The following is a 72,089-nucleotide window of genomic DNA, read 5'->3' as shown; positions in this document are numbered from 1 at the left end:
TGCTTTAAACAAAAATAAGTTTAATCATATTTTTATATGTGAAACTACACATGATATTTGGCACACACTTAAAGTTACTCATGAAGGCACAAGTAGAGTTAAAGAATCTAAGATTAATCTCTTAGTACAAAGTTATAAATTATTTAGAATGAAGCCAAGCGAAATCATTGGTAACATGTACACCTATTTTATGGATATTGTCAATGGTTTAAAAGCTCTTGTTAAATGTTTTACTAATCTTGAACTTATTAATAAAATTCTAAGATTTCTTTTAAAAAATTGGGATCTAAAGATAATTGCAATTCAAGAAGTAAAAGACTTGAACAACTTTCCTCTTGAAGAACTCATAGGATCATTAATGACCTATGAAATGACTTGGAAGACATATGATAAACATAAGAACAACCTTCCCAAGAACAAGAAGGATATTGGACTTAGAACCAAATAAGACTACTCGAGCAAATGCTCAAGTGATGATGATGACTTGGCACTCCTCATAAGAAAATTTAAAAAGTTCATAAAAGGAAATAAAACAATTCCTCTAAAATAAGACTCTAAGAATAAAAACAAACTCAAAATTAGATAATCATTTGCTATGAATGTAAGAAACTAGGACACTTCAAAAATGAGTGTCCAAAACTAAAGAAGAATTTGCTAGTACAAAAAAAGAAAAAAGTACTCCAGATGATTTGGGACAAATCAAGTACATCAGAAGATGAAGAGCAAACCAATGAAGACGAGATGACGAACTACACTTTGATGGCTCTCAACAACGAGGTATGTGACTCAACTAAAACCTCCTTGTCTTATAATGAATTACTTGATGCATTTCATGATTTATATATTATAAATTTAAATTAGTTAGTAAGAAATATAAATTACTAAAAAAGAATCATGTTTCTCTCTATAGTAAATTTGATAAATTAAAAAATGATTATGACAATTGCATGTTAACTTCTTACACTAAATATGAAGAGTTAGACTTAGTTAAAAAGGAAAATATATTATTATAATAAATATTAAAAAAATTAAAATTAAAAATAAATCATTAAAAATGATTCTTGCTAACAAAGGTCATGTACATAAAAAGGAAAGAATCGACTTTGTGAGTAGTAACACTCAACAAAAGCCAACTATATTAGTTAAAGAACTCACATTACATGTTTTCCCTAAAGTTAAACATAATTTTTGTAGTAGATATAGTCATTATGCTTATAAATATTTATTTAAAAATATAACACGCATAAATTAGTTTGGGTTCCTAAATGAACCATAAATGACTTAATGCCAATAGTCAAGATAGGTAGATTTAATCATGAGGAACTCAAAGTTAAATGACTACCTAAAGCAAACCCCCTTTTCTTGTAAGTATGTCTATAATCCAAAGCTAGAAGTAAGAGATAATATACTGATAGTGGATGCTCAAGGCACATGATCGGAGATCCAACACATTTCTCTAAGCTCACCAGCCAAGACGAAGGATATGTCACATTCGGAGACAACAACAAAGGAAAAATTATTGGCAAAAAAAATATAGATAATAAATCAAACCTCTTGATTGAAGATGTTTTATTAGTAAATAGTTTAAAACATAACTTACTATATATTAGTTAATTATGTGATAAGGGATACAATATTAAATTTGAATATAATGCTTACATTATAGAGATACCATACAAAAATACATCATGATTGTCTTAAGGACTAATAATGTGTATACTATTAATCTTGATGATTTTTATGATAAAACTTATTTTTTTAATTTTAAACGATGATACATAACTTTGGCATTGGAGATTTGGTAATACAAGTTTGAAATTGATTTCACAAATTGCAACTAAAGAACTTGTAAAAGGTATGCTTAGAATTAAATTTATCAAAGATAAAGTTTGTGATGCATGCCAACTAGGTAAATAAATCAAGAGTAGCTTTAAACCTAATAATCAAGTGAGTACCTCTAGACCATTACAATTAATTCACATAGATTTATTTAGACTAATTGATATCATAAGTCTAGGAGGTAGTAAATATGATTTTATAATTATTGATGATTATAGTAGATATACTTGGGCATACTTTTTGGCACATAAAAGTGATTATTTTAAATATTTTTTAAAATTTTACAAACAAGTTCAAAATGAAAAGGGTTTTATGATTTCCTCTATTTGTAGTGATCATGGTGGTAAATTTAAAAACTATGATTTTCAAGAATTTTATGATTCAAATGTGTATGACTATAATTTCTCTACTCCAAGAAATTCATGAAAAAATGAAGTTGTCAAGAGAAAAAATTGGAGTTTACAAGAGATGGTAAGAACCATACTTAATAAACATAGTATACCCAAATATTTTTTGGCCAAAGTCGTTAACACGATATGCTATATCATGAATAGAGTTCTCATAAGACTACTACTATCCAAAACCCTTATGAATTATGGAATAATAAAAGACTCAGCATTTCATATTTTAAAATTTTTTATTATAAATATTTTATTTTTAATGAAAAGGATGCCCTAGAAAACTTTGATGCAAAATCTGGTGAAAGCATTTTTCTTGGATATTCTTCTATTTCTAAAGCTTATCGAGTTTTCAATAAAAGAACTTTAATTATTAAGGAATCCATCTATGTTGTATTTAATGAGTCTCCCGGATTTAAGAAAAATAATTTTGGATGATGATTTCGAATTTGAATGAGAATTTTCCTCTCCTAAGTAACTTGGATATATCTACTTACAAAGAATCCTTACCCAAAGAATGAAAGTATGTAGATGCACATCCTAAGGAGTTAATTATTGGAGACACATCAAAAGATATTTAAACTCATTCTTTATTTAAAAATTTTTATGCAAATGCTACCTTTTTATCTCAAATTAACCCTAAATGCATTGACAATACTCTCAAAGATGACTTATAGATTTTTGAAATGCATAAAGAATTAAATCAATTTGGAAGAAATAATGTGTGAATGTATGTTCCTAGACTTAATGATCATCTTATAATTAACACTAAATGGGTCTTTAGGATAAACAAGATGAATTTGGTATTGTAGTTTAAAATAAGACTAGATTAGTAACCAAAAGTTTCAATAAAAAAGAAGTTATTGGCTATGAAGAAAGCTTCGCTCCTATGGCAAGACTTGAAGTAATAAGGATACTCCTTGCCTATACATATTGTAAAAATTTTAAGTTATTTTCAATGGATGTCAAAAGTGATTTTCTTAATTATTTTATTTCTTAAGAAGTTTATGTTGGGCAACCACCTAGATTTGAGAATGTCTTTTTTTTAAACCATATTTTTAAGTTATCTAAGGCTTTCTATAGGTTGAAGCAAGCCCCAAAGGCTTAGTATAAGAGACTTAGCTCATTTTTATTAAGAATAATTTTTTAAAAGGTAAGATCAATACCATATTATTTATTAAATACTTTTAAAATATTTTTTTTATTATTCAAATTTATGTTGATGATATTATTTTTTATTTTACAAATGAATATTTATGTGAATCATTGGCCAAAAGTATAAGCTAAGAATTTGAAATTAGTTTAATAGGTGAATTGATATTTTTCTTAGGGTTGCAAATTAAGTAACTAAATGGTGAAACCTTTATTAGTCAAACTAAGTATACTTTGGATCTATTAAAATGATTTTATATGAATAGTGCTAAGGCCACTAACATATTAATGAGTACTTCTATAAAATTAGATATGGACAATGATGGAGAATACATTGATCAAAAGACTTATAGAGGTATGATAGGTATGGTACTATATATTACTACAACTAGACTTAATATAATATTTAGTATTGGACTTTGTGTAAGATTTTAATTCAATCTTAAACAATCTCATTATAAAGTAGTTAAAATAATTTTTAGATACTTAAAAGGAACTCCTAATCTAGAATTATGGTATCTAAAATCTAAAAATTTTGATTTGATTGCTTATACTGATGTTAACCTTGTAGGATGTAGAATAGATAGAAAAAGTACCCCTGAAACATGTCGACTTCTAGGTTATACACTTGTTTCTTGGTCTTCCAAGAAATAAAATTCTATTGCATTATTTACAATCGAGGCTAAATATGTAGTAGTAAGTGTATGTTGTGCACAAGTAATATGGATGAAAAATACCTTAGAAAGACTATGGACTTTACTTAAAAAATATTTCTATAGAATGTGATAATATTAGTGTAATTTGTTTAACAAAGAATCTCATTCAACACTCTAGAAATAAATATATTGATATTATATACTATTTTATTAGGGATCATGTTAATAATCATGATATATCTTTAGATTTTATTGACATAAAACATCAATTAGCATATATTTTTACTAAACCATTGAATGAGGAGCAATTCAATTTTATTAGAAGAGAATTAGGCATGTTAAATATGTTGAATCTCAGATTTTGATGATGAAATCAATTGATAGGTTAATTGATCTAATCCATATTATTGAGTTAAGTGTGCAGGATTAACTACGATAGCTTGAAAATATAAAGCAAGTTTACCGGAGTCAAGTTCGATGGGTGATTGAGAGTCCACCAAAAGTCCGAAGAATCGTCAAAAGTGCTACTGGAGCCAACCGAGAAAGAATCGGGGACTTGCCGAAGTTTTCATAAGTCCGCCAGAAATATCGTTGGAGGTTCGTGGAGATCACCGAGAAGGTTCGGATACTTGCCAAAGACTCGTTGAACTCGCCACAAGACCGGGAGCCTGTTGGGAGTCCACCGGAAGAAATCTGAGGGTGTATCGGAAGTCTACCGGAAGTTCACCGGAAAGCTCGTCGGAAGGAAACTCGACGTTGCTTGTTAAAAATTCTCTTAGGGCTATGTCTTAATTTCATAGTTTGCATATAATTTGGGTTAGGATTAAGAGTTAATCCTATAACCCGGTTATGGGCCAATTGGGCTTGAGTTTGGACTGGTTTGTGCTAAGTTTGGAGCCCAATTAGTGAGCTGGAATAGTCCAGGCGATGGCACCGCCGAACTGGGTGGTAGCACCACCCAAAACCTGAGAGGTCGGGCAGTGGCATTGCTAGTACACTGTCAGTGTCAAACATTGACAGGCGGTGGCACCGCTAGCACCGGGAAACCTAAAAGTAATTCAAATTTGGAGCCCAAATTTGAATCCTCTTGGGGCCTATAAATACCCCTCAATTCTCAATAGAGAACACACACCTTTTTGAGAAGTTAGAAAGTGAAAAAAAGCTCTAGCAAAGTCTTGTTTTCAATAGCTTAAGTATTCACCTCCCTCTTTCTCTTTAAAAAAATCTATAAGAGTATGAACCACTTGTAAGAAGGTTGTAAGAGGGGTATTTGGTCCTTCCCCTTTAAAGTGATTTTCTAGTAGAAGTTGGGAGCCTTATCGAAGAAGGCTTCGAAAGTGGATGTAGGTCATTTGACCAAACCACTATACATCATGGTGTTCCTTGAATGCGTGAGTATTTAATTTTCTAAACCATTTCTCTACTTAGCTGCAAATCATTTGGTTTTCATCTCCCTACTCTTGACTACCTTTATTCGAGCTATTTTAGCTAAGTCATCCTTCATCAAATCAAAATCTCTACACATTTAGGAAATCAATTTCAAACTTATGAGTTTTAATTCGCTGCACTAATTCATCCCCCCCTAGTGCCACTCCGATCCTAACAATTGGTATCAGAACAAGGCTCACTCTCATATTTGGTTTAATACCCAAGAGAGATGGCTTACTCCGGCATGCAAGAGGGTCACTCTATTACACTTCTGCCTATGTTTAATGGGTCGGATTACATATATTGGAAAACTTGTATGAGGATCTTCCTTATTTCCATGGATTTTGAGCTTTGGAATATTATCGAAAATGGATTTCAAAAATCTTCTCTTCCGATGAGCGAATGGGATGAATCGGAGAAGAAGGTTTTTGCTTTCAACGCAAAGGCTATAAATGCCTTGTTTTGTGCACTTGACAAAAATGAATTTAATCGCGTTTCGATTTGTGATTCGGCTTTTGATATTTGGAGAACTCTTGAGGTCACTTATGAAGGCACTAGCTGAGTGAAAGAGTCCAAAATCAATATTCTTATGCATTCTTATGAACTTTTTCGGTTGAAACCAAGTGAGTCCATCGGAGATATGTACACCTGTTTCATGGATGCCATCAATGGACTCAAAGGTCTTGGTAAAGGTTTTTCTAACTTTGAACTAGTAACTAAAATTTTAAGATCTCTTCCAAAGAGTTAGGATCCAAAAGTTACGGCCATTCAAGAGGCCAAGGACCTTAAAACAATTCCTCTCGAAGAACTTATTAGGTCTCTAATGACCTACAAAATGACATGTCATACTTATGAAGAGCTCGAGAACCCTCTTCCAAATAATAGAAAGGATATGACACTTAGAACATAAGAATACCACTTGAAAGGAATATCAAGTGATGAGGATAGTGACGATGACATTGCACTTTTAACTCGAAAATTTATAAGAAAGAACAAATTTAAAAATGACACCAAAACTAAACTTGAACATAAAAAGGACCAAGTAATATATTACGAATGCAAGAAGCTGGGGCACTTCAAAAATGAATGCCCCCAAGCCAAGAAGAAGCAACCGAAGAAGAAGAAAGCTTTAAAAGCGACTTGGGACAACTCAAGTGATTCCGAGAATGAAGAAGCTAGCAACAAAGAGGAGGCAAACTTCGTGCTAATGGCTTTAGGAGGAGAGGTATGTGATTTAATTAATAAAGATTTATCTTTCGATGAACTTTCTATCACTTTCCATGAATTATTTGATGAGTGTAGAACTATTAGTAAGAAGTTCAATCTACTAAAGAAAGAGCATGCCTTACTACAAAATAAGTTTGATAGTCTTCAAACTCCTCCATGCTCTAAGTGTGAACACTTAGAAGCAATAAAAAATGAGAATTTGCAACTTAAGGAGACCTTAAACAAGTTTAAGGTCAGTAGCAAAGGCTTGGACAGGATCCTTGCAAACAAGGGTCACGTCGCAAATAGAAGTGGAATTGGTTTTGTGAGATGATCTCACCAAAATCCTACCACCTTCACTAAAGGACCCACATTACATGTTTCACCTCATTTGAAATGTAACTTTTATTATAAATCTGGACATATTTATAAATATCCATTTAAGAAAATTAGTCCACATAAGTTGATATGGGTTCCTAAAGGAACTATAAATAATTCAATGATGAATGACAAAATTAGTAGATCAATTTTTGAGACACCCAAAATCAAATGAGTACCTAAAAACCATCCTCTTTTGTAGACAAACTCACAAGCTAGGAGTAAGATATGGTATCTTGATAGTGGATACTCAAGGCACATGATCGGAGATTCATCTCATTTCTCTATACTCACTAGCAAAGAAGAAGGGTATGTCACATTCGGAGACAACAACAAAGGTAAAATCATTGGCAAGGGAACCATAGGTAACAAATCAAGTTTTTCAATTAATGATGTATTGCTAGTTGATGGGTTAAAACAATCTCTTAAGCATTAGTCAATTATGCGATAAAGGTTACATCATTAGATTTGAATCTAATGTGTGCATTATTGAAAAACTAAACAATAACATATCAATGATTGCCTTAAAATAAAATAATATCTACACCATCAACCTTGACGAACTTAGTAATGAAATGTGCTTTTCCGCTTTAAATGATGATGCTTAGCTTTGGCATAGGAGATTAGGTCATGCAAGTATGAAACTAATATATAAGATTTCATCTAGAGAGTTAGTATGAGGGATTCCCAATATGAAGTTTGTTAAGGACAAAGTGTGTGATGCTTGTCAACTAGGAAAACAAATAAAAACTAGTTTCAAACTAAAAAATCAAATTAGCACCACTAGACTATTGTAATTGATCCATTTGGACTTATTTAGACCAATTGACACAATGAGTCTAGGAAGAAGCAAATATGCCTTCGTAATTGTAGATGACTATAGTAGATACATTTGGACCTATTTCTTGGCTCACAAAAGTGATTGTTTCAAATGTTTCTCTAAATTTTATAAACTTACTCAAAACGAAAAAGACTTCATGATTTTATCAATTTAGAGTGATCACGGTGGCGAATTTCAAAACCGTGACTTTCAAAGTTTTTGTGAATCCAATGGATATAACCACAACTTCTCCACTACGAGAAATCCTCAACAAAATAGGGTAGTTAAAAGAAAAATAGAAATTTATAAGAAATGGCAAGAACCGTGTTAAATGAACATAGGCTACCTAAGTATTTTTGGGCCGAAGCCATTAATATGGCTTGCTATGTCATGAATAGGGTTCTAATAAGACCATCTATATTAAAAACTCTCTATAAATTATGGAATAACAAAAAACTAAATGTTTCTTATTTCAAAGTTTTTGGTTGCAAATGCTTTATTTTAAATGAAAAGGATGCCTTAGGAAAATTTGATGCTAAATCTGATAAAGGCATCTTTCTTAGTTACTCTTCCGTTTCTAAGGCTTTTCATGTTTTTAACAAAAGAACCTTAGTTATAGAAGAGTCTATTCATATAGTTTTTAATGAAATTTTTGAGTTAAAGAAAAATGATTTTGATGATGATCTTGGTTTTGATAATTTGAATTTAAATGAACCCCCTCCTCAAAATAGCAACTTGGATGCATCTTCTTCTGAAATTTCCTTACGTAAGGAATGGAAGTATGTAAATGCTCGTTCTTCCTTCAAGAATGTTTGTGCTAACACCGCCTTCCTTTCTCAAATTAAACCTAAATGCATTAACCAAACCTTGAAAGATGATTCATGGGTTATTGCAATACAAGAGGAATTGAACCAATTTGAGAGAAATGAGGTATGGAAGCTTGCTCCTAGACCTAGTGACTATTTAGTCATTAGTACTAAATGGATCTTTAGAAATAAGCAAGATGAATGCGGTATCATGGTTAGAAATAAGACTAGACTAGTGGCCAAAGGTTTCAACTATAAAGAAGGGATCGACTACGAAAAGACCTTCGCTCCTGTTGCAAGATTAGAAGCCATTGGGATGCTCCTTGCCTATGCTAGTAGTAATGATTTTAAACTATTTCAAATTGATGTCAAAAGTGCTTTCTTGAATGGTTTTATTTTCGAATAAGTGTATATTGAACAACCTCCCGAATTTAAAAATTCTCTTCTTCCTAATCATGTATTTAAATTAACTAAGGCTCTCTATGGCTTAAAATAAGCTCCTCGAGCTTGGTATGAAAGGCTTAGTTCCTTTCTTATTTTAAATAATTTTATAAAAGACAAGGTTGATACTACATTGTTTATCAAATATTTTAAAAATAATTTTTATTATTCAAATTTATGTTAATGATATTATTTTTGGTTCTTCGGATGAAATACTATGTGAATCATTTGCCAAGTGTATGAGTCATGAATTTGAAATGAGCCTAATGGAAGAATTAACCTTCTTTTTAGGATTGCAAATTAAATAACTTAGTAATGGTATATTTCTTAATAAATCTAAATATATATTAGAATTATTAAAATGATTTAACATGGATGGTTCAAAAGCTATAAACACTCGTATGAGTACTTTCACTAAGTTAGACATGGATGAAAGTGATGAAAGCTTTGATAAAAAAACATATAGGGGAATGATTGGTACTTTACTTTACCTCACCACAACTAGATCGGATATCATGTTTAGTGTAGGACTTTGCACTAGGTTTCAAACTAATCCTAAATTATCTTATCTTAAAAGTGTTAAAAGAATCCTTAGATATCTTAAAGGAACTCATAATTTAGGATTATGGTATCCAAAATCTGATAATTTTGATTTAATAGCTTATGCGGATGCCGATTTTGGTAGATGTAGGATAGATAGAAAAAGCACATCCGGAATATATCAATTTTTAGGATATGCACTTGTTTCTTGGACTTCCAAGAAACAAAATTCGGTTGCACTATCTATGGTGGAAGTCAAATACATAGCTACAAGTACATGCTGTGCACAAGTTGTTTAGATAAAAAATACGTTGGAAGACTATAGAATTTACTTAAAAAACATTCTCATAAAATGTGATAATACAAGTGCTATTTGTCTAACAAAAAATCCAATTCAACACTCTAAAACTAAGCATATTGACATTAGGTATCACTTTATACAAAATCATGTCAATAATAATAATGTCATTCTAGAATTTATTGATACAAAACATCAATTAGCGGACATTTTCACAAAAGCCTTAAATGAAGATCAATTTGACTTTATTAGAAGGGAATTAGGTATGTTGAATTGTCCTTGTGAATGAGCTTGATTGTATATATTTTTCAAAAAAATTTCATCCTCTTTTCGATTTTCGTGATTTGACTTCTTTCTTTTCGATTTTGAATGACATCTAGTGATCCAAGACACTATCCTATCTTAAATCAAACATACTAAGACTTCTGAAAATAAAATATAAAAAAAATTATTTTTTACCGTGCCAATGATGGCACCACCAGAACCGACGGTAGCACCGCTTGGGCGCTCGATCCCCAGGCGGTGGCACCGCCCGAGAACCCCCTTATAAAGATGGGGGGTTAGGGTTAGCGGTGGAACCGCCCCCAACCCGAGATCACCCTCCCTAGCACTCTCACAAAGTCCTCTAAACCTCTCTCAACCTCATTCTAAGCCTCTAGAAGCCTAAGAAAGGGGTTCTTCTTGGATCAAGCTCTCTACCTCCCAAGGAAACTTATATAAGGTAAGATTTGAAATTTTTTTTTCCTTCTTCCTCTGATTATTTGGCCTATTCTTTAAAGTTCTCTCTTAATCTATCATCATGATTAGATATGGCTCCTAAGAGATCATCAAGAACTAAAGGAAAAAGGGTGGAAGGAGATTCCTATGACCAAATCCTCTTTAGATCTAATGAAGTAGCCCTTAGGTATCTAAATTTCGAAACAAGAACAATACATAAGGGCAAACATGTTGATCTAGATGAACTTGGAAACCTAGAACCCATTTGATGGTTTGTAAATTTAGATGTCTTATCTATCCTATAAATCAATGAACCGATTTACCCTAGGTTGGTTAGATTATTTTACGCAAACTTAAGTGTAGACAATGATAGCTTAACAACCTACCTCTTAGGAACATAAATTCGAATCTTTGATAGCACTATATGTGAGTTAATTAGAATTGCCGAAAAGGATAGGGGTTGTTATTTTAAAAGTAAATTAGATATCAATGCAATCAGAGCAACTTACTCCGAAGCCTTAGAAACTATTTTTGCAAATCCGAACCTAGGCATAATTCTCAAAAGTTATGAGCACTTGTTGCCCTTTAACTCTAAATTTCTTCATCACGTCATGATAAACATCCTACTTCCTAAACAATTTCATTATGATTGGCCAAAATAATTATTTTTTATACTTAATCCGGCAACATATGTATGACATAATAGTTAAAGACTCAATGTTATCGTATGGGGGGTTAGTCACTCGATTAATGCTTGCCTATAATATTTGTATCTCACTCGATGAAGAAATAATCCAGGTCGATCGATTTAACACTATCAACAGAAACCTACTCAAGAGACTTAGGTGCACTTTTGGCAATGGTATATGGATTAGGCAACCTAGAAGGACTGTTCTAGTTCTCCCACCAGTAGAATACCCTGAAACACCCATTTTTAAGGGAAATGAATCTCCTCCTCCTAATCCCTTTGGTGCAGCACCTTCAGAACCAGCTCATGCTTCATCTTCTGAAGATCCCATCATGGTAGAATTAAATCAAATCAAATCACAACAAGAGCAACTAAAATCACAACAAGAGCAAATCCAATTACAGCAAGTTAATATTTTGAGGGAACTACAACATATGAACCAAAAGATAGATGTCATGTATAGGAACTTTGGAATTCCTCCTAAGGAATAATTGTTGTGTTAAACCTTTCTTATTATAGTAAACCTCTATGCTACCTTGATATGCGTTTGACATTATCCTAGTATATGATGTTGGATGTTTCTTTTTGAAATTTTGTCAACATTTTGATGGCACCTTCATGCTATTTTGGATGATTTGATGTCTTCCTTGAATGAACGATCTTAATGCCAAGTTGAAGCTTTATCAATTTTGACATCTCATTTTCAAGATTTTTTTTCTTATGAGATGATTTTATGAATGGCTTCAATGATCACGAGTTTTATGCTTGAAAACTCATCTCCTTTTTGTTGATGACAAAGGGAGAGAAGAATGTGCAAAAGATTGATGACTTATGCAAATATGAAATTAGTATGACTTATATGTATCGTATTGCAATAGCTTATATGTTGTATAATGCAATGAAAAATATCTTATATATGTTATATTTATTAAAAGCATCGTAAAACTTTTTTAGCATATCGCATATGAAAGTTTTTAGATTAATTGTTGTATCATGTTTATCATTATATATATATATATATATATATATATATATATATATATATATATATATATATATATATATATATATATATATATATATATATATATATATATATATATATATATATATGAGATAAGCAATCATCTCATGATATGAAATCATGCCTTACATTTATATCATGAGATCCATGTTGAAATTTTAAATTATTATTATTTCTTATCGAAATGATAATTATCTTTTATCATTCGGCTTGAAAATAATTTTCATACCTTGAAATTATGAGAAATATGAAGTTTCATATTTGCTCATGCTTATTAAGAATAATGATTAGTTCAACAGATAGAACTTATCGGTTTAGGCTTGAATTCAAAGAGATTGAATTTAAGTATTTTTATCTTCTCATAATATGACATATAGATAGGGGGAGTTATGATTAACTCCGTCATCAATTGATTGTCATCATCAAAAAAGGGGAGATTGTTGAATCTCGGATTTTGATGATGAAGTAAATTGATTAGATAATTGATCTAATCCATATTATTGAGTTAAGTGTGTAAGATTAACTACGATAGCTTTAGACATAAAGTAAGTTTACCAAAGTCAAGTTTGATGGGTGTTCGAGAGTCCGCCAAAAGTCTGAAGAATCGTCGGAAGTGCTACCGGAACCAACCGAGAAAGAATCGGGGACTTGCCGAAGTTTTCGGAAGTCTGCTGGAAAGATCGTCGGAGGTTCGCTGAGATCACCAAGAAGGTTCGAATACTTGCCAAAGACTCATTGAACTCACCACAAGACCAAGAGCCTACTGGGAGTCCGCCGGAAGAAATCCGAGGGTGTATCGGAAGTCCACCGGAAGTTCGCCGGAAAGCTCGCTAGAAGGAAACTCGACGTTGCCGGTTAAAAATTTGCTTAGAGCTATGTCTTAATTTCATAGTTCGCATATAATTTGGGTTAGGATTAAGGGTTAATCCTATAACCCAGTTAGGAGCCAATTGGGCCCAAGTTTAGATTGGTTTGGGTGAAGTTTGGAGCCCAACCAGTAAGCTGGAATAGTCCAGGCGGTGGCACCACCGGACTGGGCGGTGGCACCGTCGGATTGGGCGGTGGCACCACCGGACTAGGCGGTGGCACCGTCGGATTGGGCGGTGGCACCACCCAGAACCTGAGATGTCCGGTAGTGGCACCGCCAGTACACTGTCAGTGTCAAACACTGACATGCGGTGGCACCGTCAGCACTGAGAAAACTAAAAATAATTCAAATTTGGAGCCCAAATTTGAATCCTCTTGAGGACTATAAATACCCCTCAATTCTCAGTAGAGAACACACATTTTTGAGAAGTTAGAAAGTGAGAAAAAACTCTAGCGAAGTCTTGTTTTCAATAGCTTAAGTGTTCACCTCCCACTTTCTCTTTGAAAAAATCTTAAGAGTGTGAACCACTTATTTGTAAGAGGTGTATTTGGTCCTTTCCCTTCAAAGTGATTTGCTAGTGGAAGTTGGGAGCCTCATTGAAGAAGGCTTTGAAAGTGGATATAGGTCATTTGACCGAACCACTATACATCATGGGTTCCTTAAATGTATGAGCGTTTAATTTTCTGAACCATTTCTATACTTAGCTGTAAATCGTTCGATTTTCATCTCCCTACTCTTGATTACCTTTACTCGAGTTATTTTAGCTAAGTTATCCTTCGTCGAATCGAAATATCTACACATTTACAAAATCGATTTCAAACTTATGAGTTTTAATCCGCTGCATTAATTCACCCCCCCTCTTAGTGTCGCTCCGATCCTAACAAAATCTTCCAAACACATGAATTTTTTAGGTCACTATCTTGATTTCTCAGTATTCATGAGTTGGGTTTTCTTTCGAATTAAGATCATATACTATTTGATCTCTTATGATTATTTCTTTTCACTATTTATAAAAGAAAAGATTTATCAAAATAAAACATGATTTTTCGATATTCACAACTTGATCTTTCATGATTTGAACTTATATTTAATATCTTTCATGTTAAGATTGGCACATTGATGGAAATTTTTGCACCATTGTATCATTCCCTTCTTTTTGATAATGATAAAAGAGGAGCGAAAAGTACTAGCTTGCTCATCTAAAAAAGAAACAAAAAACTTACTAGCTTGCACATCTCAAGAGAAGCAAAAATTTACTAACTTGTACATCTCAAGAGAAGCAAAAACTTGCTAACTTGTATATCTCAAAAAGAAGCAAAAACTTGCTAGCTTACATATTTCAAAGAGAAGTAAAACTTGATGACTTACTAGTTTGTATATTTCAGAAACTTGCTAGTTGTACTTTTCTCCTTTTTGTTGATAAAGGGAGAGAAGTTATGATGATTTAAAATTTAAATCATACATATTATGATATACCTTAATGATTTGGAATCTTAACTCATACTTTGATATTATGATGATGCATATGATGTATGTAATGTTATTTTAACTATGCATATGAAGTGTAAAATGATTATTTTGCATATGATCTTTGCAAAGAAATTCATTAAAATTGTTTTGATTTAAATTCAAAGATATTATGATTAGAAAGTTATTATTTTCTAAATAAAATTTACTTTAATATGGTATATAGATAGGGAGAGTTTAGTTAAAACTCCATCATGAATTGATTATTATTATAAAAAAAAGGGGAGATTATTGAATCTTCGATGTTGATGATGAAATCAATTGATGAGTATATGATATAATAAGTATTTGAGAAAAGTAATATAGGACTAGCTTCGATCATGGAAAGGTAAATCGATTTAAGTAGGAGAATTAAATATTGGGTCAGAGTGGATCATGTTATAGATCGGGCATCAGGCTAGAAGGATCGGGCATTGCACTAAGATCGGATGTTACGGGAGGTCAACATGTCGATAGATCGGGTAATATGCCAAAGAGAAGGATGATGTGCTAGAAGTTCGAACGAAGTACCAGATGAACTAATGACATGCCGAACAATATAAGATTCATGATTGTAATTGTTTATATTTTGATCAAAGTAGTTTAGGTTTTAATTGAGTTGGTTTTGGGTGTAATTATGCCAACTTAATTAAAGGCCCATGGGCCTAAATCAGGGATGAATTGATCATATTGGAAGGTCAATTCAGTGTCCTGAAGTTGGGTCAAGCAGTGGAACTACTAGTGAGCTGGAAAGTATGGAGTGTACATTTTCGGAAAACCTAGTGGTGGTACCGCTAGTGTCAGGTGGTAGTACCACCTAAACTAACAGTAATACCGCTTAGACTAGTGGCAGTATTGCAAGAACACAATCTTCTATGTTGTATCAGCAATGGTACCACCTAAGTAGGTGATGGTACCGCTAGTGTTTAATGTGGCAAGCGATGGAGCACTGACGATAGTATCGCTAGTATCCCGAAAACCCGAGGATGAGACTTTTTGGCTCCATTTTTGAAGTCCTTACATCAAACTTGTAGAACTAAGTTGGGGGTATTTTGACTAATGCCATTATGATGATCAAGTCAATATTGAGCTCGGATAGTTCGAATGAGCTCTTGAGAAAAGATTGTGTGTGTCCATAATGTACGTAGGGATCCTTTTTATAATGGTCTCGATGTTGTTATCTAAGATCATCGATGATGTGTGTCGTTCTCAAACCAAATTATAATAGTAGGCATTGTGGTGTGCTAAATCTAGGACATGTCACGATTTGGGTGCATCGAATCAGGGACACACCTTGATTGGCCTACTTCAGTCTAGGTGACACACCTTGATTGGTCTACTTTAGTCTAGGTGCTAAGGTATCAACCACATGCCATCCGTATTATCTCAAGCTATTAATATGTTAATTATTGAATCTCGTATTTTGATGATGAAACCACTTGATATGTGTTTATATTTTAATCTACGTTTTGAGTGACGCAGGATGCTTCGATCAAGATGAGACAATTAAAGTAGGAAAAATCATGTTGTGCCGGAGGAACATGTCAAAAGATTGGACGTCGGGCCAATGGATCGGTCGACGTATCGATAGAAGGCTTCGGGCCGTGGACTTAGGCATCGGGCCAAGAAGAGCGGGTATTGCGCCAAGGATATCAGAGTTGCGGAGTCAACTGGTCGATTGGGCAATAGGCCGCAGGAGAGGACGATGCGCCGAAGAATTAGACGAAGCGTCGAGGGACCAATGACATGCCGGACAACTTAGTTAATTGCTTAGGATTAATTGTCTCGATCGAAGTTTTGTTTTAAGTATGTAGGATTAACTACGATGAAAGTAAGACATGCAGCAGGAGTTGAGTCGGAGTCAAAGACTATGATCACGTTGGGAGTTCGAGAGCTCGACGAAAGTCCGGACGGTCATCGGAGATTCTACGGGAACAAATCCGAGAAGTCTAGGAGCTTGCCAAAAGAAGCTCATCGGAACTCGCCAAGTGGATCATCGCAAGTCCAGGAGTTTGCCGGAAGTCCGTCGGAGCATCGCTGGAGGTTCGTCGGAAGTTCGCTGGAAGCTCGCCGGAAGAAGCGATTGACGCACTGGAGCAAGCTGTAGTAAATGTCTTAAGAATTGTCGTAGTTAGCATGTAGATTAAGTTAGGAATGGGAGGTGATCCCATTAACTTAATCTGGGGGCAATTGGGCCCTTGAAAGACCCAAATTGGGCCGAATGGATCAACCCATTCGGACTAGAATTCCTACTAGGCAGTGGCACCGCTAGGGTCGGCGGTGGCACCGCCCAGGAGAGTGTCTCCCAGGAAAGCTGGGCAGTGCAACCGCCCCAGGCAAGCGGTGGCACCGCTTGGGCTCAGTCTCCAAGCGAGATTAGGCGGTGCAACCGCCCCTGACAGATAGTGGCACCGCTAGGGCTCAGTCTCCGAGTGAGATTGGGTGGTGCAACCATCCCTGTCAGGCGGTGGCACCGCCTAGAGGTTCAGTCTCCAAGCTCTGCCAAGCGGTGCAACCGCCCCTAACAAGCGGTGGCACCACCCAGAGGCTCAGTCTCCGAGCTCTGCCAAGCGGTGCAACTGCCCCAGTCAGGCGGTACAACCGCCAGACCCCGGAATTCTAGGAGATGACAATTTTGAGCTCCAAATTCAAACTAGTTTGGAGCCTATAAATACCCCTCCCATCCTTAGGTAAAATACACAAGCACAGAGAGATTAAAAGAGAGAAAATGCTGCTACAATCTCTAGAATTTCCCTCCTCTAACTTAAGTGTTAGAATTCTGTTTAGGAGAGGAGAGTGAGTGCTTGTAAGGGTTGTCTCCTAAACCCGGTAAAAGGAGAAGAGAGGTGTAAGAAGGAGATTGATCTTCGCCTAGTAAAGGAAGATCGTTAGTGGATGCCGGTGGCCTCGATGGAAGAGGAATCGGAGGAATGGATGTAGGTCACGATTGATCGAACCACTATAAACTCTCGTCTTCTCTGGTTTGCATTTACTTTGAGCATCTTATCTTTACTACAAACCTCCTCAGTAGCTTATTGCCTTCTGCTCATTTACAAATGTGTTTCTTAGTTAAGTAGTTTCTGAATCGACGTTAAGACGGAAATCGGTTTTATCGTACAAACGTCATATTTCAGTTTGCGCTTACATTCTGATTTCTATCTTAATTGCAAACTGCCTATGTTTCCATAAGCTTTCAAAGTTATTATATGCACGAAATGACTTTTACGTCGGAATCGGATTTCAACGTACGAACACAGTTTTAATCGTCGAAAGTTTTCCACTGCACTAATTCACCCTCCCCCCCTCTTAGTGCTCTTGATCTTAACATTAATCACGTGTTGTCGATAGGATGAGCTATTAGCCTTAAGGTATCAACCATATATCCTCCTCGTAACCTAGGTGGTTGACGTGTCGATCACTTACTACTCACATGGCATATAGGTAATGACTAAGTCTTTAGCCATGCATCACATTCTTGTCTATATTCTTAGCTAGAAAAGGTGTTCAAAATATATTATTTTAATCATTTTTAAACTTTACCTATTATACGTGTATGTTTGTGTATGAATTTTAGTTTTGATTCAGAACGTATATGAAGTTTATGTTATGATCTTATATAAGTAAAAAAGAAAAAAAATTTATGTTCTTATATATTTGAAACGGATGCTGACTGAAAAGTAATTCATAAGTTTTGATTAAATTATATATATATATATATATATATATATATATATATATGGTATGTGAGTTTTTGATGTTTACTAAGCTCTTTCTTGTTCATACCCATGTTTTTAAATATTTTTATATGTCGATGAGTAGCATGGATATGCCTAATAAAAAAAAAGTATTTGAGATATTTTATTGAACTCAAATTTGACTCTAACAATAATATTATCTGGATTTGGAGCTTAAAGATATGATCGAATATGTAAGTAGATTTTTATGGAATAATTGATTGAGACATCTTTTAAGTGTATGAAAACGAATTGTAAATTTAGAATTTTGCATTTCTGAGAAGGATGTTTATAGAAATCGTAGTTTTTCTTTCGTTGGAAACGTCTCACCACTGGATTTGTTGGCACATTATAATGGACAGGCACTTGATCCAAGTGCCACGATGACGTCGAGTGCATTGATGAGGAAGATGCTTCTTCTGGACACGGAATTGGTGAGTTCTCTCCCTGCTTTCACTCTGCTACAGATGACGTAGCAACACTTCAGTCAACGGGTGAGTATAAGCGCCGTATGACATTGACTATTGCGTATTCCACATATTGGCCTTGTCAGGTGACTGCTCCTGTGATTTCTCTGTCTCCACCCTCATTCTCATCACCGGGAAGAAATAGGCGGAGAAAGATCGAGATGCACGCCCCTGCTGCAGGTGCCCAGATCTTCCAAGGCGATGTGGGGAAGGAGGAGGATCAAGAGCAGCAGCCGATTACAGTGAGTGTTCGAGGACTAAGAGGAGGAGGGAAAGGGACGTGGAAGCACGCAGCCTCCCACGTCGCGACGACCATCGCCACACCGGCGGCTTACGCGCCTTTGCCCTTTGCAGTCGCCTCCCTCGGATGGCCTCTTGGTGCGACTTTTACGCCTGCTGCTACCACTCCTTCCATCCTCACCCTCCTTCCGTTCAAGCGAAAAGCATCTTTTGCAGTCTGCTAAAATAAGCATCTTTTTGACTAGTCTGCGATGGAATTAACCACCAATAATTCAATGAATTAATGCCCAAATTCCTATTCATAGATTGACATCTTCCTGAGATAATTCCTTATAACCTGGTTACATTTTCTGAAACCCAAGGATGCATGTCTCTGAATTCTCTGATCTTGTCCAGGTGTCTGCAGTTTGGTTCTTGGAACGTTGACTACCTGGTATTCCAGCTTACTTATCGCTTCACTGTGGAAATGGGACGGAGAAAAGCATACCACATACCGTCTTCTGGGACAGAGCATATACGGTGAACCAAATGTTTCATATGCATTGTGTATTTATATCCCAGTGTCATATTTATTGTCTAAATACGTTTTGTCTTCCATCTTCCAAGGACGCTGGGGTTATTGGTCTATAACAGTATTCCAGCAAATTGCTTCTCTGGGCAATAACATCGCCATCCATATCGCCGCTGGAAGCAGTCTCAAGGCAAGACTCCAAAGCAGGAGCTTTACATGCAGTGATCAGCAGTTATACTGATCATAATTACCGTCCCTCTCACCAGGCGGTGTACAAGTACAATTGGGACGGCGGCTTAACATTGCAGGATTTCATCATGTTCTTTGGGGCATTTGAGCTGCTGCTGTCGCAACTCCCTGACATCCACTCGTTACGGTGGGTGAATGCGCTGTGCACCTTCAGCGCCATAGGTTTCGCTGGAACGGCGATTGGCGTGACTATTTACAATGGTAAACTTCTGATGTCGTGTTCTTCTTTCCTACTTTGTGTGTGTTCACTTAGCACACACTTCTAAACGCTTAAACTTGCTCTGCTTTCCCCCTTGTATCAAAAGGTATCCTTCAAGGAAGGCCTCACCTTGTGCTGCTGGTAACTCTTTATTTCTTTTAAGCCCACCCAGGACAACGTGCCATTCTTTCTTTGGCAATGCAGGGAAAAATATGGATCGGAAGTCAATCAGCTATGGGTTTCAAGGAAACTCCTCCTCTAGGGTTTTCAAAGCTTTTAATGCTTTAGGAGTAATTGCTTTCTCATTCGGGGATGCGATGCTGCCCGAGATACAGGTACAAGATATCACTGAAGCCTCCTTTTCTGCTTGAATTCTCTCTTACTATCCTGGTTTTGCTTGATTTGATGCCAATTTGGAGCTACTAAGTATGAGATGATATATGATCTATGCCGAAATAAAGATGTCTTACTTAACTATCTTGGATAAATAAAGATTTTGATATATTGAAAAGGGAATGGATCTTTTGAAAAGATAAAAACTAAGAGGAGAGGGTGAACTTTTGAAGAATTTCGACAATTTCGAAAATTTCGTTCGATGAAAATCGATATTGAAAGTGTGCTTGACTTAAAGCAAGTGTAATAAGCAAATAAATTAGTAAGTAATGAGAGTAAAAGATACCAAGAAAATACACATCGTATTCATAATGGTTCGATCATCGTGATCTATGTTAACTTTCGATTCCTCCTCCATCGAGACCATCGGCTTTCACTAATGATCTTCTTTCAATAAGAAAATACTAATTACCTTTGTTATAACTCTTTCTCCTTTTTAAAGGTTTAGAAGAAAACATATATAAGTCTTACACTTTCCTTAGATAGAATTCTAAACTTTTGAAGAAGAGAAGGGGAACTCTCAACACTTTTCAGGATTACAACTTTGATTTATCAGCATTTTAGTTCACTCTTTCTTATCTCTTCCCAACAGGGATGAGTGGGATATTTATAAGGCCCAAATAACTTAAAAAATGAAGTCAAAAATTTAAATTTTCGGATCTTTTGAGTATGAGTAGTATCATCACTAGTGTTGGGCGGTACTACTGCTTGACAAAGCCTGGGAGATCGGGCTCTAGTGGTACTACCGCTTGCTTGGGCGGTACCACTGTCTACTAGCATTAAGTGTTGGCGGTACTACCACTCAATCTGGGCGGTACTACTGCTAGACAACTTGAGAGACTATGTACTTGACTTTTTCAACTCATAGGCGGTTCTATCGCCAGTTTGGCGGTGCCACCGCCTAACCCAATTTGTGTCATTAAATAGGCCTTTTAATGGGCCCAAATCAATCACAATTCAAGCCCAATGAGCCCTTAATTAAGTTAATAAGGTTACACCCAAAACTAACTCAATTGAGGCCTAACTTTTGACAATCAAGTCACTAACAATTATAAGACAAGAATTTTATGTTGTCAGGCATGTCATTGGTTCATCTAAACTTTGTTCGAACTTTTGATACGTCATCTGAATCTTTGGCATATCGCTTGATCCATCGACATGTTGACTCTCGCAATATCCGATCTTAGCACAATGTTTGATTCTTTCAGCACGATGCCCGATCTCTGACTCCAACTCAATATTTGATTTTTTTGCTTTAATTATTTTACCTTTTCATAATCGAAGTTAGTCTTGCATCACTTTTCTCAAAACACATATTAGATCATAAACTCATCAATTTATTTCATTATCAAAATCCGAGATTCAACAATCTTCTCCTTTTTTATGATAAAAACCAATTGATGATGAAGTTTAACTAAACTCCCCCTATCTATATGCCATATCGAAATAAAACAAACTCGAATTAAAAAAGAATGATAACCTACAAATTTAAGTGTAAACGATTTTAGTCGTGATCATATGCAACACATTATATCAACATAAACATTATTTGCATCATATATATATCATCATTATAAACATAATTTCAAATCATCAAGGTATAACATAGATAATTCCAAAACATAAAATTTTAAATCATCACTTTGGGCATAACATACATTAAAATTTTTATATCATTCATCATTACTTCTCCCCCTTTATCATTAACAAAAAGGAGAAAAGTAAAACTATCAAGTTCTTGAAACATGCAAGGTAGTAAATTAGCAAGTTTTACATCACTTTGTCAGCTAGCAAATTGGCAAGTTTTACTTCTCTTTGAAGTTTGAAGGCTAGTAGGTTTTACTTCTCTTGAGATGAGTAAGCTAGCACTTTTGCTTCTCTTTTGGGCATGCTAACAATTCTCTTTCTCCCCTTTATCATTATATAAAAAAAGAAAGGAGAAAGGAATAATTCAATGGTGCAAATATTTCAATCATCACATAAATAAATGAAAGATTAAGTCATGAATCTAAAAGATCATGAATCATTTTGACATATCTTTTCTTTTGTAAATAACAAAAAAAAAGAAGCATAAGAAATGGTCTTGATTAAAAAAGAAAACTTAAGTCATGAAAATCGAGAAATTAAGATAATGATCTAAAAAATATAAAAAAAATTCATGTATTTTGAAGATTTAACATGCCTAATTTTCTTCTAATAAAATCAAATTATTTCTTATTCAGTGGTTAGTAAAAATATCTACTAATTGACATTTTGTATTAATAAAATCTAAATATATATCATGATTATTAGCATGATCTCTAATAAAATGATGTTTAATATCAATATGTTTAGTTTTAGAATATTGAATAAGATTCTTTGTTAAACATATTACACTAGTGTTATCACATTTTATAGGAATATTTTTTAAATAAAGTTCATAGTCTTCTAAAGTGTTTTTCATCCAAATAACTTATGCATAATATGCACCTACTGTTATATATTCAGCTTCAACTGTAGATAATGCAATAGAATTTTATTTCTTGGAAGACCAAGAAATAAGTGCATTACCTAAGAATTAACATGTTATAGATGTGCATTTTCTATCTATTCTACATCCAGCAAAATCAGCGTTAGCATAGGCAATCAATTCAAAATTTTTATATTTTGGATACCATAATCCTAGATTATGAGTTCCTTTTAAATATCTAAAAATCCTTTTAAATGCTTTGAAATGAGATTGTTTAGGATTAGATTGAAATCTAGCACAAAGTTCAACACTAAATATAATATCAAGTCTAATTGCTGTAAGGTATTGTAAACTACCTATCATAGTTTTATAAGTTTTTTTATCAAAGCACTCTCCTTCATTGTCTATATCTAATTTCAAGTGCTCATAGGTATGATAATGGCCTTAGAACTATCCATATGAAATTATTTTAATAAATCCAAACCATACTTAGTTTGACTAATAAAAGTTTCATCATTTAGTTGCCTAATTTGTAATCCTAAGAAAAATATTAATTCATCCATTAAACTCATTTCAAATTCTTGGTTCGTACTTTTGGCAAATGATTCATACAAAGACTTATAGAACGAAAAATAATATCATCAACATAAATGTAAATAACAAAAAATTATTTTTAAAATATTTAATAAATAATGTGGTATTGACCTTATTTTTTGAGAAGTTATTTTGAATAAGAAAAGAACTAAGACTCTCATACCAAGCCTTAGGGGCTTACTTCAAACCATAGAAAGCCTTAGATAACCTATAAACATGATTTGAAAAAGTAGCATTTTCAAATCTGAATGGTTGTTCAACATAAACTTCATCATAAATAAAGCCATTTGGAAAAGTACTTTTCACATCTATTTGAAATAATTTAAAATTATTACAATATTTATAGACAAGGAGTATCCTTATTGTTGAATCTTAGATTTTGATGATGAAACCAATTGATGTGTTTATGATTTGATCTGCATTTTAAGTGATGCTGGAAGCTTCGATCAGTGAGAGACAATTAAAGTAGGAAGAATTATGTTGGGCCGGAGTGGAACATGTTAGAAAATTGAACGTCACACTGAAGGATCGATCGACGTATTGACAGAAGGCTTCGGGCCATGGGTTCGGGCATCGGGCCAAGAAGAGCGAAGATTACACCAAGAAAATCGGAGTTGCGGAGGTCAACTTACCCATTGGGCAATAGGCCGTAAGAGAGGACGATGCACCGAATAATCGAACGAAGCATCGATAAAACAATGGCATGCTGGACAACACTTGATTCAAGCTTTGTAATAATTGTCTAGATCAAAGTGGGTTTTAAGTATACAAGATTAACTATGATAGCAAGGTATAAAGCAAAATGAAGTCCCGTAGTCAAGAACGAGATTTCGTTGAGAGTTCAAGATTTCTCGGAAGTCCAGACGTTCGTCGAAAGTACTATCGGAATTAACCGAGAAGTCCAGGAGCTTGCCAAAGAAGCTCATTGGAACTTGCCAAGAAGATCGTCGTGAAGCCCAGGAGCTTGCCAGGAGTCTGTTGGAACATTGCCGAGAGATCATCGGATGTTCGCTGAAGATCATCGAAAGCATGTCGGAAGAAACCTAGACTTACGGACTTATTTAGCTTAGTAAATGTCTTAAAATTCATAGTTATCACATAATTGGGTTAGAATTAGGTCAACTCAATTAGGGGCTAATTAGGCCTAAATTGGGAGTGATTTAGGCTCATTGGGAGGCCCATTTAGTGACCTAAATGTTGGGCCAAGCGGTAGAACCGCTTGTGAGTTGGAAAACTCGAAAACCTCGATCTTCGAGGCTATCAGGTGATGATACTGCCCAATGACAGTATGTCAAGTAGTGGTACCACCAGATTGGGCGGTGCTACCACCCAGTGTCAGGCTATAGGGGGTGGTACTGCCCAATGTAGGCGGTGGTACCGCCCATACCTGGAGGACCTGGATGTTTAAATTTTTGGCTCCATTTTTGAAACCATTTAGGGCCAATAAATACCTACTTGGGTAGTAAGAATGTAGCAAGAATTCTAGAGGAAAAAACTGAGTAAACTCTGTCAAAACTTTTAGTTCCCTCATAGTGCTTAAAGTTAGTCCTAAGGGAGATGTGTGAGGGAATACTTGTAAAAGAGTGACTTGTAAAGGTTTTCTTCTAAACCTATGAAAAGGAGAAAGTATTATAAGAGGGTAGTTGGTCTTCACCCATTAAGGAAGACCGGTAGTGGACGTCGGTGGCCTCGACGGAGGAGGAATCGAGAGTAGATATAGATCACAACGACTAAACCACTATAAAATCTTGTTTGCATTTATTTTGAACAATTTACTTTCATAGCAAACTTCCTCCTTACTTTGATTTTACTACACTTATAAACAAACACGCTTTCAAGTTAAGCACATTTCCAAAATTAGTTTTTCAAGTTAAGCACATTTCCAAAATTAATCTAAAGTTAATCACACACGAAGGTACAAGTAGGGTTAAAGAGTCTAAAGTTAATCTTTTGATGTGTGATTTTGAATTATTTCGTATGAAACCAAGTGAAACCATTGGAGACATATACACCCATTTTACTAATGTCATTAATGGTTTAAAAGCACTTGGTAAAGTTTTTCGAATCTTGAACTTGTTAATAAAGTTATACGATCTCTTTCTAAAAATTAGGATTCAAAAGTAATTGCTATACTAGAGACAAAGAATTTAAATAAATTTTCACATGAAGAACTTATTGGGTCTTTAATGACCTATGAAATGACACATGATGAACTTTATGAACGTGAGAACTCCCTTCCAAAGAAAAGGAAGGATTTTACACTTAGAACAAAAGAAGACCACTCGAGCGAAAACTCGAACTTGAACTTCTCACAATAAAGCTTAAAAAATTCTTAAAACAAGAATCAAAGAACAAAAATAAACTTAAAAAGAATGTAACTACTTGCTATGAACACAAGAAGAATAAAGTACCTTGGGATGAATCGAGCTCATCCGATGATGAGAAGCAAACCGATGAAGGCGAAACGATGAACTTCGCTTTGATGACTCTCGACAATGAGGTAAACAACTCAAACGAAACTTCTTTAATTTATTTTGAAATTACTTGATGATTTTTTATGAATTATTTTTAAATTAGTTAGTAAAAAATTTAAAAATAAAAATTACAAAAAATTATATCATGCTTCTTTTTATTTTAAAAAATAAGCATGAAAATTGCATGTTTTATGATAATGTAATAAAATGTTAGAAATAAATCTAATACTTGTACACCTAAAAGGATTAATTCTATGTATGTTTTAAAGAAGCAATAATGAGTATCTTGATGATTTCTATATTACTTTTCGATGATAATGCATGGCTTTTATATGGCTTGATGATTTTTGTGATTAATCTTATCTTTGGTTTTTGATTTTAAACATGATGCATGATCTTGACATAAGAACAAAAATTTAGGCATACTAATATAAAGTCAATCACCAAAATTAAAACTAAAGAAGTTTAGATATCTTTAAGAATCATTCAACATTATGTTCAATGAAACCATGCTTGATGTTTTAATGAAAATGTTAAGAGGCTTGATATCATGCTTAATGAGTTTATAGTTTAAAATTGTGTATGTTATACCTTGAAAACTTGAAACCATGTTTTGTTATCATGCCCAAAGTAATGATGCATAATGATCATGTTTAATAAGTTTATATTTCGAAATTATGCATGATGATTTTTGTGATTCATGGCTTATTGATCTTTGTCGCAATGAAAGTTGCTTTTTCAGTTTTAAACAAGATGAACGGATTTCATATGAAAAACTTGAGCATATTTATATGAAATCAATCACATAAAATGAAATACGTAAAATGAAAAATGAATTATCATTGAAATTAAAATGATGAATCAAATCTCTTGTTTGAAGAAGCCTTATATTTAATGTGTTATACTATTTTGGTCTTGATGGTTTTTATGACAAAATTTATTTTTTGATCCTAAACGTTGATGCATGTTTTTATTTGGCATAGAAAAAGGCATGCTTGTATGAAACAAACAGCTTCAAATGAAACACATAAAAAGGGAATACATTTTCCATCTCTGTCTTATTGATTTTTCGATAAAAGATTAATGAATCCATGTATATTATGTTTTTGTGAATCTCTTATACTATGAAAATGATTTGATGAATTTTAATGAGTTTTATCGAAATCATAATTTCTCGAGGCTTATAACATGAAATCTTTTATGAATCAAGATCTCTTATGTTTCTCTTTGCCATTTACTAAAGATAAAAATAATCCAATTCATGATCTTGATTTCTCGATATTTGATACTTGAGATTTTTTTTGTGAATCAAGATCTTGTATTTAATCTCCTATGTTTCTTCTTGTCATTTACTAAATAGGAGAATTTTATAAATGAATCATGATTTTTTTGGAATTATAACTATTTTTTTAATTGAGACATTATGCATGAATCAAGTTTTCATGTGAATCTATCTACGTTACCTTCATTGAATTTTCCAAAAAGTTATTTTGATGATGATTTTGGATCTATTTTCATATGACTAATGAGATGATATATCCAACTAAATCATTTATCGCATTTACGACTTGTGATATATTCAATATGAAACATCTTTCTTGATGCACATATGATTCACTCTTTTAAGAGAATGTTTATCAAATCATGATAAGATAAGATTCTCTTTGTATGAATCAAGATTTTTCATGATCTCCTAAGAATTTTTTTCGTTATTTATTTAAGAGGAGATTTGTTAAAACGAATCATTGTTTCTTTAGATTTCTCAGAATTATAACTTGAGAATTCTTTTTATAAATCAAGATTGTTTACTATGATTCTTTCTTTTCGCTATTTGAGTTATCCAAAAAGAATCATAATATGTCTCTTGATATTCACAATTTGTCTTCATGATTTGTATATCTCATCACCAAATTTTTCTTGTTATCCTTCATGTGATGATATGAAATCATGCAATACTCATGATATTATGTTGATGCATACAAATGAGAAGTTATGATCATGCATGGTAGGATGTAATGTAATTTGATATTTTGATACTATCACGATTTGAATTATTTATGATTTGAAATGATGCATGCAATACTTATAATTTTATTATGATGCATTGCATATATGATGTGAATCATGATTAAAATTGCTTTGACTTGAATTCAATTTGAATTCAAGATTTACCTTAATTATGGCATATTAAAATAAAAATGATACTTTAACTTTATTATGATTTGAAAATTGATGTAAAGGGAAATGAATTACAACATTGTATTCTTCCTTCTTTTTGATAATGACAAAGGGGGAGAAAAATTGCTAACTCAAGATACAAAATTTGGAAACTTGCACATTGTAAAAGAAGTAAAAAATTTATGAGCTTGCTTGTTCTAATAGATGTAAAATTTTGCTAGCTTGCGCTTTGCTAAGGAAGTAAAAAATTGCACTTCTCAAAAGAGAAGAAAGAACTTGCTATCTTGAACATCACTAAATTTACTAGCTTACATATTTCAAGAAGATACAAAAATATTCTATCTTGCACATCCTAAAGAAAAGCAAACTTATTAACTAACATCATAAAAAATTGCTAGCTTCCCTATCTTAAGAAGCAAAAATGCAAACTTGAAAAAATTGTAATCTTGCACATCTTTTATGATGATTTGGTGATTATGCATGTTCTAAAGTGATGGGAAAGTTGCTAAATTGCTAAGCTTATATCTCTAGAACATTGATAAATGCACTTCTCCTTTTTTGTTGATGACAAAGGGGGAGAAGTATGATGATGTTATGCATGATTTTATGATGATATATAGCTTGGATTTTTGAATTCAAGAGTTCTAGCATATTGATACGGGGAGTTAAGGTCAACTCCATCATCAATTGGTTGTCATCCTCAAAAACTGGGAGATTGTTGAATCTTGGATTTTGATGATGAAACCAATTGATGTGTTTATGATTTGATCTACGTTTTAAGTGACGCAGGAAGCTTCAATCAGTGAGAGACAATTAAAGCAGGAAGAATTGTGTTGGGCCGGAGTGGAATATGTAAGAAGATTGGACGTCGCACCGAAAGATCGTTCGATGTATTAACAGAAGGCTTTGAGCCATGGGTTCGGGCATGGGGCCATGAAAAGCGGAAATTACACCAAGAAAATCAGAGTTGCGGAGGTCAACTGACCGATTGGGCAATAAGCCGCAAGAGAGGATGATGCGCCGAATAATCGGACGAAGCATCAATAAAACAATGACATGTCGGACAACACTTTATTCAAGCTTTGTAATAATTGTCTAGATCAAAGTGGGTTTTAAGTGTGTAGGATTAACTATAATAGTAAGGCATAAAGCAAAATGAAGTCCTAGAGTCAAGAATAAGATTTCGTTGGGAGTTCAAGAGTTCGTCGGAAGTCCGAACGTTCGTCGAAAGTTATACCGAAATTGACCAAGAAGTCCAAGAGCTTGCCAAGGAAGCTTGTCAAAACTCATCAAGAAGATCGTCGTGAAGTCTAGGAGATTACCGGGAGTCTACTGGAACATTACTGAGAGATCGTCGGAAGTTCGTTGGAAGATCGTCGGAAGCTTGCTAGAAGAAACCTAGACTTACGGACTTGTTTAGCTTAGTAAATGTCTTAAAATTCATAGTTAGCACATAATTTGGTTGAAATTGGGCCAACTCGGTTAGGGGTTAATTGGGCCTAAATTGGGAGTGATTTGGGCTCACTAGGAGGCCCGTTCAATGACCCAAATGTTGGGCCAAGCGGTGGCACCGCTAGAACAGGCGGTAGAACCGCCTGTGAGTTGGAAAACTCAAAAATCTCAATCTCTGAGACTGTCAGGCGGTGGTACTACCCAGTGATAGTGTGTTAGGTAGTGGTACCGTTAGATTGGGTGGTGGTACCACCCAGTGTCAGGTTGTGGGCGGTGGTACCGCCCATACCTAAAAGACCTAGAAGTTTAAATTTTTGGCTCCATTTTTGAAACTATTTTGGGCCTATAAATACTCTCACTTGGGCAACAAGAATATAATAAGAATTCTAGAGGAAAAAACTAAGTAAACTCTGCTAAAACTTTTAATTCCCTCCTCCTAGTACTTAGAGTTAGTCCTAAGGGAGGTGTGTGAGAGAATACTTGTAAAAGAGTGACTTGTAAAGATTTTCTTCTAAACCTTGAAAAGGAGAAAGTGTTGTAAGAGGATATTTGGTCTTCATCCATTGAAGGAAGACTGATAGTGGACGTCGATGGCCTCAACGGAGGAGGAATCGGGAGTGAATGTAGGTCACGACGATCGAACCACTATAAAATCTGGTTTGCATTTATTTTGAGCAATTTACTTTCATAGAAAACTTCCTCCATACTTTGCTTTCACTACGCTTATAAACAAACACGCTTTCAAGTCAAGCACATTTTTGAAATCGATTTTTATCAAACGAAGAATTTTCAAACCAACGTTTTATCACTACACTAATTCACCCCCCTCCCCCCTCTTAGTGCTGATTCGTTCCTAACACTTATGGCTTTAAGTTTTAGCACAAGAGCAAAGATTTCTTTATAATCGATACCTTCTTCTTGGTTGAATTTTTTGGCCACCAATCTAGCCTTGTTTCGAATCACAATACTAAGTTTATCTTGCTTATTCCTAAGACTCATTTAGTACCAATTACAAGATGATCACTAGGCCTAGGAATAAGTGTCTAAACCTTATTTATCTCAAATTGATTTAATTATTCATTCATTGTAAAAATCCATGAATTATCTTTAAGAGCATCGTAAATACATTTAGGTTCAATTTGAGATAACAAATATTTTTAAAAGAGGAATGAGTTTGAACACATTTTGATATATCTCCAATAATTAGCTCCTTTAGATGTGCATCTACATACTTCCATTCCTTAGGTAAGAATTCCTTGGAAGTAGATGCATCCAATTTGCTTGTGAGAGAAGGATTTTCATTTAAATTCAAAATTATCATCAAAAATATTTTTCTTAAATTCAGGAGACTCATTAAAAAATATATGGATAAATTCCTTAATAACAACCAAAGTTCTTTTATTGAAAATATGATAAGCTTTAGAAATGGAAGAATATCTAAGAAAGATACCTTCATCAGATTTTGCATCAAATTTTCCTAAGATATCATTTTTTATTTAAAATAAAGCATTTACAACTAAAACCTTTAAAATATGAAATATTGGATCTTTTATTATTCCACAATTCATAGGGAGTTCTAGATGGGAGAGGTCTTATAAGAATCTTATTCTTGATATAACATGTCGTGTTAATGGCTTCGACCCAAAAATATTTGGGTAGGTTATGTTTATTTAGCATAGTTCTTGCCATCTATTGTAAACACTTTTTTTTTTCTCTCAACAACTCTATTTTGTTATGGATTTTTTAGAGTAGAGAAATTATGGTCGTACCCATTTGAATCACAAAATTCATGAAAATTATAGTTTTTAAATTTATTACCATTATCACTACGAATAGAAGAAATCATTAATTTTTTTTTATTTTGAACTTATTTGTAAAATTTTATAAAACATTTAAAAGTATCACTTTTCTGTGCTAAGAAGTATGTTCAAGTGTATCTACTAAAGTCATCAATAATTATAAAAAAAAATTATTACCTCATGTGATAATAATTGGTCCAAATAAATCCATATGAATTAATTGTAACAGCCTAGAGGTACTCACTTGATTTTTTTAGGTTTAAAGCTATTCTTTATTTGTTTACTTAGTTGACATGCATTACAAACTTTATCTTTGACAAATTTAATACTAGGCATTCCTCTTATGAGTTCTTTAGTTATAATTTGTGAGATTAGTTTTATGATAGTATAACCTAGTCTCCTATGCCAAAGCCATGCATCATGGTTTAAAGTTGAAAAATAAGTTTCATCACAAAAATCATCAAGATCAATAGCATACACATTACTACTTCTTAAGGTAATCATAGATTATTTTTTTATGGTATTTCTATAATGCAAGCATTAGATTCAAATTAAAGATATATCCCTTATCACATTATTGACTAATATTTAGTAGGTTGTGTTTCAAACCATCTACTAACAAAACATCTTCAATCAAAAAGTTTGATTTGTTACTTATATTTCATTTGCCAATAATTTTTCCTTTATTGTTATATCTAAAGGTGATATATCCTTTGTCTTGGCAAGTGAGCTTAGAGAAATGTGTTGGATCTCTAGTCATGTGCCTTGAGCATCCATATCAAGATACTATTTCTTGCTTCTAGCTTTTGATTATAGATATATCTACAAAAAAAGGGATTTAGTTTTAGGCACCCATTTAACTTTTGGTCCCTCATGATTAGATTTATCTATCTTGACTTTTGCTATTGAGTCATTTATAGTTCCTTTAGGGACCCAAATTAATTGATGTGAGCTATATTTTTTAAATGAACATGTATAAGCAAAATGATCACATCTTTCTTAAAAATTATATTTAATTCTGGGGGGATATATAGTGTAGGTCCTTTAACAAATATAGTTAGCTTTTGTTGAGTATTACTACTTACAAAGGCGATTCCTTCCTTTCTATAAACATGACCCTTGTTGGCAAGAATCATGTTTAATGACTTGTTACCAATTTTAAAATTTTTATTATTTATTATAGTAATACATTTTCCTTCTTAAGTGAATATAACTCTTCACACTTAGTATAAAGAGTTAACATGCAATTATCATGCTCATTTTTTAATTTTTTAAATTCACTAGTGAGAGAAGTATGGTCCTTTTTTAGTAATTTATATTTCTTACCAACTAATTTAAAATCATCATTTAAATCATAAAAATATTTAATAATTCATCATAAGATAAATGAGTTTCAATCGAGTCACTTACCTCATCATTGAAGGTCATTAGAGAGGAGTTTACTACTTACAAAGGTGATTCCTTCCTTTCTATAAACATGACTCTTGTTGGCAAGAATCATGATTAATGACTTGTTACCAATTTTAAAATTTTTATTATTTATTATAGTAATACATTTTTCTTCTTAAGTGAATCTAACTCTTCACACTTAGTATAAAGAGTTAACATGCAATTATCATGCTCATTTTTTAATTTTTTAAATTCACTAGTGAGAGAAGTATGGTCCTTTTTTAGTAATTTATATTTCTTACCAACTAATTTAAAATCATCATATAAATCATAAAAATATTTAATAATTCATCATAAGATAAATGAGTTTCAATCGAGTCACTTATCTCATCATTGAAGGTCATTAGAGCGGAGTTTACCACCTCATCTTCAGATGCACTCGATTTGTTCCAAGTGGCCTTGAGTGCTTTCTTCTTCTTAGGTAGCTTCTTCTTCAATTGAGGACATTCACTTCTGAAGTGCCCCGGCTTCTTGCATTCGTAGCAGATGATTATGTCCTTTTTGAGTTTATTTTTGTTCTCATTATCTTTGTTTACAAGATTTGTTTCGTTTTTTTTTATGAATTTTTAAAATTTTCTTGTGAGGAGTGCCAAGTCATCATCATCATCACTTGAGCTTTTGCTCGAGTGGTCTTCTTTAGTTCTAAGTATCATATTCTTTCTGTTCTTTGAAAGGTTATTCTTTTGTTCATCATATGCCTTGCAAGTTATTTCATATGTCACTAATGACTTTATAAGTTCTTTAAGTGAAAAATTATTTAAGTCATTTGCTTCTTGGATTTTATTAATAATCCCAATTTTTTTTGGGAGAGATCTTAGAATTTTATTAATAAGTTCAAAATTAGTAAAACTTTTACCAAGAGCTTTTAAACCATTGACTACATTTGTAAAATGGGTATACATGTCACCAATGGTTTCACTTGGCTTTATTCGAAACAATTCATAACTATGCATAAAAAGATTAATTTTAGACTCTTTAACTCTACTTATGCCTTCATGTGTAACTTTGACTATGTGTCAAATATCATATACAGTTTCATAAATAGAAACATGATTAAATTCATTTTTGTCTAAGGTGCAAAATAAGGTATTCATTGCTTTTGCATTTAAAAAAAAAGTTTTCTTCTCTAAATCATTTCATTCGTTCATTGGTTTAGAAGACTTTTGAAAACCACTTTCAATGACATTCCATAAATCAAAATCCATGAAAATTAAGAAAATTTGCATACGTGTTTTCCAATAAGTGTAATCCGTCCCACTAAACATAAGAGGATGAGTGACTGAGTGATCTTCTTAATTACCAATAAATGTCATTTAATCTCTCTTAGGTGTTAAACTAATTGAGAGAAACTTGGCTATGATACCAACTATTAGAATCATAGTGGCACTAAGAGGGGGGTGAATTAGTACTTTCAAAAAATGTTGACGATTTTAAAAGTTTTGTTCGATAAAAATCGATATCGAAATTATGCTTGACTTAGAGCAAGTGTAATAAGCAATTAAATCAGTAAGCAATGAGAGTGAAAGACACAAAGAAAATGCACACAAAATTTATAGTGGTTCAGTCGCCGTGACCTACGTCCACTTTCGATTCCTCCTCCGTTAAGGCTACCGACTTCCACTAATGATCTTCTTTCAATGGGCGAAGACCAACTACTCTTGTTACAACTTTTTCTCCTTTTCATAGGTTTAAGAGAAAACCATTATGAGTCTCATACCTCCCTTAGACAGAATTCTAAACTTTTGAAGAAGAGGAGACGATCTCTCGACACTTTTCAGGATTACAACTTTGATTCACTAGTGTTTTAGTTCACTCTTTCCTATCTCTTTATAGCAGAGATGAGTAGGTATTTATATGCCCCAAATGACTTCAAAAATAGAGCCAAAAATTTAAATATGCCGAAGGAAAGGACGTTGCACCGAAGGATCGGACGAAGCACCGGATGAACTAATGACATGCTAGACAACATAAAATTCTAGTCTTGTAATTGGATGCCTTGATTAGTCATAGTTAGGTCATAATTGAGTTATTTTTAGGTGTAACCATGCTAACTCAATTAGGAGCCTATTGGGCTTGAGTTGGAGATTGCTTTGGACCAAGTGAAAGGCCTATTCGGTCACCCAAGGTTAGGTGGAATCATCTTTGAGTTGGAAAAGTCAATAGCACACTTTTCTAGACTATCAGGTAGTGGTACCGGTAGACTAAATGATGGTACCACCTAGTGTTAATGTGTCAAGTGGTGGTACCACCCAGACACAATCTCTTAGATTGTGTTAGGCGGTGGTATCGCTAGACTGGGTATTGGTACCACCTAGTGGCAATGCTGTAGGCGGTGGTACCACCAAGACTTGGGAAACCTAAGATAGACCTTTTTTGCTCCATTTTTTAAGTCATTTGGGGTCTATAAATACCTCACTCTTTCTTACTTAGTAAAACACAAATTTGAGTAAAAATATAGGAAAAAATACTTGAGAAAAAAATTAAAAACTCTCTTAGGATTTAGAGTCTCTTCCTCCTAGAGTTAGAAGTTTGCTAAAGGAGGAGTGAGATCTAAAGAGAGGTGTAAAAGTTCTCTCTTAAGCCTGTAAAAAAGATAAAAAGTTGTAAGGGTAGTTGATCTTTGCCCGTTGAAAGACGATCGATAGTGAAAGCTGATGGCCTTGAGTGGAGAGAAATCGAGAATGGACGTAGGTCACAACAACCAAATCACTATAAAATCTGGTTTGCATTTACTTTATACTTTCCATTTATATTGCAAACTAATTTCTTACTCTCACTACGCTCATTACATTTTCGTACGTTTTTAAGTTAAACATCTTTCCAATATGGCGTTATTGAACGAAGTTTCCTAATCGATGTAAGTTTTACAAAAGCACTAATTCACACCGCCCCTCTTAGTATCGATTTTGGTCCTAACAAGATCTACAAGTTTTCAGGGATATACAATCTCCCTATATAACACATCTTTCTTATACGTGTAGTTTTTCCATTTTACGAGTTTTTGCTCACCAATCTTTGCATGACAATGAAACCGTATTTTTCTGTAGGAATTCTAGGATTTTGTTTTCTATTCTTCCACTACACATATGATGTCGCCATAAATTTCCCAATAGAGGCCATCAGCTTTCGCTACTGATCTTCTTTTCAACAAGCGAAGATCAACTACTCTCTTTATAACTCTTTCTTCTTTTCACAAGATCAAGAGAGAGCCTTTACACCTCTCTTTTACACTCAGACATACCTCACTCCTCCTTTAGAAAAATTTCTAAATCTAAGAGGAAGAGACTCTATACTACAAGAGAGTTTACACATTTTTTTTCAAGTATACTTACCCCTTTCTACTCTTGTTTTTGTTATTCCAAGCAGGAATTAGTAGGGAATTTATAGACCCCAAATGACTTAAAAAATGGAACAAAAAAAAGTCTCATCCCGGGTTTCCGGGGCCTTGATAGTACCACCGCCAGTATTGGGTGGTACCACCTCTTGCGATATTAACTACTGGCAGTACCACTGCCCTATCTCGGCAGTACCACTACTTGAAACTAGCAGTACTACCATCGGGTCTTCTGGAAAATATATACTTTGTACATTTTAGCTTATAGGTGATTCCTCCTAATAGGCCTAAATCAGCCTCAACTCAGGCCCAATGGGCCCCTAATTAAGTTGGCATGGTTACACCAAAAACCAACTCAATTATAACATAAACTACTTCGATCAAGACATGATCGATTACAAGATAAGAATACTATATTGTCTAGTATATCATTAGTTCATCCGACATTTCATCCGAACCTTTGGCACATTATCTTCTCCTTCGGCATATTTATTGAATTTCAGATTTTAATAATAAAATCAATTGATGAAGTTATAATCTAATCAGCGTTTTGAGTGACGCAGGACTAACCTCGATCAAGGAAAGACAAATTAATTAAAGTAGGAGGAATCTGATATTGGGTCAAAGTGAACATGTCAGAAGATTGGATGTTGGTCGGAGGATCAATCGACATGTCGGTAGGACTTCGTATTGTGAGTTCGAGCATCGGGCCGAAGGATCGGACATTACACGAAGGAGATCAGAAGTTATGGGAGTCAACATGTCGATTGAACAATATGCCGAAGGAGAGAATAATACGTCGAAGGATCAGACGAGGCGCTAGATGAACCAATGATATGTCGGACAATATAGGATTCACACTTATAATTGATTATGTCTAGATCGAGTTAGTTTAGAGTCTAATTGAGTCAGTTTTAGTGTGTAACCATGCCAACTCAATTAAGGGCCCATTAGGTCTGAGTTGAGGCTTTTTGGGCCAAGTGAGGCCCATGCAACAACCCTTAGCAGGCCTAGGTGGTGCACCGCTAGGACCGGCGATGGCATCGCTTGGGACTCAGCCTTCCAATCTATCTAGGCGGTGGTCCCGTCCAGACCGACGATGGTACCGCTAGACTAGGCGGTGGTACCACCAAGTGTCAGTGTCAAACTAAGTAGTGGTACTACCCGATGTTAGACTGACAGGTGATGGTACCACCAGTTGTTAGTCTATCAAGCGATGGTACTACCTAGTACTAGCGATGGTACCACCAATACCCCAAAAACCTTGGATGAGATCATTTTAACTCTAAATTTAAATCCATTTGAGCCTATAAATACCCCAATCTTTCTTGCTAGACGCAGCACGAAAGTGTTGAAAAATCTTGGGGGCGACATCACATGCACATCGGAAGAATAAGAAAACAAAATCCCTGATTCCTAAAGAGATGTTCGTCGTCGTGCGAAGATTGGTGCGTAAAATCCACGAAACTTAAAACTGCGTATAGAATATATTGTGTTACCTAGGGAGATCGTATATCCCTATTTCCTTGCAGATCCTTAGGAGAGGGTGAAGGAGGTCAAGCGTCCTCCTCTCTAGCGGTGATCCACACAGTAGGGCTGCGACGACGCTCCTCAAAACTCCAGTCCTGCTTTGAGGTGGAGAGAGGGAGGAGAATAGGAGAGGCAAGCAAAGGCTCTAGCCTATGAGGCTCTGAATCCCTCCTATTTATAGAGGTCCCCTGTCAAACCCTAATGGGTCCTCCCCTAGTGGGTATTGGATCTGCATCCAATAAGACAAGGGCTCCATCGGATATCTCATATCAGAACCTCTACTCATCGCAATACCTACCATATGTGTGTGACCCTTTCGGCCCAATATCGAACTGGCCGTGAGTCATACCTGTCAGAACTCCTTCTAACTCAATGAATTATTATCTCTGTAATACTTGACTCATCGACTACGGATGTACTAGGCCACTACGCCGTATTCCCCAGACAATACAGGGGAATCCAATCCATTGGACCTGTTTGTCCTCAGTTACCGTGTACCTATAGTCCCTCATCCATCTAATATTCTAGAGACCGTATATCGAGCATGGTGCTGTCAGACCCATACGGTTTCTACTCGAGTTTCGCTCTAATGGATTTTCCCGGAGAACTCTTTCTCTCTCAACCCGAATGACCCTGGCCAGGGATTTTTCTGAGCAAGAACATATGAGATATTCCTCTCATGACGCCAAGAGTGGATAATCCTCTATCGACACTCAATAGCCCTTGTAAGGTCGACTACCACTCCCAATGACCAGCTGTACTAGATTTGGGACAGCCAAACCTATAAGTCTGGTATCAAAGAGTGGAGCACTCATACAGGACATCCTTGGTGTCTCAAATCTAAGGACCAGATACACTACTAGGACTACGGAATTACTGTCTGACAATAAGGCATCATCAACCATCCAGCATTCCGTAAGCGGATCAATCAGTGAACTCATTCTCCAATGAGCACTTGTACTATATCCCTAGTGTCCCTACACGAGCAGCTATGAGACCAGCTGCATCCATCATATGGATGGGTATACAGCACACTAGTCTGTCCGGTTATCACGATGTCCCTCTCGAGTAACCTATGACTGGAATTATTTAGGATATGTGTTTAAAGGTGAATCGATCTCATTATCATGATCTCATCACGATCCGATTCCCATTGCACAAATCCAAGGACATCATAATATATATATGCATATATGCAATAGTTATAAAGTGATATACGCCAAATATAATAAGCAAAAAGATTCTGTATCAAGTCACACGTGCCATCACTCACGTTATTGGCTTGCTGGGCACCTATGACTAGCAATCTCCCACTTGACCTAAAGCCAATCACCTATGTGTCTGATCCCCAATCAGACCTCTGTGACGCTCAAAGACAATATGAGACAACGACTTTGTCAGTGGATCTACAATGTTATCTTAGGATGAAACTCTTTCCACTACTACATCTCCTCGGGTTACGATCTCTTTGATAAGCTGGAACCTCCTCAGAACACTTCTGATGAGACCCAGGTTCCATTATTTGAGTAATCGCCTCATAGTTGTCGCAATATAAGGAAGTCGGCTCCTCACTACTCGGCACGACTCCCAAATCTGTGATGAACTTCTTCACCCAGAGTCCCTCCTTTGCTGCATCTGATGCAGCAATGTACTCCACCTCTGTGATCGAGTCAACAGTAGTATCTTACTTGGAACTCTTCCAGCACACTGCTCCTCCATTCAAGGTGTACACATACCTTGAATTCGACTTACTATCATCGACGTCAGACTAAAAACTTGAGTCTGTGTAGCCTTCAACCTTAAGGCTATTATCTCTATATACTAGTAAAAGATCCTTAGTCGTTCTCAAGTACTTAAGTATACACTTTACTGCTTTCCAGTGCTCCAAGCCTGGATCCGCCTGATACCTGCTTGTGACACTCAGAGTATGCGCTATATCAGGCCTAGTACATAGCATGACATACATGATAGACCCTATTGCTGAGGCATAAGGTATCATATCCATGTTCGCCCTTTCTTTTGGAGTCTTTGGGGACATACTCGTAGAAAGCGATATCCCATGTCTCATCGGTATAAGACCTCTCTTGGAATTTTCCTTGTCAAACCTTTTGACAATGGTTTCTATGTACCTGGTGTTGAATCTCGGATTTTGATGATGAAGTCAATTGTCATTTATTTATCTAATTTGTATGTTGAGATAAGTGTGCAGGATTAACTACGATGAAAGTAAGACATGCAGTAGGAGTTGCGACGGAGTCAAGACAATGATCACGTTAGGAGTTCGAGAGTTCGACGAAAGTTCGGACAGTCATCGGAGGCTCTGCAGGAACAAATCCGAGAAGTCCATGAGCTTGCCAAAGAAGCACGTCGGAACTCGCCAAGTGGATCGTCGCAAGTCCAGGAGTTTCCCGGAAGTTCGCAGGAGCATCATCGAGGGTTCATCGGATGATCGACGGAAGTTCGCCGGAAGCTCGCCGGAAGAAGCGATTGACGCACCGGAGCAAGTTGCAGTAAATGTCTTAGGGAATGTCGTAGTTAGCACAATGATTAAGTTGGAAATGGGAGGTGATCCCATTAACTTAATCTTGGGGCAATTGGGCCCCTGAAAAACCCAAATTGGGCCGAATGGATCAACCCATTCGGACCATGATTTCTGCCAGGCGGTTGAACCGCCCAAGGCAGGAGGTTGCAATGCCTGGGCTCAGTCTCCAAGCGAGATTGGGAGGTGCAACCGCTCTAGCCGGAAACCAAGAGGGATTAAAACCCAAGAGAGATGGCATACGCCGGAAACCAAGAGGGCCACTCTATTACACGTCCACCCATGTTCAATGGGACGGACTACACCTATTGGAAGACCCGAATGAGGATCTTTCTTATTTCTATGGATTTTGAACTTTAGAATCTTATCGAAAATGGATTTTCGAAGTCTTCTCTTCCAATGATCGATTGGAATGAATTGGAAAAGAAGGCTTTCGCTCTTAATGCAAAGGCTATGAATGCCTTATTTTGTGCACTTGATAAAAACGAGTTCAACCGTGTTTCGGTTTGTGAAACCGCATTTGATATTTGGCACACACTCGAAGTGACTCACGAAGGCACAAGTAGAGTGAAAGAGTCAAAAATCAACCTTTTGTTACACTCTTTCGAACTTTTCCGGATGAAACCGAGTGAGACTATTGGCGACATGTTTACCCGTTTCACGGATGTCGTCAACGGTCTAAAAGGACTCGAAAAAAGTTTTTCGGATTTTGAGCTCATAAATAAGATTCTAAGATCCCTTCCTAAGAGTTGGGATCCTAAAGTCACTGCTATTCAAGAGGCGAAAGATCTAAACAACTTCCCTCTTGAAGAACTAATCGGGTCATTAATGACCTACGAGATGACTTGCAAAGCTTATGAAGAGCAAGAAGACATCCTTCCAAAGAACAGGAAGGATATGACACTTAAAATTTCAGAAGACCACTTGAGAGAAAACTCAAGTGATGAGGACTGTGACAATGACTTGGCACTTCTAACAAGAAAATTTAAAAAATTCATTAAAAGAAACAAGTTTAAGAATGAAACAAAAAATAAATTTGAACCCAAAAAGGACCAAGTTATTTGCTATGAGTGCAAGAAGCCGGGACACTACAAGAGTGATTGTCCCCAAGTTAAGAAGAGAACATCAAAGAAGAAGGCGCTCAAAGCAACATGGGATGACTCGAGCGCGTCCGAAGAAGAGGAGTCCAACACCGAGCAAGTTGCTCATTACGCCTTAATGGCCATCGGAGAGGAGGTAACAAATTTAATAGATGCAGATTTATCATTTGATGAATTATTAAATGCCTTCCATGACATATTTGATGAATGCAAGATTATTAGTAGAAAATATAAATTGCTAAAAAAGGAGCATGATAGTCTTACTTGTAATTTTGATAAGTTAAAAACTGAATATCATGATAGTTTAAGTTCATGCACAAAATGCCATGATCTAGAAACTCTCCAAAAGGAAAACTTGCTACTTAAGGACACCTTGAAGAAATTCGAGGTTGGTAGCAAGTCATTGAACAAGATCCTTGCAAACAAGGGTCACGTTCCCAAAAGAAGTAGAATCGGATTTGTGAGAAGTCCTCACCAAAATCCAACCACCTTCATAAAAGGCCCCATCTTACATGTTCGACACCAAAGCAAATGCAACTTTTGTTGCAAACTTGGACACAAAATGCATAATTGTCCATTCAAGAAAATTAGTCCAAACAAATTAATTTGGGTTCCTAAAGGAACCATGATAAATTCTATGCAACATGATAAACAATGTAGATCTATTTTTGAGGCACCCAAAAGCAAATGGGTACCTAAAAATCATCCTTTCCTGTAAAGACATAAAAAATTATAAGCTGGAGCAAGAAATAATATCCTGCTCCTTGCATTCTCGATATTCATGACCCGAAATCCAAAAAGGAACTCGCGATGCTCTCTACCCCAAATAACAGAAGAGGATTAGAAAATTAAAATCACAAATACGATTTAAATACAATCCTATTTTATTTCTCAGAATTGGAAACTCATGATTCTTAATTCACATATCCTCTGGATTTTCGAACCCATCAATTTCATCCGTTCGTAACTTTCGAATCCGACTCTATATCATGAACTGACTAAGTTTATCATGAATTTGCAAGGCTTACCAACTTGAACAATCTATCACAAACATGTGTACGACATTGAGAGTATGCATCTTGATCATGCAAAAGTTCTTATTCTTACGTAATTACGTAAGTGAAGTTGATTGTTCCACAAATTAAAAAGTCAAAAACATTCAAGACTATGCTCACTGCCTGCAGCGGTTGCACCGCCCCAGCTGGAGGTAGCACCTCCGGCTATCACGTGTTGCAAGCGGTTGCACCGCCCCAGCCTGAGGTGCAACCGGCCGTAACTCTGCCCTTTTTAACCCAAGCTAGGGCCGGCGGTGAAACCGACCCCAACTTACTCCCTTCCCCTATTTACTCTTCCAAAGCTCCTCCACCCCCATTTCTCCCCTCATAGCATCCCAAATACTCCTCATTTCGGAGCAAAAGATCAACAATCATTCCCTCTCATGAAGATCTCACTAAGGTATTCTCTAAGAAGCCCTTAAATTCTGTTTTTGATTCATTTACTCTTCCTCATCACTATCCTCCTAAACAGCAGTACTTATGGGGTCTAGAAGATCCTCAAGGGACAAAGGGAAGAGGAGATTAGTAGAAGATTTTGATCTTACACTTTTCGATTCAAAATATCATGCTGAAAAGTTTTCTTCTTTCGAACTTAGGAGTGTCAATAAGGGAAAACATGTAGATTTAAATGAACTAAGAGACTTAGAGACAATCCAATGGTTTGTAAACTTAGATCTACTCCCTATTTTACAAATTAATGAACCCATCTATCCAAGACTTGTTAGATTGTTTTACAACAACATACAAATAGATGAAGAAGAAAGAATGTCTACCTATCTTTTATGACAACACATCTCCATTACGGATAAATTCATTTGCGACATGATAGGCATTCCCATAAAAAGTAGAGGACTTTACTTTAGAGGATCATGGGATGATGAAACTGTTGGAACAACATATGTTGAAGCCTTAGGAACTATTTTCGCCAATCCCAACTTAACATTTGTTCCTAAAAGTTGTGAACATCTACTGCCACTAAACACTAAGGTACTTTATCATATCCTAACTAGCATCATTCTCCCTAAACAATACCATCATGATGAAGTAAGCCAATTAGAATTAGGAACTATGTATTTGATCATGAAAGGACATGACATCTGTCTTGGTTATCTCATCCAGCAAAACATGTTAGAACTATCTAAGAAAGACATGATGCTTCCATATGATGGTATAATCACTAGAATACTGAAAGCCTACGATATTCTAATACCACAAGAAGAAGAAGTAATAAAAGTAGACAGGTTTAGCATAATAAATAAAAATCTACTTCACCGATTAAGATGTGTTTATAGAAACGGTAACTAGGTTAGAATGCCTAGAAGAACCGATCCCCCTCAACCTGAACCAGAACCGGAAACACCAGTCTTTAGGGGTACTCAATCTCCTCCAATCTGTCCCTTTGAGGAAACACATTCATTTAAGCAAACTCATACATCATCTGTCGAAGATATTGGGATTCGGATGGACCGATTCGAACAAAGACAAGAATGGCTTGAACATCGACAAGATCAAATCCTATCTGAGCTGCAGCAAATTCATCGACAATTTGACTCTTTATTTAGGCACTTTAATTTTCCACCTCATGAATGAGCTTATATGAACACAATCACCTATTGTTATTGTAAACTCCTTATGTTACTCGCCATGATAACCTTTGCCTTGATCCTTGATATGGTTACATGATATATTTATTTGTGAGCATATGCAGAGTTACAAACATCTCTCATTGTTTATCTCGGATTTTACATTGAAACTAAATGTTTTGAAAACCTTGTGCCTTGATTTCCATGATAAATATAATTTGAGAAAATAATATACCAATGCAGTTGATGAGTCATGACATTGCCATGATATTATTATTGTCATAACACTAAACATCAACTAGCTGATATTTTTACAAAACCTCTAAGTGAAGAACAATTTGATTTCATAAGAAGAGAGATAGGAATGATGATGTGTCCGAATACATAAACTAGTTAAAATTATCTTTCAGATTTTATTGAATGATCAAATCACTTGATTACCATTACATGCCTAAATAACATGTTGGAAATTTCCATAACATAAGCATGTTTTGTCTTCATGATTGTATTTGAAAATCTGTAGCATAGTCTTGTCCGAATGCATGAAAGTGTTCATTTCATGTGTGAATTCGCTTAACAATTGGTATCCTAAAAATCAGATTTTCTCATACACTTATATGTGAAAAATATTTTTCTGAAATGGATTTGATGAAATGATTCCTGCTTATGAATTCTATCTTGAAATATGAATGATAGTGCTTTTACTTGCAAAGATTTGCTTCATATACATATCTTGATACCTGAACCATGATCGGTTTTAACTTCACCTAGTGTAAACTCACAAATAGCTGGTATCACAAATGGCCCTCCTCGTGTATGCAAAAAGATTATAACAAATAAAACGGAAGAAGTATTCAACGTGATCTACATATCATGCTTGTATAATTGATTTCCTATCACTCACTATTGAAAAATAACATGAACCGAGTAAAGGCATGAACAATTATCGCACTTATGCTCAAAATTTACTTATATTGTCCTCCTAGTATCACAATTACCAAGCTTTTTGTTGATGACAAAGGGGGAGAAATATATGAGTATTAATGCCATGCTTGCATCACCAAGAGATATATGAATAGATGCTATGATTTGCATTATGCCTTGTATCGTGTCAAGATATCAAACAAAAAACTTGCATCGTAATTTTATATATTGATATCTTACCATGTGATGAAATGCAATAATTGCTAAAACATTTGAAATGTGTGCATCATGTAATGATATCAAAATCTTACTTCGTAGTTTCACATATTGATATCTTATAATATGATGAATTGCTACTATTACCATCATTCAAACTTGTAATGAAAATGAATGTCAAGCCTTGACATCATCTTCAGAGAGATACATCATGATGGAAATCATGATGGGAGTATTGATAAGTTTAAATGATTTTAACTTATCAATATGTCTCATGAATTCAAAGGTTTTGAATTCAAGAAAGACTTATCTCAAGTATGGCATATAGACAGGGGGAGTTAAGGTTAACTCCATTATCAATTGATTGTCATCATCAAAAAGGGGGAGATTGTTGAATCTTGGATTTTGATGATGAAGTCAATTGTCATTTGTTTATCTAATTTGTATGTTGAGATAAGTGTGCAGGATTAACTACGATGAAAGTAAGACATGCAGCAGGAGTTGCGCCGGAGTCAAGACAATGATCACGTTGGGAGTTCGAGAGTTCGACGGAAGTTTAGACAGTCGTCGGAGGTTCTGCAGGAACAAATCCGAGAAGTCTATGAGCTTGCCAAAGAAGCTCCTCGGAACTCGCCAAGTGGATCGTCGCAAGTCCAGGAGTTTGCCGGAAGTCCGCAGGAGCATCACCGAGGGTTCATCGGATGATCGACGGAAGTTCGCCGGAAGCTCGCCGGAAGAAGCGATTGATGCACCGGAGCAAGTTGCAGTAAATGTCTTAGGGAATGTCGTAGTTAGCACAATGATTAAGTTGGAAATGGGAGGTGATCCCATTAACTTAATCTTGGGGCAATTGGGACCCTGAAAAACCCAAATTGGGCCGAATGGATCAACCCATTCGGACCATGATTTCTGCTAGGCGGTTGAACCGCCCAAGGCAGGAGGTTGCACCGCCTGGGCTCGATCTCCGAGCGAGATTGGGAGATGCAACCGCTCTAGCCAGGCGGTGGCACCGCCTGGGCTTAGTCTTCGAGCGAGACTGGGCGGTGCAACCTCCCCTGACAGGAGGTGGCACCGCCTGGGCTCGGTCTCCGAGCACTGGCTGAGCGGTCCAACCGCCTCAGTCAGGAGGTTGCACCGCCTGAGCTTGGTCTTCGAGCTCTGGCAGGAGGTGCAACCGCCCCTGACAGGAGGTGGCACCGCCCAAAGGCTTAGTCTTCGAGCTCTGCTAGGCGGTGCAACTGCCTGATCCCGGAATTCCAGAAATTGACAGTTTTGAGCTCCAAATTTGAACTGGGTTGGGGCCTATAAATACCCCACCCATTCAGCATTGAAAGGATACAGAATACACTTCGAAATCTTGATCTTGTTCTGTGATTTTTAGAGCTCAAAATTGTTGTAAAGGCCAAAAGTCCTTCTCCCTCTTTTCTTCCAAGTTCTGAGCTGTAAAGAGAGGAGAGGAGAGAAAATTCTGTAAGGGTTGTCTCCTAAGCCCGACAAAAGGAGTGAAACTGTAAAATGGTGGTTGGCCTTCGCCTATTGAAGGAAGGCCTCTAGTTGACGTCGGTGACCTCGTCGGTGGAGGAAGCCAAAAGTGGAGTAGGTCAAGATTGACCGAACCACTCTAAATCTCGGTTTGCATTTACTTTGAGCATTTTATCTTTACTGCAAACCTCCTCTAAAGCTTACTGCTTTCTGCGCATATACGATCGGGTTTCAGCTTTGCACTTTCCGAATCAACGTTTAGACGTAAATCTGTTCTTTTGTACGATCATCATATTTCAGTTTGCGTTTACGTTTTGATTTCTATCTTAACTGCAAACTGCCTTAATATCCTTGCTTAAGTTGCATCTCGCCTAATCAAGTGATTTACGAATCAGCATTTAGACGTAAATCAGTTTCTTCATACGAACATCATATTTCAGTTTGCGCTCGTATGCTGGTTTTCATCATAATTGCAAACTGCCTTCATAGATTGACTTTAACGTCATCTCGCTTGATCTTAAGTTAAAGTAACCTTAGAATCGTTTTTATCGTTCGAACGTTTTTATCGTCGAAAGATTTCCGCTGCACTAATTCACCCCCCCTCTTAGTGCTCTTGATCCTAACACCTGGATTGGGACAAGCCAAGCATCCTTTTGGATCTATCTCTATAGATTCGAATCCCCAAGATATAGGATGCTTCCCCTAAGTTCTTCATGGAGAAGTGTCTAGATAACTAAGTCTTTACTGTGGATAGCATTCCTACGTCATTCCCAATGATCAGGATGTCATCCAAATATAACACCAAAAAGGTGATAGCACTCCCACTTACTTTCCTGTACACACAAGGCTTATCTTCGTTCTTAACGAAGTCATAAGATCTGATTGCCTCATCAAATCTTATGTTCCAACTTCGGGAAGCTTGCTTTAGTCCATAAATGGATCTAAGCAACCTACACACCTTATTTGAGTAGTTCTTGGACACGAATCCCTCATGTTGCATCATATACACCTCCTCCTCGAGGTTCCCATAGAGGAATGCAGTTTTCACATCCATCTGCCAGATCTCATAATCATGATGTGCTGCAATAGCCAATAGAATTCTGATGGATTTTAGCATTGTTACCAGTGAGAAGGTTTCGTCGTAGTCAACAAATTGCCTTTGACGATACTCCTTAGCCACTAGCCTTGCTTTATAGGTCTCTACCTTTCCATCTACTCCAATCTTTTTCTTAAAGATCCACTTGCAACCGATGGGTACAATACTTTCGGGCGCATCAACTAGGTTCCAAACCTTGTTGGAGTACATAGAATTCATCTCAGAATTCATGGCTTCTTGCCACTTCCCGTAGTCTATACTCAAAATAGCCTTCTCGTAGGTCTGAGGATCAATATCCTCAATATCCTCTCCTCTAATATGTCCCACATATCTCTTAGGGGGATGAGATACTCTATCAGACCTACGTAAAGTGAAACTTGTGTCTTAGGTACCTAAACAGACTCGGGCTGTAGAGTGGTGCTTGAGCTTGGTTCTCCAACCTCGCTTATCATTCTCCCACTGTCTCTACCAAGAATGTGTTCCTTCTCAAGGAACACTGCTCTCTTAGCTACAAAGACCTTTTGGTCCTCGAGATGATAGAAATAATACCCACAAGTTTCCTTGGGGTATCCCACAAATTTGTATCGCTCTATCCTTGATTCTAACTTATCGGGGTTGTGTCTTTTAATGTGGGCAGGGCAGCCCCAAATCTTAACAACCTTAGGATCAGGCTTCTTCCCTTTCCATATCTCATATGGTGTAGATACTACTGACTTAGTTGGAACTCTATTCATAAGGTAAGCTACGGTCTCTAGGGCATATCCCTAGAATAAGATGGGTAGGTCAGCGAAACTCATCATGGACCGTACCATATCTAATAGCGTACGATTCCTCCTTCTAGAAACACCATTGAGCTGAGGTGTATAAGGAGGTGTCTATTTGGATAATATCCCATGGTCCTTGAGGAACTGATTAAACTTTGTACTTAAGTACTCACCTCCTCGATCTGATCGAAGAGTTTTGATACTCTTTCCAGTCTGGTTCTCTACCTCATTCTTATACTCTCCAAATTTCTCAAAAGCCTCGGACTTGTACTTCATTAAGTACACATATTCATACCTTGAGAAATCATCAGTAAAAGCAATGAAGTAGGAGTAACCACCAATGACATGAGTTGACATGGGTCCACATACATCACTATGTATGAGTTCCAACATCTCAATGGCTCTCTCTCCAGTTCCACTAAATGGAGAGTTGGTCAGTTTTCCACGAAGATAAGGCTCGCAAGTTGTATATAACACATAGTCAAATGGATCTAGATCCATCATTTAGCAACTTTTGAATCCTTCTTTCATAGATGTGACCTAGCCTACAATGCCACAAGTATGCACTGTTCATCTCATCTCGTTTCCTCTTGGACACATTTACATTCATGATATGTGGAGTAGTGTCTAGCATAAACAAACCTATATGCAATATTCCTCTCGTCAATCTCCCCTCGGCTTTGCTAGAATTTACAATAAATTATAGATGTGATAAGCAATACTGGTATCCAATACCAATGCACTATCATAAAAATCTGACAATTGGAGATTGATCATGAATGTACCTGAAGCTTCTCCAAGCTTCTATTTCTCCCTCTCTGCAAGGTACTCTTTGTAATTCCTCTTCCAGTGCCCATCTTTACCACAGTGGAAGCACTGGCCTTTGTCCCTTGCTGGGTCTTTCTTAGCAACCTTTTCTTTACATGGTCTGCCCTTGCCCTTTCCCTTCTTAAGGGACCTTTCTGCTTTCCTTTTCTTTCTGGTCTCATCAGTGTAGAGAACTGGCTTCTCTTTCTTAATAGTACTCTCTACCTCTCTCAACATATTGAGGAGCTCTGGGAGAGTCACCTCAAGCTTGTTCATATTAAAATTCATTATGAACTGTGAAAAGGAATCTGGTAGGGACTGAAGCACAATGTCCACACACAAGTTATCCTCTAGGACCATTCCTAGACCTATGAGTTTCTCTATCCACTCAATCATATTTAGGACATGGTTCTGAACCGGTGTCCCCTCAGTCATCCTAGCGCAGAAGAGGCTCTTGGATATCTCATATCATTGAGTCCTTCCCTTTTCCTCAAATAATTTACGGACATGTATGAGAATGCATCTGGCATCCATCTTTTCATGTTGTCTCTATAACTCAGGAGTCATAGAGCCCAACATATAGCAATGAGCAAGAGTGGAGTCATCAATGTACTTCACGTAGCGAGCGATCTTATCCTCGCTTGCCCCTTCTTCGGGCGCAGGCATCATTGTATCAAGGACGTACATGATTTTCTCCGTCGTGAGAACAATTCTCAAGTTACAGAGCCAATTCGTATAATTTGGACTAGTGAGGTGATTGACATCAAGTATGCCACCTAAGGGAATTGAAAGCGACATTTTCTAAAAATAAAGATGTAGCAGAAATGAATAACATGCAGATTTTGCAAGAAATAAACTATCAAGATATGGACTTCTATATTAATATGCTCCCACTATTTTACTAACGAGTCACACGACACCCTTAGCACATGAAACGAAAGTCTCCGGCAGACTTCTAGTGGGGATCAGGATCCAATCAGCATCTTAGTGTAACCTCGAGGGACTCAACCAATCACATTAAGCCTAAAAGGTAGGCAACTCTTGCCGATCATAACTCCTTGTGATTCTTGTCCTGTTCGGCCTCCGAATCACCATGGTCTCGAGTGACTCGACCAACCATGATGCTCGTTTAAGTCAACACCTTCATTACAAGAGTCTGATTTGATGATATACCCTCGAGGGACTCGACCAAGCATACCATGCCCTCAGGTCACCGGTGATATCTCTATGTCGTAAGCAAGATAGCGAATCGCGATATAGGTGAGTCTCGAGGGACTCGACCAACTCAACATATACCGGGAATCGGTTCCTACTTATAACGATGGAAGGCCACACGGGTCAATCTAATTGCCTCACGTTTATCGACTTAATATTATCGAGAGAGATGTTTCTATGATTTGATCTCCTAATATGACATGTCACACATATACATATTTAATATATATCTACATCGCATGCAAATGCATATAGACATCTAGTATGTGTATAAGCAATCACACCAGATGATCATGGACCGCAACCTAATGTGATTAGGCCCGAGCCAGTAGGCCTAATCACTCACATCGAGATCTATATGTGCAACGGTACATCTCCATGCCCTGTGATCGTCCATCTCATCCTCGTTGGTTCCGTCGACATCTTGATGCATCTTCATGCATCGCGATCGTCCGTCTCGTGGGTCCCGCTATCGCATCCACTCTCCCGCTACGCCTCCTCATGTGATTATAATTTTATCATAGGCACGTAGGCCCGACAATAAACGAAAAATATAATGGAGGCTCGCAGACCTCAATAATAATAATCACAAGTACACACATCACACGGTCCATGATCATCGTCCACACATCATACATCACATGTATAAATAATCATCATAATGTAGGACTACTAGATAATGATAAAAAATAATAATCAACTAAACCTTTTAATTAATTAGTATTTTATGAAATCAGGGACATAGGGAATTTATGAATTCATAGGGGTATTTTCGTAATTTGAACAAAAGACAGAAATTAGAATTTCTCAAATTCTAAGGGGCAAAACTATCTTTTGCCCAGAAAACCCTAATGCCCTACTCCCCTTTGCTGCTGCTGCCATCGCCATCCTGCTGGCGGCGGCCTGTGTGGCGGGGCGAGGGCACTGCCCTCGCCTACTAGCGGCACGCCCGTTGGAGGTGCTGCCGCTGCGGGTGGTTCTGCCGGCGGGGCAACGCCCGCAAGCGGTGCTGCCCCTGCAGGTTGGCGCCCCTACGGGCGTCGCTGCCTCCGCGGGCGGTTCTACCCGCGGGGCAACGCCCGCAAGCGGTGCTGTCCCGCCGGGCGGCCGCCCCTGTGGGGGGGTTTCGCCCGCGGGAGCAGCGGCGACAGGCGCCGCTGCCCTGGGGCGCCTCACCCCGCGGGAGAAGTAGCCGCAGGCGCCTCTACCTGCGGGCTGCCAGCCCCGCCGGACGCAAGCCTGCTACAAGCAGGCCACCGGCCGGCTGCTGCAGACGCAGCCCACGTGCTACCTGCCTGCGGCTGCGCTGCACGCACGCAGATCAAGGGCAGCAATTGTTGCAGCCCTTTCTCGCTTTTGCGTCAACGATTTTGTCGTCAAAATTTTTTTCTAAACACAATACACGCAGTTCAAAACCAATCATTCGCACGAACAACCTGGCTCTGATACCACTGTTGGGAAATCTTGGGAGTGACATCACATGCACAGCGGAAAAATAAGAAAACAAAATCCCTGATTCCCAAAGAGATGTTCGTCGTCGTGCGAAGATTGGTGCGCAAAATCTGCAAAACTTAAAACTGCGTATAGAGTAGATTGTGTTACCTAGGAAGATCGTATATCCCTATTTCCTTACAGATTCTTAGGAGAGCTGTACTAGATCTGGGACAGCCAAACCTATAAGTCTGGTATCAAAGAGTGGAGCACTCATATAGGACATCCTTGGTGTCTCAAGTCTAAGGACCAGATACACCACTAGGACTACGGAATCGCTGTCTGACAATAAGGCATCATCAACCATCCAGCATTCCGTAAGCGGATCAATCAGTGAACTCATTCTCTAATGAGCACCTGTACTGTATCCCTAGTGTCCCTACACAAGCAGCTATGAGACTAGCTGCATCCATCATATGGACGGGTATACAGCACACCAGTCTGTCCGGTTATCACGATGTCCCTCTCGAGTAACCTATGACCGAGATTATTTAGGATATGTGTTTAAAGGTGAATCGATCTCATTATCGTGATCTCATCACGATCCGATTCCCATTGCACAAATTCAAGGACATCACAATATATATATATATATATATATATATATATATATATATATATATATATATATATATATATATATATATATATATATATATATATATATATATGTATATGCATATATGCAATAGTTATAAAGTGATATACGCCAAAATATAATAAGCAAAAAGATTTTGTATCAAGTCACACGTGCCATCACTCACGTGATTGGCTTGCTGGGCACCTATGACTAGCAGAAAGTAGAACAAAAAATCTATGATTCTAAGGTTACAAACCCCATTAGAAAGTTGAGTTCCCTCCTCTATATGCTTAGAGGTTGTTCTAAGGGAGAGTGTGAGGGAATACTTGTAATAGAGTGATGTAAAGGTTCTCTCCTGAACCTGTGAAAATGAGAAAGAGTTGTAAGGGTAGTTGATCTTCACCTATTAAAAGAAAATCGATAGTGGAAGCCGGTAGATTCGGGTGAAGAAGAATTGAGAGTGGATGTAGATCACGATGATCGAACCACTATAAAATTGGTGTGCCTCTCTTTCTATGCTTGTTTACTTATTTTGCAACTACTTTATTTGCTTATTACTACTTTTGTAAATATTTTAAGTTTAAAAGCCTTTCCTATACGGCTTTATTGAATGAAGATTTTCAAACCGATGTGATTTTACAAAAGCACTTACTCATCCCATTCCCCCCCCCCCCCCCAACACCCCCCCTCCCCCCGGCCCCCCTCTTAGTAATGATTTCAGTCCTGACAGTAGTGCCTAATCGACATGTTGACTTCCCACAACATCCGATCTTCGTAGCGTAATATGTCTGATCCTTCTGGCCCGATGCCTAAACTCATGGCACGAAGTCCTTCTACAAGCATGTCGTTCAATCTTCTAGCATAATGTTCTCTGGCCCAATATATGATTTTTCTAATTCAATTAATTTATCTTTCCATGATCGAAGTTAGTCCTGTGTCACTCAAATCCTGATTAGATCATAACTTCATTGATTGATTTCATCATTAAAATTTGATATTTAACAGTCTTGGCCTCTATACTTCGCTCGATGTCTTCCTAACTCTCTTAGGTGAGGAGATGTATCATTATCAAAATCAAACTCTTGGGCATTATTTTTATACTGGTTGTTTCTTCTTCGAAGTTCTTCAATGATTTCATTCTTTTCTTGTAGACTATGTAGTAATTTTTGTAGCTATAACATCAAGGACTCAACATCATCTTCATAGCCATAAACTTCACCAACTATGTCTTTTTCATTTCGCCTTGTCATGATATCTAGCCTTTAGCTCTAATATCAAACTAATACTGGGATAATGAGGAATGAAATTTAAAAGGTTGAAAGCTATATTTGCTGGAAACACTTTCAGAATGGAGATAAATAAATTCACCAAGTTTAAAATCACAAAAGGATACAAAAAAATCATCGCCTAAGGATAATTAAAAAAGGATACAAAACTTAAGAAAAATACTCACCACTTAATAAAATATCCAAGAGATACAAAGACTAAACCCACCACTCTTTGGTAAATCAAAGAGATACAGAGTTTGAAAGAGAGAACTCAAAAAAGTTTTTGTAAATACAATCAGATTGTGAACTGCTTCTAACTCTAAAACACTAAAATAAATACTAGTACATGAAACAATACTTCATGGGGAACTATAAAATTTATTACTTTACAACTAATAATTAAGCTCTTTAATATATTCTTTGGTCATGAAGAAAAGTTAAATTATCTCTCCCTTTAAATCTACCCACTAATGGGAAAGTTAAGAGTTTAAGCTTTTTTAATGTATAAACGCATGCCCCCTAACTCTTTAGTAATCAATTTAGGCTATTTAATCAATTTAGGCCATCTACCAGTTTGAAAAATGGGCTTGTAACTCATTTGACTTATGGGCTATGAGGCTATCACATTTGAGAGATTTGGATTAAAAGTTATGAGATAAGTGTTATGGGCTATAGAGACTACCATAGAATCATTAGGCACTCCCACATCAGTATTACACTAATTCACCCTCCCTTTAAATATCATTAAAATCCTCACAGCTGTATTATTAAGAAGCTTGCTAGAGATGATACATACCAAATATCAGCACAACGTGCATCATGAAAAAAAAAAACATATTGACTTAAAACTTTTACTTCATCTAAGAGTATATGAATTAAACTCATTCATGTGAAGACTTAAGATCAAGTAGCCGATACATTCACTAAACCACTTGGAGTTTAACTATTTACCAAGTTCTAATCACTTCTTAACATAATGGATGAAATAAAAGTAACCGAGAGTATTGAAATTAAGCTTGATAAAAAATAGTTTTTGACTATCTTGATGAAGAAAGATTTTGATGTTTGGATCTTTTAAAAAAACAAAGAATATCTTAGATATTTTGGAAGAAGTTAAAATTCTCTTGCAAGATATTATAATTTCTCAAAAGTTAATATATCTAAAAAATTGTTAAGATATCTTAGGAAGAAAAAAGGTGCCATCTAAAAAGTTAAGAATATCCTTAACTTTTGTCTTCATCTCCTATAAAAAAAAGAAAAAAAAAGAGGATATCATTGTCAGATATAAGCTTGAACATTTGACTTTTATATTCTCTTCAACCATTCCTCTTTGATGATTCCATCAATTTTTAACCATTTATGCAAAGGACATCTAGACACAAATGAAGTTGGTAGATTACGTGAATAGAAGTATGGATTAGAAGTGATGGCATGTGATTCTTGTACCAGAATACTATCAGAGAACCTGCAAAGAAGAACATGTACAAAGGTGTATCAGCTGCATACAGCATCATCGTTCTGTCTTACTGGCAACTGGCCTTCAGTGGTTATTGGGCGTTTGGATCCCAGGTTCAACCCTTCATCTTATCCTCCCTCACTATTCCGGAATGGACAATAGTCATGGCAAATGTTTTTGCTGTGATTCAAATATCAGGATGCTTTCAGGTACTCTGCATTTTTGGGATTGCCATCTGTGCATATACATGCATGATGATTACATCCATGCTGTCCACAGATATATTGCAGGCCAACATACGCATACTTCGAGGAACGGATGCTGTCCAAAGTTTCAAGTGATGGCGTACGCCTTCGGAATTGCTTGCGGAGACTGGCTTTCACTTCGGCTTACATGGTTCTTGTCACTCTCGCTGCCGCCGCAATGCCCTTCTTTGGAGATTTTGTGTCCATCTGTGGAGCTATTGGATTTACGCCTTTGGATTTCGTCTTCCCGGCCTTGGCTTTTCTCAAAGCTGGAAGAATGCCCAAGAACACGAAGCTCCGCCTTGTAGTGCAGGTACTGCATCTGGCCATTGCTGCATGGTTCTCCATAGTTGCAGTCGTTGGTTGCATAGGTGCAGTAAGGTTCATAGTGATCGATGTGAAGACCTATAAGTTCTTTCATGACATGTGATCTCTCACGGCGTTGATTTCGCTTCTGCATGCCTAGAGTCAGGTTTACCCTGAACTAAATGTTGTAGTTCCTAGCGTTTGTTTCCAAGACAATTATTGATTTCACAAGGACATCATACTTGTACTGATTTCACAAGCATCACACAGTTAATTACTGTTGGAAAGAATAGAAGACAAGAAGAATTATTGAAGAATCTATTTTATATTGAAGCTATTCTCTCTTTATTTATACAGATCAAGAGGGAAATCTTATCAGAGTAGAGAGATTTACTTATATAGTTAGAAAAATCTTATCTGCTATCATGCCCCCGCAAGATGGTGCTTATATCAAGGATACTAATCTTAGATCGATGCAAAGCAAACAGTTTACAAGCGAAAGGCTTCATTAGTAGGGCAAGAGCAGATCATTGTTGCTGCTGCTGCTGTGGCTGCGATGGCGACATCTATGGCTACTGTGAAAGCTACAGCTGCTGTGAAAGTAACAGCAGAGGAGAAAGTTACAATGATGCTACAACAGAGGAGGAAGCTGCAGTAAAGGAGGTAGCTACAGTATAGGAGAAAGCTATAGCAGAGGAGGTAGTTGCAGCGATGCTATAGCAGAGGAGGAAGCTGTAACAATGCTATAGCATAGGAGGAATCTGTAGTAGAGGAGGTAGCTACAGCATAGGAGGAAGCTATAGCGATATTGCAATAGAGGAGGAAACTACAGCGGGGGAGGTAGCTGCAGCGGAAGCTACAACAGAGAAGGAAGCTACAGCGAAAGCTACAACAAAGGAGGAAGCTGCAACGATGTTGTGGTAGAGGAGGAAGCTGTAGTAGGAGGAACTTGCAGCGATTTGGTGGAGAAATCTATAGGGATTTGGTAGAGAAACCTGTAGCGATTAGCTCTTAGCAGGAGATGAGGATCGATAGTTGATAGCGAGGCAGCGGGCTATGATTGATGTAGATCACAGCCTGATAAAGACGATGCTATGACGGTGGACAACCTAAGCCTGGGGTCGGTGCAGGCAGCACCGGTGAAGAAGAAAGCCACATAAAGAAGAAGAGGGAAAGAGCGGGCAGGGGATGGAGAGGGATCCACTGCCAAGGGCGAGCAGTCAGCCACACCAAAACAGGCCCTCATTGTTGTGGCCGCACCTGATGATGACGCCGGGTGTGGTCATGGCAGCGGTTGGGGTAGCAGCGAAGGCGTCACGCATCGTACAGCGGACGGAGAGGGGAGTCCAATAGGAAAGCGAGTCCGACGGGAAAGAGTTCCCCCCTTCTTTGCTCTACAAAGGGATGTGGTGAATGGCAGACTTCGATGGCTGTGGAGCCTCGCTCATCTCACTTGCTCTAATACCATGTTGGAAAGAGTAGAAGACAAGAAGAATTATTAAAGAAGCTATTTTACATTGAAGTTATTCTCTCCATATTTATACAAATTAAGAGGGAGGATTTTCTCTTACTAGAGTAGAGAGATTTACTCATATAACTAGGAAAATCTTATATGCTATCAATTACCAATGATAAAACTTGCAAAGTTAAATGTAGATTTGATTTGCTATACGATCTCCGTAATGTGAAGCAAATACTGTGTGCTTAAAATTCGTGAGAGAAGTGACGGCCCGCCAATCCTTCACACTATATCCCCAAGTCAAGAATTCCAGAGAATAAGCATTGTTTTGAGATATTTTATGAGATTAGGTACAAATAGAATACTGGGAATAATGTACAAGATGTTGAATCTCATATTTTGATGATGAAACCAATTAATAGTATTTATGATTTAATCTGTATTTTGAGTGACGCAGGATGCTTTGATCAGGATTAGACAATTAAAGCAGGAAAACTCATGTTAGGCCAAAGGAAAACATGTCAGAAGATTGGACATCGAGCCGGTGGATCGGTCGACGTATCGACAGAAGGCTTCGGGCCATGAATTCGGGCATCGAGTCAAGAAGAGCGGATATTGCGCCAAGGATATCGGAGTTGTAGAGTCAACTGGTCGATTGAGTAATAGGCCGCAAGGGAGGATGATACGCTGAAGAATCGGACGAAGCGTCGAGGGACAAATGACATTCCGAACAACATGATTAATGCTTAGTATTAATTATCTAGAACGAAGTGTATTTTACATGTGCAGGATTAACTACAATAGTAAGGCATGAAGCAAAATGAAGTTCCATAGTCAAAGACATGATTTCGTTGGGAGTTTGAGAGTTCGTCGAAAGTCCGGACGTTCGTCAAAAGTCTTGTTAGAACTAGCCAAGAAGTCTAGGAGCTTGCTTGAGAAGCTCGTTGGAACTTGCCAAGAAGATCGTCGTGAAGTCTAGGAGCTTGCTAGGAGTCTGCCAAAACATTACTGGAAGATCGCCGGAAGCTCGCCGGAAGAAACCAAGACATAGGGACTTATTTAGCTTAGCAAATGTCTTAGGAATCGTAGTTAGCATGTAACTAGGTTTGGATTTGGGCCAACCCAATTAGGGGCTAGCTAGGCCCATGTAAGGACTGTGTTGGACCCAATGAGAGGCCCAAATAGTGCCCCAAGAAGTCTCACCATCGTGGCACAGTCTTCGAAACTATGTCAGGCGGTGGTACCGCCCAGCACAGCCTCGCTAGAGGTGGTACCGTCGAGTGTCAAACTGACACTGGCGGTGGTACCGCCCATGCCCGGAAAACCCGGGATGAGATGTTTTTAGGCTCCAAGTTTGAATCAACTTGAAGCCTATAAATACCCCTCTCATCCCTGGTTAAAAAACAAAGCATAGAGAGTTTAAAAGTGAAGAAACGTTGCTGTAATCTCTTTAGAAATTCCCTCCTCCACTCTAAGTTTAGAATTCTGTAAGAGAGGATGAGTGCTTGTAAGGGTTGTCTCCTAAACCCGGTAAAAGGAGAAGAGGGGTGTAAGAAGGAGGTTGATCTTCCCCTATTAAAGGAAGATCGATAGTGGATGCCGGTGGCCTCGACGGAAGAGGAATTGACGGAGTGGATATAGGTCACGACGACCGAACCACTATAAATCAGTTTACATTCTTGTTCTACTTTTAATTCATGTATTGCAAACTGATTTACTTACTTCACTTGCTCATTACATTCTTGCAAATATTTTAAAGTTAAACATTTTCCGAGATCGGTTTTCAACGTTCGAAGATTTCACGAAACCGACGATTTTACTACTGCACTAATTCACCCCCCCTTAATGCCAACCCCTGTACGTAACAATTGGTATCAAAGCCTCGTTATTTATCATTTGGTTTAACACCCAAAGAGAAATGGCTCTTTTCGGCTTTCAAGAGGGTCACTCTCTCATTCGTCCTTCCTTTTTCAATGGGACAGACTACACTTATTAGAAAACTCGAATAAGAGTTTTCTTGCATTCATTAAATCTCGATTTATGGCACATAGTCGAATTTAGTTTTCAATTATCTTCTCTTCCAATGAACCATTGGAATGATTTTGAGAAGAAGACTTTTTCTCTAAATGCAAAGGCTATGAATGTCTTATTTTGCGCCTTAGATAAAACTAAGTTTAATCGGATTTCTATGTGCGAAACGTCTTTTGACATATGACACACTCTCGAAATCACACATGAAGAAACTAAGTTCAATTCCCATGCAAAGTTAAGGATTCTAAAGTTAACTTTTTAATGTACGATTATGAACTGTTTTATATGAAACCAAGCGAGACCATTGGAGATATGTACACCCGTTTTACGGATGTCGTCAATGGTTTAAAAGTACTTGGTAAAATCTTTTCGGATTTTGAACTTGTAAACAAAGTTTTACGCTCACTTTCAAAAAATTAGGATTCGAAAATAATGGCTATTCAAGAATAAAAAAATTTGAATACTTTTTTGATTGAAGAACTAATAGAGTCTTTGATGGCCTATGAAATGACGTGCAATGCACGTGAAGAACTCGAGAACCACCTTCCAAAGAATAGGAAGGATTTCAGACATAGAATATTTGAAGACCACTCGAGCATAAGCTCAAGTGATGGTGAACATGAACTCCTCACTAATAAATTTAAAAAATTCATGAAATATAAAATAAAGAACAAAAAGAACGCAGCTACTTGCTTTGAACGTAAGAAGAAGAACACAAATTGGGATGAATCGAGCTCCTCCGAAGATGAGGAGAAAATCAACAAAGACGAAGTGGCAAACTACGCCTTAACGACATTCGACGATGAGGTAATCAAAATGTCTTTAGTTTATTTCGAAATTACATAATACTTCTTATGACTTATTTTTAATTTAGTTTAAGAAAATTAAATATTTTTTTTGAATTATGTGTTTAAATGCAAAAATAAAATTGGATCATGCTTACCTTTCTAATGATTTTAAAAATAATCATGAAAAATACATATTTTATGGTAAACAAACGAAATAATTTTTATTGAAAATATGAAATTATGCTTGATGAAATAATGTAATTTGAGATCATACCTAATAAATTTATTTTTCAAAATTATGCATGATGATTTGAAGTAATGATGAGTTTTGGGTGATTTATGGATTATCGATTTAACTATAATGAAAGTAACTTTTTCGGTTTTAAAAATAATGCATGTTTTGATTAGGCATTAATGAAAAAGATATGCTTATATGAAATTGTGTAAGTGTTGACGATTGTATATTTAATGATGCATAATGATGTAATAAAAACATTAAATGTTTTGATACCATGATTCACGATTTTATGAATGAGATTTTAAAGTTATACATGATGATTTTTATGATTTATTAATATTGATAATTTTTATGATAAATCTTGCACTTTCATTTTAAACAATTATACATGTTTTGATTTGACAAGTTGAATGATTGAGAATAAATGATGAATTTTCTCTTAATTATAACTTATGATATTTTTTATGAATCATCATCTTGATTTTGAACTCTTACCATTTTTCTAAAAATAAGAGATTAATGAATCTATTTATGTCCTTTTTATGAATCTCTTTAAAATGATTTTGATTTGACGAATTGAATTTGAATGAGTTTTATTCAAATCATGATCTTGATTTCTTCGAATTACTTGAGATTTTTCCTAATTAAGATCACTTCTCTTTACCCCTATAATTTTTCTTGGTATTTTATTTAAAGAGGAGATCTACTATATGAATCATGTCTTTTGATATTTACATGATGATCTTATCTCTCATGATATGAATTATTTTTGTATAACCCTTTGTATTCATCACCCAATTAATTTTTCTTGATGAGATGAAATGAATGTGATGAAATAAAAATTATGCATGAAATACTATTATTTTGCATACAAATTAGAAGTTATGATCATGCATGGTAGGATGTAATTTGATATTTAGATACCATCATGATTTGAAATATTATGATTTGTTGCTAAAGTGATGATATGAATGCATGAGATACTCATGAGAGTGTTTTGAAGCTTGAAAATTTTAATGTCTTAGTATCATATATGATATGCCCATAGTAATGATTGATTTATTTGTATCATGCATGAAATAAGGATACACATGTAAGGTTTTGAAATTGTGCATATTTCAAGTTGAAACCATAATAATGCACAAACATATTGAAATAAGATTGATACTTTACCTTTGTCATAATCTGAAAATTGATATAAACGGTCTTCCCTTCTTTTTGACAATGACAAAGAGGGAGATGCTAGCTCGCACATTTTAATAAGAAAACAAAAATTGCACTTCTCAAAAGAGAAGAAAGAACTTGCTTCTTGAATCTCAAATTGTTAGCTTTCATGTTGTAAAATAATATAACATTTTGTTAGCTTGCGTTTTTGCAAAGGAAGCAAAAATAATCATACTTCTCAAAAGAGAAGAAAATGTGATCTTGCACATTGCAAATAAAAGTAAATATGCCAACTTGCACATCTTTAAATTTGCTAGCTTGTATGTTGTACTACCTTGCATATTTACAACTTTGATAGCTTGAATGTTCTAAATATGATGTAACACTTACTAAATTTTCTAACTACAAATTGCATGATTATAAAACTTGATATTATATTTTTTATGCAACGATTTGATCATGTTATGCATGATGACGTGTTGCAAATATTCATGATGAAATTTACAACGACTTGAATTCAAGGTTCTATCAATATGACATGTTGATACGGGGAGTTTGGTTAAACTTCGGGAGTTAAGGTTAACACTGTCATCAATTGGTTGTCATCATCAAAAAGGGGGAAATTGTTGAATCTCATATTTTGATGATGAAACCAATTGATAGTATTTATGATTTAATCTGTATTTTGAGTGATGCATGATGCTTCGATCAGGATAAGGCCATTAAAGTAAGAAAAATCATGTTGGGCCAAAGAAAAACATGTTAGAAGATTGAACGTCGAGCCGGAGGATCGATCGACGTATCGACAGAAGGCTTCGGGCCAAGAAGAGCGGATATTGCACCAAGGATATCGGAGTTGCAAAGTCAACTGGTCGATTGGGCAATAGGCCGTAAGCGAGGACGATACGCTGAAAAATCGGACGAAGCATTGAGGGACCAATGACATGCCAGACAACATGATTAATGCTTAGTATTAATTGTCTAGATCGAAGTGTGTTTTACATGTGTAGGATTAACTACGATAGCAAGGCATGAAGCAAAATGAAGTCCCAAAGTCAAGGATGTTATTTCGTTGGGAGTTTGAGAGTTCGTCGGAAGTTCTGTTGGAACCAACCGAAAAGTCTCGGAGCTTGCTAGAGAAGCTCATCGGAACTCGCCAAGAAGATCGTCGTGAAGTCCAAGAGCCTGCCGGGAGTCCGCCGGAACATTACCGAAAGATCGCTTAAGAAATGAAGACATAGGGACTTATTTAGCTTAGCAAATGTCTTAGGAATCGTAGTTAGTATGTAATTGGGTTTGGATTTGAGCCAACCCAATTAGGGGCCAGCTAGGCCCATGTAAGGATTGTGTTGGGCCCAATAAGAGGCCCAAACAGTGTCCCAAGAAGTCTCACCATCGTGGCACAGTCTTCGAGACTATGTCAAGCGGTGGTACCACCCAACACAGCCTCCCTGGCGGTGGTACATCCTAGTGGTACCGCCCATGCTCGGGAAACCCGGGATGAGATATTTTTAGGCTCCAAGTTTGAATCATCTTGAAGCCTATAAATACCCTTCTCATCCTTGGTTAAAAAATAAAGCACAAAGAGTTTAAAAGTGAAGAAATGCTACTGCAATCTCTTTAGAAATTCCCTCCTCTACTATAAGTTTAGAATTTTGTAAGAGAGGAGTGAGTGCTTGTAAGGGTTGTCTCCTAAACCCGGTAAAAGGAGAAGAGGGGTGTAAGAAGGAGGTTGATCTTCCCCTATTAAAAGAAGATCGATAGTGGATGTTGGTGGCCTCGACGGAAAAGGAATCGACAGAGTGGATATAGGTCACGACGACCGAACCACTATAAATCGGTTTGCATTCTTGTTCTGCTTTTAATTCTCGTATTGCAAATTGATTTACTTACTTCACTTGCTTATTGCAAATGTTTTAAAGTTAAACACTTTCCGAGATCGGCTTTCAATGTACAAAGATTTCACGAAACCGACGATTTTACTACTGCACTAATTTACCCCCCCTCTTAGTGTCGACCCCCGTTCCGAACAATTAGTATCAAAACCTCGTTATTTCTTATTTGGTTTAACACCCAAAGAGAAATGACTCTTTTTGGCTTTCAAGGGTGTCACTCTCTCATTCGTCCTCCCTTTTTCAAAGGGACGGACTATACTTATTGAAAAACTCGAATAAGAGTTTTCTTGTTTTTATTGAATCTCGATTTATGGCACATTGTCGAATTTGGTTTTCAATGATCTTCTCTTCTAATGAACCATTGGAATGATTTGGAGAAGAATACTTTTTCTCTAAATGCAAAGGCGATGAATGCCTTGTTTTGCGCGTTAGATAAAATTGAGTTTAATCAGGTTTCTATGTGCGAAACGGCTTTTGACATATGGCACACTCTCGAAATCACACACAAAGGCACTAGCAAATTTAAGGATTCTAAAGTTAAGTTTTTAATACACGATTTTGAACTGTTTCATATGAAACCAAGTGAGACCATTGGAGACATGTACACTCGTTTTACGGATATTGTTAATGGTTTAAAAGCAATTGGTAAAAGCTTTTCAGATTTTAAAATTGTAAACAAAGTTTTACGCTCACTTTCAAAAAATTAGGATTAAAAAATAATGACTATTCAAGAATTAAAAATTTTGAATACTTTTTTTATTGAAGAACTAATAGGGTCTTTGATAACCAATGAAATGACATATAATACACGTGAAGAACTCGAGAACCATCTTCAAAAGAATAGGATGGATTTTGGACATAGAATATTTAAAGACCACTCGAGCATAAGCTCTAAGTGATGGTGAACATGAACTCCTCACTAATAAATTTAAAAAATTCATGAAAAAAAAAAATATAACTACTTGCTTTGAATGCAAGAAGAAGAACACAATTTGGAATGAATCGATCTCCTCCGAAGATAAGGAGAAAATCAACAAAGGCGAGGTGGCAAACTATGCTTTAACGGCATTCGACGATGAGGTAATCAAGATGCCTTTAGTTTATTTTGAAATTACATAATGCTTCTTATGACTTATTTTTAATTTAGTTTAAGAAAATTAAATATTTTTTGAATTACATGTTTAAATGCAAAAATAAAATTGTATCATGCTTACCTTTCTAATGATTTTAAAAATAATCATGAAAAATACATATTTTATGGTGAACAAACGAAATAATTTTGATTGAAAATATAAAATCATCCTTGATGAAATAATGTAATTTGAGTTCATGCCTAATAAATTTATTTTTTAAAATTATGCATGATGATTTGAAGTAACGATGAGTTTTGGGTTATTTATGGATTATCGATTTTACTATAATAAAAGTAACTTTTTTGGTTTTAAAAATGATTCATATTTTGATTAGGCATTAATGAAAAAGACATGCTTATATAAAATTGTGTAAGTGTTGACGATTGTATATTTAATGATGCATAATGATATAATAAAAACATTAAATGTTTTGATACCATGATTCACGATTTGATGCATGAGATTTTAATGTTATACATGATGATTTTTGTGATTTATTAATCTTGATAATTTTATGATAAATCTTGCACTTTCATTTTAAACAATTATACATGTTTTGATTTGACAAGTTGAATGATTGAGAATAAATGATGATTTTTCTCTTGATTATAACTTATGATATTTTTTATGAATCATCATCTTGATTTTGAACTCCTATCATTTTTCAAAAAATAGGAGATTATTGAATCTATTTATGTCCTTTTTATGAATCTCTTTAAAACGATTTTGATTTGACGATTTGAATTTGAATGAGTTTTATTTAAATCATGATCTTAATTTATTTGAATTACTTGAGATTTTTCCTAATTAAGATCACTTCTCTTTACCCCTATAATTTTTTTTGGTATTTTATTTAAAGAGGAGATCTACTATATGAATCATGTCTTTTGATATTTACATGATCTTATCTCTCATGATATGATTTATTTTTATATAACCCTTTGTATTCATCACCCAATTAATTTTTCTTGATAAGATGAAATGAATGTGATGAAATAAAAATTATGCATGAAATACTATTATTTTGCATACACAGGAGAAGTTATGATCATGCATGGTAGGATGTAATTTGACATTTAGATACCATCATGCTTTGAAATATTATGATTTGTTGCTAAAGTGATGATATGAATGCATGAGATACTCATGATAGTGTTTTGTTGCTTTAAAATTTTAATGTCTTAGTATCATGTATGATATGCCCATAGTGATGGTTGATTTATTTGTATCATGCATGAAGTAAAGATACATATGTAAGGTTTTGAAATTATGTATATTTCAAGTTGAAATCATAATGATGCTCAAACATATTAAAATAAGGTTGATACTTTACCTTTATCATAATCTGAAAATTAATATAAAGGGTCTTCTCTTCTTTTTGACAATGACAAAAAGGGAGATAAAAGATGCTAGCTCACACATTTCAATAAGAAAACAAAAATTGCACTTCTCATAAGAGAAAAAAGAACTTGCTTCTTGAACATCTCAAATTGTTAGCTTCCATGTTGTAAAATAATGTAACATTTTGTTAGCTTGCGTTTTTTCAAGGGAAGCAAAAATAATTGCACTTCTCAAAAGAGAAGAAAATGCTATCTTGCACATCGCAAAGAAAATCAAATATGCCAACTTGCACATCTTTAAATTTGCTAGCTTATATGTTGCACTACATTGCATATCTACAACTTGATAGCTTTAATGTTCTAAGCATGATGTAACACTTGTTAAATTTTCTAACTACAAATTGAATGATGATAAAACTTGATATTATGTTTTTTATGCAATGATTTGAACTTGTATGTTTAAACACTTGATAGTTGGAACTTCTCCTTTTTGTTGATGACAAAGGGGGAGAAGTATGATAATGTTATGCATGATGACATGTTGCAAATATTCATGATGAAATTTGCAATGACTTGAATTCAACTTGAATTCAAGATTCTATTAATATGACATGTTGATTGGGGGAGTTTGGTTAAACTCTAGGAGTTAAGGTTAACTCCATCATCAATTGGTTCTCATCATCAAAAAGGGAGAGATTATTGAATCTCGTATTTTAATGATGAAACCAATTAATAGTATTTATGATTTAATCTGCGTTTTGAGTGACGCATTGTCATGGACAAACTTCTAAACAAGATGTTTGATGTAATGCTTATGTATGTCTGCCTTTTAGTATGTTAATACTTTGACTAGCATGTAGAGGGATAGCCGAAGGCTTAATAGTCCAATTTTAGTTCGGTCTATAATGGACCATTTTACCCTTTGTTGTGCAACTGTTCAGAGCTTGTAAAGTCTGTTTGTAATTTGCTTTGTCTATGAAGTATTTTCGGAAATGTTTGCTTGTGGATCCCGAAGGAGGCGTTTTCTCTAACCCGTTCTTTCTTTTGTGGGTTCTAAGGGACATGGGAGGCTTCGGGGAGGCTGACCTTTGCGGACGGACACGCAAGGGTGCCGCACGACTTAGGCAAAACCAGCTAAGTCCATGACAGATGGTATCAGAGCGGGACAAGCACTCATAGAAACACTTAGCATGCAAATGTAGGGGACCTAGCGGGGCTGTGTTGATGTCAGTCATCACACGCGCGACCGTTTGGGGGAAAACGGGCATGGAGATGTAGGGAAAAGGAGTCGCTCGGAGGAGCAGGCATCTGAGATTGGCATTCAGAGGAATGGCCAACCCTTCGCGCAAGAGGCACCACGAGAACAGGCAAGCCTGGAAGAATGTGGAGCGCACAAAGGTTGGGATGGTTGAGTTTGAGCTACGGCTCAACGTTGACAACTATACTTGATGGTGCTCAAGGCAAGCGAGGCACTTGGTAAAGGATGAGACCATGCAAGGTGGAATGAGTTGCTCAGTGATCGAAAGAGTTATGCAAAGCTTATAGAGGTGAGGGGAATTGCTAACTCAAAGAACTCGGTACTCATGCATGGGCTTGTATGCGGACGATGGAATGTTCGTGGCCATCCCAAGGCGGCCGAAACTCGGCGCCATAGAGCATTGAAACTTTCTCTTTGACATGTGAAGGATACGTCCGTAGGAGGCTGAAGTGTGCAACGAGTTCAGCATGTTGCTAGGCTTTGAGTGGTGCAGCGGGGGCTATGTTGACGTGGAGTCATAATATAGCAAGTGCGTTTGCAGGAGGTAGAACAATGCATAGTTTGTTTAGCAGATCAGAGCAGTCCAAGGGGATGGTGGTCTCCGAAACGAAGAGAGATATTGCTCCAATGGGACAGTTATCCAGGAGGGATAAGTCCCGGCTCTCCAGAGGGATAATCATGTGGGACGGACCTCACATGTTAAGGAGGAGTACCTCAACAAACAACAACTCCACAAAGCTCAATGGACTGAGCAAGCGGCGAGGAGTCGTCGCATGATCTCGCTTGAGAGAATGCATTGGTGGATGCATTGCGAGATCAAGTGGGGGAGCGACCCAAAGCAACTTAAATGAAGGCACACTTGGAGTCGATATGGAGATCGGACTCAAGGGAGGGCTGACCCGTGGAATGGTGGGTGCGAGGGCCACCATCGACTCAATGCAAAAACGAGGAGCGGAGCAACTTGGGTGTAACTTGGTGAAGTACCCAAGCCGCATGAAGGGAGCTAGCATAGAAGTTGGAACATGGAGCAGAGGCACAGTGCTTTCCTTAGACAGAGGTCAAGGACATGAACTTTTGCAGAGGCAAGAGTAGGATTATGTTATTCCATGGGTCCTTCATTCTAACGGAGTGGACTCATCTTGCATGGTGCCAAAGACGAAGGGAGCTTCTGGGCACATGCACCTTATCTCGGAAAAGCATTTGATGGAGGAACTAAGGCGACTCAATTTGTGGAGGTGAAGTTGGGTTCAGAAGGCCTTAGCACGGGGCAAGAGGATGCAGAGGCGGGTACTCTTGAAGAATATGCCACAGTGTTGCAAATCAAGTTGCTGGGCAGGAAGCGGTGCGCAGCGGAGATTGTGCTGGTAGGGGCAGAGGCCCAAGATCCAAACAATGGTGCACTAATTGCAGCGAAGTCAGGGGACTTCGGGAGCTACTAGGCGACGGACTATCCTAGAGCGGTGCTTCATCTAGGTGTGACCCAAGAGTGGGTGGATGAAGGTCGATTGCCAAAGGAGCGAATAAATTCGAAGGTGGAAATGACCTTGCGATGTATTGATAGAGGCCACACATGGAGAGACCACAATTCAAGTTTATTCCACAAGGATCAGAATGTAATGGAGATGTCACCAGGAGGTGACATGGTGTAGTAGATCGTGGTGGAACAGTTCGTGGCAAATGCGATACACACGACATAGTCCCGTGAGGGACTAGATCATATAGAGGTATGATCGGGAGCTACTGGAAGCTCCACTTTGGTGAACAACATGACGGCAAGAAGGGCTATGGATTCAAGGAGTGAAGGCCATGGTACCGCAGAGGCGGGTCTTCCGTGCGTGCATCGAATTTTGCATCGGATAAAAGCCTTGGTCATCAGCATATGGGGGCTATGTTCCACCAAGGGAAAAGTTCATAGGCAAGTACCGGTGAGTCCCATAGGAGGGACTTGATCATACAGAGGTATGATCGAAGCAGCTGGAGAGTTGGACTGCTCCAGAGCTCATATTCGCTTAAGGGAGCCCGACAAGTCATAGGACTAGGTCGAGTAAGCGAACGTTGCTACCAAAGAAGCTAAGGAGAATATAATCGGTGCAAACCCTATAACATGATGGCAAAGGCCATGCATGGGAGTTGCAGTCTGTCATTCTATCGACCAAAGGGAGCTGCTTGGATAACACTGAGGTGTTGAAGCAGGGGGTCGAAAGGGGCGAGGAAGCGACGACGAGTCCAAAGGGACTTAGCTACCCAAAATCAAGCATCAGTTAGAATGGAGGTGAACTCGGAGGAGTGCCACGGAGACATATCTACTGATCGTAAAGAAAAGGGATGCAGATGCGAGGCGTCAGATAGTAGGGCCATGGGCATAGCAGCGCCATGGTACCATAGAGGCGGGACTTCCATGAAAGTCATTGATCCCTTGCTCTTATGAAGGGAGAGCACTTGATCGTGAAAGGGGCCGAGGAGGTGGAGCATGCAGAGGCAAATCTCTAAGTACCGAGACAAGGCTGAAGGGCATAGGCCAAGGAACTTCGTAAGACCGGTGTCAATAAGTTTCTCATTAAGATAGCCGAAAGTGAAGGACTTCGGGTCATGCAAGAGTGCACGACCAAGGAACGAAGTAGGCAATACGCGGTGTTGTACCTTCGCTACTCAGGGGAGTAGGCGGCAGGGTTGATGGAAAAGATGGTACAATCCCATAGGCAACCAAATCTATTAGAGAATTACTCCAAGTTGGGGTGAAAACTTCTTGCATTCCAGAAGTTCAATGGCATTGAGAAGGTGAATCATAGTAGCTAACTCAATGCAAGGAGTGCAAAAACTTCAAGTGCTTCAGAAGTGTGAGCAAAAAGCAGGCGAAGGCCAGTAACCAGCTCGATGCATGGAGTACAACCTCGAGGAGGCGGGCGAAGTCAAGTAACCTTTGCCTTCTCAATCCTTAAGAGAATGGGCGAAACCGAGTACCCTAATTCTCTTATCTATCTAGTAGAGGAGCTCTGCACAAGTTCAAAGACTCTTCGAAGATAATGGAAGACAATAGTTGTCAAATCCTCACCAACGGTGATCAGTACTACTGAGAGTAGATTGTCCGCTTCATTTCCCAACGAAATGTCAATCGAAAGCGGGAGTGATGTGAACCTACTTGGAAGTGACAATTAAGCGAAAGAAGAGTCAATGGGCAAATTTTGTGGAGGAAGGACCCAAAACTTCAGAAGTTTGCGAGACGATGCTTGTTAAAAGCTCCAACAAGCATCCACCTAGTTCAAATAGCATGAGGCATTTGAGAGACTAGTGCAGTAAGGATGGTCTTTTCCTTCATTTGGAGGATCCGTAGGAATCAACAAGGATCAACACAACTTAACCAACCCCACACCAGAGTTAGAGTCATTGGTGAGTTGAAGCAGCATGGCGGATCAAAGGTTCGACTACTCAAAAACAGCAGTGGAGAGCAATTGGGAGCCAAGAGACGCATTGCAGTTGGAGTAGAAGATTGAAGACTCAGCAAAGGCGAGGAGTTATAGTGTCAACAAAGGCTTCGACGAGGACGTCGAAGGAATAAGTGGGGGAGAATGTCACGGACAAACTTCTAAATAAGATGTTTGATGTAATGCTTATATATATCTGTGTCTTTTGGTATGTTCATACTTTGACTAGCATGTAGAGGGACAGCGGAAGACTTAATAGTCCCATTTTAGTTCGGTCTATAATGGACCATTTTACCCTTTGTTGTGCAACTGTTCAAAGCTTGTAAAGTCTGTTTGTAATTTGCTTTGTCTATGAAGTGTTTTCGGAAATGTTTGCTTGTGGATCCTGAATGAGGCGTTTTCTCTAACCCGTTCTCTCTTTTGTGGGTCCTAAGGGACATGGGAGGCTTCGGGGAGGCTGACCTTTGCGGACAGACACGCAAGGGTGCCGCATGACTTAGGCAAAACTAGCTAAGTCCGTGACAGCATGATGCTTTGATCAGGATGAGACAATTAAAGTAGGAAAAATCATGTTAGGTCGGAGGAAAACATGTCAGAAGATTGCTTGTCAAGCCGGTGGATTGGTCAATGTATCGACAGAAGGCTTCGGGCCATGAATTCAGGCATCGAGCCAAGAAGAGCGGATATTGCGCCAAGGATATCAGAGTTGCGGAGTCAACTAGTCGATTGGGCAATACGCCACAAGAGAGGACGATACGCCGAAGAATCGGACGAAGCGTCGAGGGACAAATGACATTCCGGACAACATGATTAATGCTTAGTATTAATTGTCTAAAACGAAGTGTGTTTTACATGTGTAGGATTAACTATGATAGTAAGGCATGAAGCAAAATGAAGTCCCAGAGTCAAGGATGCGATTTCGTTGGGAGTTCGAGAGTTCGTCGGAAGTCCAGACGTTCGTCGAAAGTTCTATCGGGACTAGCTGAGAATTCTTGGAGCTTGCTCGAGAAGCTCATCGGAACTCGCCAAGAAGATCATCGTGAAGTCTAGGAACTTGCTGGGAGTCTGCCAGAACATTACCGGAAGATCGCCCGAAGCTCGCTGGAAGAAACCAAGACATAGGGACTTATTTAGCTTAGCAAATGTCTTAGGAATCGTAGTTAGCATATAATTGGGTTTGGATTTGGGCCGACCCAATTAGGGGCCAGCTAGGCCCATGTACGGACTGTGTTGGGCCCAATGAGAGGCCCAAATAGTGCCGAAGAAGTCTCGTCATCGTGATACAGTCTTCGAGACTATGTTAGGCGGTGGTACCGCCCAGTACAGCCTCCCTAGCGGTGGTACCACCGAGTGTTAGACTGACACTAGCGATGGTACCGCCCATGCCCGAGAAACCCGGGATGAGATGTTTTTAGGC

The 72,089-nt window shown here is 37.0% G+C and overlaps 1 protein-coding gene across 1 annotated transcript; it reads left to right on the top strand.

Moving 5' to 3' along the window:
• The first annotated feature begins 19,044 nt into the window (after nt 1-19,044).
• LOC103974774 (GABA transporter 1) lies at nt 19,045-56,277 on the top strand. Its single transcript, XM_065079287.1, has 7 exons — nt 19,045-19,344; nt 19,603-19,725; nt 19,813-19,907; nt 19,984-20,167; nt 20,370-20,500; nt 55,387-55,602; nt 55,673-56,277. The coding sequence occupies exons 1-7, from the start codon at nt 19,128-19,130 to the stop codon at nt 56,066-56,068; spliced, it is 1,362 nt and encodes a 453-aa protein (XP_064935359.1). The 5' UTR covers nt 19,045-19,127; the 3' UTR covers nt 56,069-56,277.
• Nucleotides 56,278-72,089: the final 15,812 nt, after the last annotated feature.

The sequence above is a fragment of the Musa acuminata genome, chromosome BXJ1-1 (genome assembly GCF_036884655.1).
Source record: "Musa acuminata AAA Group cultivar baxijiao chromosome BXJ1-1, Cavendish_Baxijiao_AAA, whole genome shotgun sequence".
NCBI classification, from domain to species: Eukaryota; Viridiplantae; Streptophyta; class Magnoliopsida; order Zingiberales; family Musaceae; genus Musa; species Musa acuminata.
Note: the sequence above shows the minus strand (reverse complement) of the source record. Positions and strands in the feature narration are given on the sequence as shown.

Bases quoted from the DNA above. Each gene is read 5' to 3' on its own strand.
- LOC103974774 (XM_065079287.1), top strand. From the start codon at position 19,128: ATGCACGCCCCTGCTGCAGGTGCCCAGATCTTCCAAGGCGATGTGGGG. The intron at 19,726-19,812 runs GTGAACCAAATG...CCATCTTCCAAG, and splicing joins TCTGGGACAGAGCATATACG to GACGCTGGGGTTATTGGTCT. The intron at 19,908-19,983 runs GCAAGACTCCAA...CCCTCTCACCAG, and splicing joins CCGCTGGAAGCAGTCTCAAG to GCGGTGTACAAGTACAATTG.